At 37.7% G+C, this 72,089-nt stretch overlaps 4 protein-coding genes across 5 annotated transcripts in view; 2 read left to right on the top strand and 2 right to left on the bottom strand.

Annotated features, from left to right (window-relative positions):
• Positions 1–29,935, top strand: part of LOC149831655 (2-methyl-6-phytyl-1,4-hydroquinone methyltransferase, chloroplastic-like) — a 33,457-nt gene extending 3,522 nt beyond the window's left edge. Inside the window, exons 3-4 of the mRNA XM_090014050.1 lie at positions 29,494–29,677; positions 29,798–29,935. Coding sequence (XP_089870176.1) covers positions 29,494–29,649 — 156 coding nt within the window. The 3' untranslated portion in view covers positions 29,650–29,677; positions 29,798–29,935. The remainder of the gene's footprint in view (positions 1–29,493; positions 29,678–29,797) is intronic.
• Positions 29,936–32,828: 2,893 nt separating this feature from the next.
• On the bottom strand, positions 32,829–51,378 carry LOC149831654 (peptidyl-prolyl cis-trans isomerase CYP63-like). 2 transcript variants are annotated; one of them, XM_090014048.1, is made up of 14 exons: positions 51,180–51,378; positions 50,104–50,213; positions 49,897–49,951; positions 49,365–49,453; positions 49,209–49,233; positions 47,696–47,734; positions 47,507–47,624; positions 46,743–46,903; positions 46,304–46,670; positions 46,048–46,181; positions 34,403–34,619; positions 33,902–34,303; positions 33,746–33,826; positions 32,829–33,578 (listed from the first exon to the last, which is right to left on the bottom strand). In XM_090014048.1, the coding sequence occupies exons 2-14, from the start codon at positions 50,179–50,181 to the stop codon at positions 33,194–33,196; spliced, it is 2,151 nt and encodes a 716-aa protein (XP_089870174.1). In that variant the 5' UTR covers positions 50,182–50,213; positions 51,180–51,378; the 3' UTR covers positions 32,829–33,193. The 2 variants fall into 2 exon arrangements, with proteins under 2 accessions (XP_089870174.1, XP_089870175.1); XM_090014049.1 differs by having other exon boundaries at positions 32,829–33,572.
• Positions 51,379–56,679: 5,301 nt separating this feature from the next.
• On the top strand, positions 56,680–57,183 carry LOC149831653 (uncharacterized). The gene has a single exon (XM_090013060.1). The coding sequence runs from the start codon at positions 56,680–56,682 to the stop codon at positions 57,181–57,183; it is 504 nt and encodes a 167-aa protein (XP_089869186.1).
• Positions 57,184–70,330: 13,147 nt separating this feature from the next.
• LOC149831652 (calmodulin-like) overlaps positions 70,331–72,089 on the bottom strand; it is a 5,009-nt gene continuing 3,250 nt past the window's right edge. The window contains exons 3-4 of the mRNA XM_090012161.1: positions 70,937–71,017; positions 70,331–70,838 (exon numbers count right to left, since the gene is read on the bottom strand). Of these exons, the coding sequence (XP_089868287.1) occupies positions 70,704–70,838; positions 70,937–71,017 (216 nt within the window). The 3' untranslated portion in view covers positions 70,331–70,703. The remainder of the gene's footprint in view (positions 70,839–70,936; positions 71,018–72,089) is intronic.

The following is a 72,089-nucleotide window of genomic DNA, read 5'->3' as shown; positions in this document are numbered from 1 at the left end:
CTCCATTGCTGTCGGATAGTGTCATTCAGTTGGGACACAGTTTTCCAATTTCCTTCATTGCAGACTTCTTGGTCACTTTGAAAGTTTCATGCCATTGCCATCAGATGTCTCCTTTTCACTTTTTACTTCTGTCTGCATACTTTGTCACTAGTTGATGGCACTCAAATTACTTGATCACTGGTCAGGTCAGCTCCTTACTGCATCTTCACATCCGGGTGGTTCCTCTTCCATTTCACAGATCAAGTGTTAGAGAGACCCTTTCTTGCTCCAGGTCCGATTAGGAGAACCCGCCCTAGCTGGAGTCCTGCCCAACTGATATTGCGCAAAGAGAGTCCTCATTTTCCCAGGACTCTCCAGAGAAACCCGCCCAGCCCGGCATCCTATCCAGTCTGGGACTCTGGTGGGGCGTCCCCCCTATACTCCCATCTAGGGTGAGATTGTGTTTTTACATTTACTTTCTTGCCCCTTGTAAAGTTTATATTATAGATATACTAGCCTGACTATTTTCTTAATGAAGTATTTTGATCGATGAGGTATTTCTTCATTCACCCTATTTCATAATTCTTGTTCCTTAGACAGAAAACCCTTTCTCCCTCTACTCTTTCATGTTTTCCCTCAAGAGCAGCCCACCTAGAGGGATCAATTTTCTCCCTCTGCTCTGCTGCAGATCTGGCGCATAGCCTAGCCAGATCGAGAACAAATTTATCTATTTTCTAGCTTTTTCCTGCGCCAGAGCCTTTCCAAGGTCAGATTTGTAGAAACCATCCCTCCATGGGGCCAGCTTTCTAACAATGGTATCAGCGCATCTGTCTCAGATCTTGTGCAACGATCTTGGGAGTCATGCCGCTCAGCCGTTGCTTTGGGATGATGCAGCAAGGGCCCAAGCCCTCCACAGCTCCGTACGATAGATCCAACTGCAACCAATGGTGATCTACATCAACCGCGGCGATCTACACCCCATGATCTCTCCTCTCGTCATTCCAAGGAGTTCATATCGGTATTAGGTTCTTTGATTCTTGTACTTCCAAATTATTTTTTGAATCGTTAGAATCCGACTATCGGTGACCTTGATCCGACTTCCGGAAGTCATGCCAAATTTCTGCTTGTTCTTAGAAAGAATCTGTACAGGCTTGCATCCTAGTCTGATTTTCCAAAATTCATTCCGGCCCTCTGACAATCCAAAAAAAAATCCCTAAAAATCACCGTAGTTAGCCCTACTTGTTATAGACCGAACCCAATTTACAGATCGAAAAAATTAGATATCAATCTGTATAGATATTGTCATTTTACCAAAGCCTGTCAGATCCAGCGTTTGGATCCTGATGGCTTAACATTTTTTAACTTTAAAAAATTTCCTAGGCCTGATCCTAGATCCACAAATCTTGAATTTTTTACCCTAGGAATATACATTTGTTAGCTTTTAAACTCAATTTACAGATCCCAAAAATTCATCCGGTTCGCTAAGATGTGGTCCGATCTTTGGAACTTGTCAGAATCCAAAAAACTGACTAAACCTGTAACGTCTTGACATAACCCATAAATAAATTAATCCTGGCCTTAGAAAACCCTGAAAAAATCTAAAAAAAGTATATTTTTACATACCTGATACCCTAGACCAGTCAACCAAACCCGGAGCCCCCCCTTAAACCTTAGCCTACTTCTTTGCACTACCCGAACTTCGAACCAGCAACATTTTGTCCTGTAGGCAAACAACACTCGACTTGCAGGGTGCAGTCAAGATGGATTCATCGTAGTGCAAGATAGACGATGCCTTGCGAGATTTGGTGAAGTGCCTATGTGAATCTACTGAGCGAAGGAAAAGAATGGGTATGGACTAGATCATTTATTTTGCAAATCTTCCATCATTCTTTGTGGGACCATGCGAAGATTGTCATAAAATGAATTTAGTTCTCCATGATGCGAATTTTGCATACTTCTTCGAAGAAACATGCATAACCATGTAGGCACTTCAACTGATCGAGGAGACGCCTCTTCAATAAGGGAACTTTGTAGATCTAAAATTGTGCCAAACGCTCAAGGGAATATTGCTTGGTGTGGTCATCAACCATACCTCATTTAAAAGAAATTATGATTAACAAAGACATGCACAAGCCCACAATGAATCTGATTTTTTGCTGCAAGCGTTCCATGCCACCAATTGCCCTTGCTCTAATCACAAGGGCATAAGGAAGGTGGTGGAAACCCAAATTCGTGCGAGCCTTGGCTATGGAGACGCTAGGTGTTGCATGACTACATCTGCTATCTCGAGGTTTCAGATAGCTGCTAGACACCATAATGGAGAGAAGATGTGGCCTCCATCAACAAAAGAGCAAACCATCTTTGATCCGGGTGGCTGGAATGCAGTTCATAAAGGAGAGCTGCCTGACGAACACCCGGTTCTGCCCGATCTCGGAGATACTTCACTTCAACTTTCTATGATTTTGGGGAAGGGGAGGCGGAGAAAGGATGGTCGCTTGGTTTTGGTCCATGAGGTATTCTTCATTTACTTACACTGCCGGTCCCAAGCCCGGATAAAGGAGGAGGGTTGCAGTAGGCCTGTGACATCCAACATAAAAACCTAGTCATACCCTATGAATATGAACCAATATGAGAATTTCGTTGGGGCGTTCCCTACTGAGCGACGCGCTGTACTCTATAGGCCCGGAGGCAGTGATAAATGGGCAAGGGTTGCTAGGTCGTCGCCCGGAAGCGACGCGTCACACCGGCGCCCGGGTGTGGTGTCAAATAGGCAAGGGTTCCCTCACTTTGTTGGATGGGTGGGGGTAAAGAAGTTAGTCCAAGACCATAAACTTAGGTTAGCCTCTTGGAACATAGGGTCTTTAACTTGTAAGTTGGTAGAGTTAGTAGATGTTATATGTAGGAGAAAGATTGATATTTTATGTTTACAAGAGACCAAATGGGTAGGTGAGAAAGCAAAAGTGATAGAACCTTGGGGATATAAGATTTGGTATACAGGAATAAATAGGAATAGGAATGGAGTAGGGATTGTTATGAGTCATGAGTTTATAGATAATATAGTTGAGGTCCGTAGGAAGGGTGATAGGATTTTACTTATTAAATTAGTATTAGGTACAGATATTATTAATATTATTAGTGTTTATGTTCCTCAAGTAGGTTTAGATGATTCCATTAAGCGTTAATTTTGGGAAGATTTAGATGGAGTAGTACAAGGGATATCTTATGGAGAAAGGCTTTTTATCGGCGGTGACCTTAATGGGCATGTAGGCATTAGTAGGGATGGTTTTGAGAGTATCCATGGAGGCTATGGTATAGGAGAAAGAAACGAAAGTGGAGAAAGGATTTTAGATTTTGGTTTGTCCTATGATATGATCTTAGCAAACACTTGGTTTAGGAAGAGGGAGTCTCACTTAGTAACATTTAAAAGTGGGGTTAATACGAGTCAGATAGATTTTTTCCTACTTAGAAAGAGAGATAGGGGTTGTTGCATCGATTGTAAGGTTATACCGGGAGAAAGTGTAGCTACACAACATAGAGTCTTAATTTTAGATCTTAGAATTAGACAATGCCGCAAAAGGGATAGACATAGGATAGATCCTAGAATTAAGTGGTGGGCACTAAAAGGAGCTAAACAAGGAATGTTTATAGAGCAGGTAGTTAAGGAAGCTGATTGGTGTCTCGAGGAGGATTCAAAATCAATGTTGAATAAGATAGCGGGTGGCATGAGAAAGGTGGCTAAGGAGGTATTGGGTGAGTCTAAAGGCGGTGCACCGCTAGGTAAGGATACATTGTGGTGGAACGAGGATGTCAAATTAGTTATTAAGGTTAAAAGAGAGTGTTATAGAAATCTAAGTAAGAGTCGTGATAAGGAGAATTTGGAGAAGTATATGATAGCAAAGAAGGAAGCTAAAAAAGTAGTTCGGAACGCGAGGGATAAGGCATATAAGGAGGTTTATGACAAGTTGGATACCAAAGAAGGCGAGAAGAATATTTATAGGCTTGCAAAGATGAGAGATAGGAAATCGAGGGATCTCAGTATGGTTAGATGTATCAAAGATGAAACACAAAGGGTTTTAGTCAAAGATGAGGAGATTAAGGAGAGATGGAAAGATTATTTTGATAAGCTATTTAATGAAAGTCATGCTCAGGATCTTGGAGACTTTTCCATTCCTTTTCATGAGATGAATCGTGACTTCATGCGCAAGATTCAAAAGAAAGAAATTGCAGAGGCTTTGAAGAAAATGAAATCAAGAAGGGCAGTTGGCCCAGATGGTATACCTATCGAGGCTTGGAAATGCTTGGGAGAGAAAGGTTTAGAATGGTTGACAAATCTTTTTAACAAGATTTGGCGGACAAATAAGATGCCTAACGAGTGGAGGAAGAGTACTTTGGTGCCTCTATATAAGAATAAGGGTGATATACAAGATTGCACAAACTATCGTGGTATAAAATTCATGAGTCATACTATGAAACTTTGGGAGAGGGTGATTGAGTCTAGGTTGAGGAAGGTTGTCATGATATTGGAGAATCAATTTGGTTTTATGCCTGGAAGATCAACTATGGAAGCTATACATCTTCTTAGACAACTTATCGAGAGAAATAGAGAGAGGAATAAAGATTTGCATATGGTTTTTATTGATTTAGAGAAGGCATACGATAGAGTACCTAGGGACGTTCTCTGGTGGACAATGATGAAGAAAGATGTTTCTCTCAAGTACATTAAAATAATTAAAGATATGTATGGAGTAGTAACCAATGTCCGCACTTGTGGAGGGGTGACAACCAATTTTCCTATAACGGTTGGGTTACATCAAGGATCTGCTTTAAGCCCTTTCCTATTTGCTATAGTGATGGATGAGCTTACGAGATCAATTCAAGAAAATGTGCCGTGGTGTATGTTGTTTGCTGATGATATTGTTTTGATTGATGAGTCTAGAGCTGAGGTTAATGCTAAGTTAGAATTATGGAGACAGACATTGGAAGCAAGAGGTTTTAAGTTGAGTAAGAGTAAGACAGAATACATGGAATGTCGGTTTAGTAAGCAACGAAATAATGATGAGAGTGTAGTGAAGCTTGGTGAGCAAGAAATACCGGTGGATGATTGTTTCAAATATTTTGGGATCTATCATTCAAAAGTATGGAGAAATTGATGGAGATGTAAATCATAGGATAAAGGTTGGGTGGATGAAATGGAAAAGTGCAACTGGAGTGTTGTGCGATCGTAGAATGCCATTGCGGTTGAAGGGAAAGTTTTATAGGACGACTATTAGGCTTGCTTTACTATATGGTACGGAATGTTGGGCTGCCAAGAGACATTATGTTCAAAAAATGAGTGTAGCTGAGATGCGTATGCTGAGATGGATGTGTGGAAATACAATAAAAGATAAGATTCGGAACGAGGAGATACGTAAGAAGGTAGGCGTTGCACCCATTGAAAATAAGATGAGCGAGAATCGTTTACGGTGGTTTCGACATATTCGGCGAAGGCCTAATGATGCTCCAGTTAGAAGGATGGAGAAATGGGAAAATATATTAGTTAAAAGAGGTCGGGGTAGGCCTAGGAAGACATGGATGGAGGTGATAGGAAAGGATATGAATGCTTTGAACCTCACCAAGGACATGGCATTGGATAGAAATGATTGGAGGAGAAGGACTCATGTGGAAGACCCATAATGATTTTCTTTTTTGGTTCATATCGCCGACCCCAATTATTTTAGGATGAAGGCGTAGTTGTTGTTGTTGTTCCTCAGAGTGAAAACCCTTTCTTCCTCTACTCTTTTATATTTTCCCTCAACAACAGCCCACCCAGAGGGATCAATATTCTCCCTCTGCTCTGCTACTGACCCTATATGACGCAAAGCCTAGCTAGATCGAGAACAAATTACTCTCTTTCCCGGCTTTTCCCTATGCGAGAGCCTTCTCGAGGTTGAATTTATAGAAACTATCCCTCCGTAGGGCCAAGTTTCTAACATCAAGCATTGTCTTAGACTTTTTGTCAATCACTTTTTTGTTTCCCCAAATACTAACTATGGTTGTGATATATGTAATTTTTACTCCGTTGGTTCTTTGCTAGATTGCTGCTATGTTGAGAACTGCATTGGGACTATATCTTGCTTGCTGTTTTGGTTTATTTTTTATTCTGTTTGTCTCTAGTTTCTGTATGGTTTTTGGCCAGCCTTCAGCATCCTCACTTGAACCCGTATCATGATGAGAGTAACGTTAATTTTCTTCTACTTATAATGACGTGTATATCATGACTATGAAATTCCAATTTTTTTGTTGTTTTTGCTGTTTAATATAATTAATTTAATGCAGAGCATCCAGAGGTTCAGAGTTCAGAAGCGAAGTTAGATCCCAATCCAACTCTCCAGACCCGATCCGGGCATCGTTACCCTAGGTGATCCACCCACTTGCAAGACATCCTTTGTCTTAGCGGATCCACAATTTAGTTGATGCTTGCCTTGAACTTTCACTTGATTCCATTACGCTCTTCATGAAATCACATTTTGGACATTTGGTTGTCAATCCTTATTTTATGTAATTTTTATTTTATTTTTATTTTTTTTAGGTGTCGGATTCTACGGATCCAGATAGTTCTAGTGCCTTGTAGGATTGTTTTGCGGCACTAGAGGGTGGATGGGGTACTCAGGGTAGTTTTTTTCATGGTTGCCAGTTGAGGAAGCAGGAGCGGGAAGCGGGAGCGGGAAGCGGGAGCGGGAAGCGAGGCACTTTCAAAATTTTAGGAAGCGGGGAAGCGTGGGACCACTTAGGAGCGATTCGGGAAGCGTCTCGGAAGCGACATAGGAAGCGTCTCGGAAGCGAGGGGGAAGCGAAAAAAAAACAACAACAACAACAACAACAACAACAACTACGCCTTCATCCCAAAACAATTGGGGTCAGCGATATGAACCAAAAAAGAAATTCATTTTGGGTCTTCCACATGAATCCTTTTCCTCCAATCATTTCTATCCAACGCCATGTCCTTGGTGAGGTTCAAAGCATTCATATCCTTTCCTATCATCTCCATCCAAGTCTTCCTAGGCCTACCCCGACCTCTTTTAACTAATATATTTTCCCATTTCTCCAACCTTCTAACTGGAGCATCATTAGGCCTTCGCCGAATATGTCCAAACCACCGTAAACGATTCTCTCGCATCTTATTTTCAATGGGTGCAACACCTACCTTCTTACGTATCTCTTCGTTCCGAATCTTATCTTTTATTGTATTTCCACACATCCATCTAAGCATCCGCATCTCAGCTACACTCATTTTTTGAATATGATGTCTCTTGGCAGCGCAACATTCCGTACCATATAGTAAAGCGGGTCTAATAGTCGTCCTATAAAACTTTCCCTTCAACCGCAATGGCATTCTACGATCGCACAGCACTCCAGTAGCACTTTTCCATTTCATCCACCCAACCTTTATCCTATGATTTACATCTCCATCAATTTCTCCATACTTTTGAATGATGGATCCCAAATATTTGAAATAATCATTCACCGGTATATCTTGCTCACCAAGCTTCACTACACTCCCATCACTACTTCGTTGCTTACTAAACCGACATTCCATATATTCAGTCTTACTCTTACTCAACTTAAAACCTCTAGCTTCCAATGTCTGTCTCCATAATTCTAACTTAGCATTAACCCCAGCTCTAGACTCATCAATCAAAACAATATCATCAGCAAACAACATACACCACGGTACATTTTCTTGAATTGATCTCGTAAGCTCATCCATCACTATCGCAAATAGGAAAGGGCTTAAAGCAGATCCTTGATGTAACCCAACCGTTATCGGAAAATTGGTTGTCACCCCTCCACAAGTGCGGACATTGGTTACTACTCCTTCATACATATCTTTAATTATACTAATGTACTTGAGAGAAACACCTTTCTTCATCATTGTCCACCAGAGAACGTCCCTAGGTACTCTATCGTATGCCTTCTCTAAATCAATAAAAACCATATGCAAATCTTTGTTCCTCTCTCTATATCTTTCAATAAGTTGTCTAAGAAGATGTATAGCTTCCATAGTTGATCTTCCAGGCATAAAACCAAATTGATTCTCCGATATCATGACAACCTTCCTCAACCTAGACTCAATCACCCTCTCCCAAAGTTTCATAGTATGACTCATGAGTTTTATACCACGATAGTTTGTGCAATCTTGTATATCACCCTTATTCTTATATAAAGGCACCAAAGTACTCTTCCTCCACTCATTAGGCATCTTATTTGTTCGCCAAATCAAGTTAAAAAGATTTGTCAACCATTCTAAACCTTTCTCTCCCAAGCATTTCCAAGCCTCGATAGGTATACCATCTGGGCCAACTGCCCTTCTTGATTTCATTTTCTTCAAAGCCTCTGCAATTTCTTTCTTTTGAATCTTGCGCATGAAGTCACGATTTATCTCATGAAAAGGAATGGAGAAGTCTCCAAGATCTTGAGCATGACTATCATTAAATAGCTTATCAAAATAATCTTTCCATCTCTCCTTAATCTCCTCATCTTTGACTAAAACCCTTTGCGTTTCATCTTTGATACATCTAACCATACCCAAATCCTTCGATTTCCTATCTCTCATCTTTGCAAGCCTATAAATATCCTTCTCGCCTTCTTTGGTATCCAACTTGTCATAAACCTCCTTATATGCCTTATCCCTCGCGTTCCGAACTACTTTTTTAGCTTCCTTCTTTGCTATCATATACTTCTCCAAATTCTCCTTATCACGACTCTTACTTAGATTTCTATAACACTCTCTTTTAACCTTAATAACTAATTTGACATCCTCGTTCCACCATGATGTATCCTTACCTAGCGGTGCACCGCCTTTAGACTCACCCAATACCTCCTTAGCCACCTTTCTCATGCCACCCGCTATCTTATTCCACATTGATTTTGAATCCTCCTCGAGACACCAATCAGCTTCCTTAACTACCTGCTCTATAAACATTCCTTGTTTAGCTCCTTTTAGTGCCCACCACTTAATTCTAGGATCTATCCTATGTCTATCCCTTTTGCGGCATTGTCTAATTCTAAGATCTAAAATTAAGACTCTATGTTGTGTAGCTACACTTTCTCCTGGTATAACCTTACAATCGATGCAACAACCCCTATCTCTCTTTCTAAGTAGGAAAAAATCTATCTGACTCGTATTAACCCCACTTTTAAATGTTACTAGGTGAGACTCCCTCTTCCTAAACCAAGTGTTTGCTAAGATCATATCATAGGACAAACAAAAATCTAAAATCCTTTCTCCACTTTCATTTCTTTCTCCTATACCATAGCCTCTATGGATATTCTCAAATCCATCCCTACTAATGCCTACATGTCCATTAAGGTCACCGCCGATGAAAAGCTTTTCTCCATAAGATGTCTCTTGTACTACTCCATCTAAATCTTCCCAAAATTGATGCTTAATGGAATCATCTAAACCTACTTGAGGTGCATAAACACTAATAATATTAATAATATCCGTACCTAATACTAATTTAATAAGTAAAATTCTATCACCCTTCCTACGGACCTCAACTACATTATCTATAAACTGACGACTCATAACAATCCCTACTCCATTCCTATTCCTATTTATTCCTGTATACCAAATCTTATATCCCCAAGGTTCTATCACTTTAGCTTTCTCACCTACCCATTTGGTCTCTTGAAGACATAAAATATCAATCTTTCTCCTACACATAACATCTACTAACTCTACCAACTTACCAGTTAAAGACCCTATGTTCCAAGTGTCTAACCTAATTTTATGGTCTTGGACTAACTTCTTTACCCCCACCCGTCCAACAAAGTGAGGGAACCCTTGCCTATTTGACACCACACCCGAGCGCCGGTGTGACGCGTCGCTTCTGGGCGACGACCTAGCAACCCTTGCACATTTATCACTGCCTCCGGGCCTAGAGAGTACAGCGCGTCGCTCAGTAGGGAACGCCCCAACAAAATTCTCATATTGGTTCATTTTCATAGGATATGACAAAGTTTTTATGTTGGCTGTCACAGGCCTACCGCAACCCTCCTCCTTTATCCGGGCTTGGGACCGGCAGTGTAACACAGGCGAAAAAAACAAAACTAAAAAATACAAAAAATTGAAAAAAAACAGGGGAAGCGTGGGGGAAGCGAGGGGGAAGCGCGCTTCCCATTAAAGGGAAGCGCGTCCCCCATTAAAGGGAAACGCGTCCCCCATTAAAGGGAAGCACGCTTCCCAAAAAAGGGGGACGCGCTTCCCAAAAAAGGGGGACGCTTCCCCCCACGCTTCGGAAGCGCGACGTTCCGTGCTTCCGAAGCGCGCTTCCCCTTTTAGCTAGACGCTTCCGGTAACCTTGGTTTTTTTTTATTAAAAAAAAACAATATCGTGAAGGGTTTTTGGAGCAAAAACATCATTTGGATCTTGGATCTTATCTAAGATCCAATTTAACCCAAACTCTAATTGACACCACTTTGGGTTGGACATTTATAACCCCCTTTTGAATCAGTTTGACTGTAGAAAGTCAAAGAGGGCTGTTGGAGGGGTAATAATACCCATTTTCAAAAGAAGCCCACCCCCCCTTTTGGAATGATTGGGGCTGGGGGGTGGCATCATCATTCTACCCTCCAACAAGCCTTAAGAGACCATGGTGGTCGACCATGGGGTGGGGGGGGGTCTTCTTCTTGTTTTGTGACAAAAAAAAGAGAGATAAAAAATGGTGGAGGTTTTGTGAAGGGAGAGTTGTAAGCATTCTTCTTTTTGGTTGGTAAAGGAGAGGGGGAGTGTTGTTTTGTGGAGGACCGTGTTGGTGAAAGTCACAGAAGTTGCATCCCAGAGGAGTCTGCACCTTCACCCCACTCGTCACTTGGTGAAGGATCCGGCGGCTGCACCTTTACGTCTTTCCCTTTGTCACCAACTGAGCCTTGTTTGATTTCTCGAACTCTTGTTCTTAAGTTTCAAACTTGTTCTTACTTTCTGCTACTTTTTGCAACATGCAGTTGATTCTAAATGATTAGAGAATGAAATTTGATGTTATTTATGTTCTTAAGAGTCATTGAAGTTGTTTTAACATCCTGCAAATCGTGTTTGTGCTAATTTTAAATTCTGTCAAAAAATTGGATTCTCGGTTTTGGAGTTGTCTGAGTCAACTCCAAAGAATCGACTTTATCTGTTAAGGTACTGGTCCGATTCCAGTGTTCTTGGGCTTCCTGGAAAGCTAAGACCACGGACCTACAACATTGCTATTGAGGTCGCGGCCTGATTCGGCGATTCGGCCGACAGGGTCTTGGAAAATCCTTGTCAAGCAGTCGGTCGGACAGAATCTGTCAGACCCTGAATACTATGAACAATGTTCCGTATTTTGGGGATATCTCACGATTCCCTTCATAAAAATCTGATTCATTTGATTCTGTAGAAAGCTACGACAAAGATCTAAATTTTTCATATTTTCATTTTAATCGATTCAGCCTTCAAGTAGCCTAAAAAAATCTATCTTTCTGTACTTGTCTTAGGTCTGAATATAATTTTCACTATTATAGTCTTCTATGTATAACTTCGTAATTTTTGAATATCTGAATATGTATGGTGTGAAATCGAAATCCGAAAGTTAGTCTGGTTGTATAAGGTCTGTCCACACCATAGTGAAGTATGGGGTTTCTTCTAAAACCCTGATCTGAGTGCTCGAATCCGGGGCGATTTGTGCGGCCAACTAGAACCCAATTAGTAGGTTAGGCTAGTTAACAACTAGTTTGTCAGGGATTTTAAAATTCAGTAGCAGCGTGTAGGATTGCTCAAAAATTACAAGTCATAGCTTTCTGGAAAGGTCTGAGTCAGACCTTCAGTTTATCTGTTGGGAGTTTTTGCAAACTCCATCGTCTAAGGAGTCAAAACCCTCTTTGATCATGCTGTCCACCGAACCCGGAGAGCCTGTCACAGATTTGACTATCAGTCCCGGTTTTGAGTCCGTGGAGCGGACATTCCTTATCTGAATCTAGTGATTTTGGATTTGTTGGAAAGGTATGCAAGTCGCGCACAACTTTCCTTTGGACCACCTCTGGCGAAACAGAGCGCACAAGTCTCGAAAATCCTGTTCGGACTCATTTTAGTGAAAAACTTTTGCCCGTGTTGAGATCCGTTTGAATCTTGGATCGGTGCATACCGAGTCCACATCATTTTTGGTATCAGAGCGAGGGTTGCCGGATTTCTCAATTCGACACGATTCCCGGTGTAGGGGGAAGTCAATTTTTTTTTAGGTACCATTCACCATGGCGGGTCGAATGGGCGGTCGGGGTCAAAATGACCTTCATAAAGGTAGAGATGAACGTGGCCAACAGTACGAAGTTTGAGATCTTCAAAGGCAACTCGCCGAAGCTAGTCGCCAAATTGAAGAATTAACTCATCAACTGGCCGAAAGTGCGAGAACACAAGAACGACGAGTGGAGCGAAGTCCACGCGGTTCTCGAGGAACACGCGTGACCCAATCTTTTGATTTTGACGATGACTTTGATGAGTTAATTCACAGCCCAAAAATAAGCGATAACTTCCAACCGAGGAGATTATTGAAACTGTTTGTGTTTTCGGGTTACGGGTTTGGATATGGACCCGAATACCAGAATCTGTATAACATCTTATATTTGTATTCGGGTCTGGAACTGATGAAAGGTTATGTAATATCCAGACCCGATCCAGTCTGTAACACATATGTATATAAATGAAAAATAGGGCACGATCTCTCTGAGTGAGATCAGACCATTTGTTGCAGTCGTCCCCTTCTTTCTCACCATCTTTCTCTTCTTCTGTATCAGCGTATACTCCAAGAGGCAAATCTTACATGGTATCAGAGCGGAACTTCATCAGACATCTACCCAAGACGTGAAGTTGATCCCGGAAAGCGTGTCTGCAGAGATTGAACTTCGAACTCCAGGTTAGAGTGATTTTCTTTCTTTTCTTTGTTTCTAATCATCTCTTCCCTCTTCTAATCATTCATTTCTCCTTTAGATATCGATAGATCTAAAACTGATTTCAGATCTGCGATTCACTTCTCATTTAGATATCGACAGATTTGAAATCAATTTCAGATCTGCGTCTTTTCTTCTCGGTTTCGACTATTCCCCTTAACCCTAATCGCAATCTCTATTTCTTTGTTTCTAATCAGCTCTTCCCTTTTTCTAATCATTCATTTCTCCTTTAGATATCTACAAATCTGAAATTGATTTCAGATCTGCGATTCACTTCTCATTTAGATATCGACATATCTGCGTTTTTTCTTCTCGGTTTCGACTATTCCCCTTCTTCCAATATGAATCTGATTCGCTGTTTTCCCAGTTACGTTATCTTTAAATCAGTCCTTGTTGATATTCCTGGAATAGATCAGGTCTAATAACTAAGACCCCTTTCTTCTGCTAGTTGTCGACATTGACGTCAACAACAGTTTTAATTTAAAAAAAAAAAGGACCTCTATCATGATTAGGCTTCGCTGAATACTAGGCAGCACCAGAACAGTTGGGTGTATTCGATCATCTGCTGCTAACATGTCTCTTAAGGAGACAAATTTTGGTTGTTGCTTTGTATTGCTGCTCTTGCACTCGACGTTTTCCTTACTCATCTTTCTTCGTATTCTTTCGTCATGGATTCTCCTTCTCTACCATCAAGTTTCCTTGGTCAACTCATCTCTGAAAAACTGAACAATTCGAATTACTTGACCTGGAAGAGGCAAATTTTGCCCTTTATTAGAAGTTTGGATATCTCCGGACACCTCGACGCGACAATTCATGCACCTTCAGAGCTTGTGATGCAGGAAGAGCAAGATGATAAAGGGGAGGTTTTCAACAAATCGATTCGCAATCCTGAATTTGGGACATGGACGAGAAAAGATCAAGTGGTAGTTTCTTACATCACATCTATTCTTTCTCAAGAGGTATTGGTCGGCATTTCCGATGAATGCTCGGCTATGGAGTTATGGCAGAGGTTGGCGCAAACATATTCTCAGATTTTAGAGGCCAGAATCTTACATTTAAAGAGAGAATTCCAGCTCTTAAAGAAAGAGAACTTGTCAGTTACAGATTACATGAACAAGTCAAGATTCTCACCGATCAACTGGCCATGGTAGGTTGTGAAATTCCTGACAAAGAAAAAGTTCAACAAACACTGAATGGATTTGGCTCCAATTATCACATGTTGGTCACCTCCCTTCTATGCCTTCCTTCGTTGCCAAGTTTTGAAGATCTTTTTGCGAAATTACTACAGTATTACCATTAGGGGAGAGGAGATGGCCATCAACGCCAGTCATCATGATGTGTTGGTTACCAGGATGATGTTAGGAAGAGGACGTGAAGGTTTTCGAGATGGTCACGATCAAGGAAGGAACAGTCAAGGAGGCCGTGGGTTGTTGCTCACGCCCAATATGCCACTCAACTCATTCTCAGACAACCAGAGATTCAGGAATATACCAACATGTTTTCATTGCAAAAAAAGGGGCACATTAAAGCCAATTGCTGGCACAACCCACAAAACAAAGAAAAATCTAATGGTGCAGGATCCTTTCACAGAGGAAGAATAGGCGAAGACTCGAAAGACGATAAAAAGGATAATATGAAGAATCTTTTGATATATGTTATTTCAGCGATAAGTTTCAAGCAGAATGAACAAGGAACTTGGTACATTGATTCCGGGGTTGCGACACATGTAACAGGTGATGTCGGTAAGATTTCGAAACCCATTCCTTACCATGGGAAATTTCATATTAAAACTGGAGATGGTACTCTTTATTATATATCTCACACTGGAAATATTGATCTTCCACTTCTTAATTCTTCATTGAATTTATCTAATGTCTATCATTCTCCCAGTATTGTCAAAAACATTGTTTTTGTCTCCAAACTTGTTGATGATACTAATTCTTTTGTCAAATTTACTCCTTTACGTGTCAAGGACCTTATCACGAAGAAGACAATCGTTGAAGGAGAACGACAGGAAAATATGTATGTCCTCAAGGAATCTTTTTCTCCTGTTCGTGGTGTTTTATTGAGTTCGTCGGCCGGTTAGTCAGATCACCCAGTGTCCTTCAAAGATTGTTTTAGTTTGTCTCAGTGTAATAAGCCAGAGATTTGGCATCGTCGTTTGGGTCATTGTAATAAATCATTCATTGAGAAACTTGTGTTAAGTGGGCTTGTTCCACAGTCTAGTTTAAGTGTTGAGTCTGAGACCTCTCTTTGTTTCAAATGTCAATTATGCAAGAGTCATGTCCTTCCTTTTTGTTCAATAAATCAGAGAGCTTCTGTGCCATCTGAAATTGTCTATTCTGATGTTTGGGGACCTGCTCCACAAACTTCTTTGTCTGGTAGTCGTTATTATGTTGTCTTCATTGATAGTTATTCCAGATATACTTGGATTTATTTTATGAAACATAAATCTGAGGTGTTCAAGCTCTTTTGTTCATTTCACGCTCTAGTCTGTAATCATTTCTTGTCCAAAATTCAACATTTCCAATGTGATGGAGGGGGTGAGTATTTATCAAAGGAATTTACTGAATTTCTCTAAGATAATGGAATAGGTCGTCGTATATCTTGCCCACATACACCACAACAAAATGGTGTGGCAGAAAGAAAACATCGACACATTGTGGAAGGTGCCTTGAGCATGTTGCATGACACTCAGGTTCTCATGAGTTTATGGACAGAAGCCTTTCATTCTGCTGTGTATATCATAAATCGCTTGCCCATGAGATTACTAGAGAATCAATCTCCCTATTTTGCACTCTTCGAAGTTCAGCCTGATTATAATGAATTAAGAGTGTTTGGTTGTATATGTTATGTTCATATTGATAGCTCTCAACGTGATAAGTTCTAGGACAAGGCATGCAGGTGCAAGTTTGTTGGATATGCTGATCAATACAAAGGGTATCGATGCTATGACCCCACCACTCATCGCATTAGAGTCTCACGAAATGTTGTGTTTGATGAAAACACTATTGAGAACTCAGGAAATATAGATGGACACAAGGATGTCGAGTGGTATCAGCCATGGTTTGCCGTTGAGTTAACTAACTAGACACAAGAGGGACACATGATGTCACCCCATGCCATACCCCACCAGTTGAACAGAGTGTGACCAATGTAGAGCCTCAGTCAGAAAAGGATCTTGCTAGACAATATTTTTGTTAAGACAAAATTAGATCAACTAAGCAAAGGGACATGTGTGTTCGAGATTATTTTGGCATTTTATTTCCTCTTTGAGATGAATTGACACTTCTTGAGCCTAAATGAGTGGCTCTTGAAAATATTGAAATTAGAAGAGAGTAAATTGAGAATGAACACTTTTTTCAATTTCTTCATGGTCTAAGACTGAAATTTGAACAAGTGAGGTCTTCTCTTCTTTATAGAACCAAAACTATGCCTCTTGAAGATGCTCTTGTCGAGGTATGTCAAGAAGAAATTCTTCTTGGCATGACCAATAAGAATGAAGATGCTTTGGTCGTTACTGGGTCGGGTTCTAATGTAAAAACCTATAAGCCACCCCATTTTGTTAAACAAAATAACTATGATAACTAGGCCCAACTATAATAGTGGATATAGGAAGGGTGTTACTTGTCATCATTGTAATGAACCAAGACACATTAGACCGGTTTGATCCAAGCTTAAAGGTAAAATTGCTTTCGTTGGAGAAATCACACCTAAGAAAGAAGAAGCAAGCAAAAATTAAGGAGATAATAAAGACACACTTAACAAAATATTGAAGGCACTTCAACAACTTCTCAAATCATCCTCGACTTTCGGTCCCGCCATTGCATCTTCCTCGTCTCCTCCAGGTATGTGGATTCCTGATTTGGGTGCTTCCTTTCATATAACACCTCATAAGAATGTTCTTTTCAAAACTTACGTTAATCGATGAAACTTCTTTAAAAATAGAAAGTATTGGAACAGTTGACTAAAAAATTCTTAAAAAAATAAGGGTGGTTCCAAAATTAAATTTAAATTTTTTTGTTGGGTTTGTCACTACTAACTCAAAAAAAAACTAGAGGGAAACGTGGAGGTGACTCACTATAAGAATTGAACGCACACTGTGTCCTATTCCTTGTTCCCATTTCATTTGTTTTTCATCAATTTGAGTAATGGAGGTTGATCTACATTAGCCTAACACACCTACCTACCCACCCGTCGACGTTTCTTGCACGCATCTGTGATTATAGACAAGAAGTTGAGTTTGAAGCTACATATATTATGGTTTGTCTATAGCTTTCCGTGTTAAGCCTATTGGGCAATTAAATGTAGCAATTCTAAAACAGGTCCAGAGGATGCATCTAAGGCTCTATTGGGGACCCTTGGATTGAGGTAGAAACATCATTTTCATGTGTTGCTATCTTGGTGTTATTGTGGTGGTTATGAACTGATTGAAATTAGTGTTGGTTTTTAGTTGTATGGTTTGTTTATTTAATTGTTAATTTTTTCTTAATTTGTTTTAGCATGTTATCTAATATAATTGCTTTAAAGTGTTAGATGACATTATTCGTCTATTGCTTATTGTTGATTGATTTTATGTTGTATGCATATTATTAATTTTAGTAGTTTGTTTACATATTTTGTATATTTTTTTTACTTTTTTTATTTGGGGTATCGCCTAGTCCCCCTAGGCCTCGCCTAGGCCTTTTTAGAGGCTCACCACCTACGCTCTACCTAGCGCCTATGACAACTAAGAACTATCAAAGATATTCTTTTTTCAATCCATCATCTTTAAGAACCCAAAGAGAGAACACAGATTCCAACTATACAAAGGAAAATATCTTAATCCAATAGTTATAAAGTTTTAAAAACAAATATATTTTGGAACAAGAATGGTACTTAAGGAGAATTTTCAAACAAAGTAACAATAAACATTAGATAATCATTAGATAAGGACAACATACCTCGAGAATAAATTTTTATGAAATCAAATCATAAACTCAAAATCATCATGTGCATATAACAATTCAAAAGAACCCTCAAGAAAAGAGGAGATAATTAAATTCGTGCATACAACAATGTGAACAAGATAATCAATATAAAACAAATATATATTCAACTGGCAATTAAAGCATATTTAATGCTCATAATGGGTTAAAGGACAATAAAAAAATATATTTTATCAATAAATGCACATAAAATGCATGAATTTAATATAAAGAACCAGGTAGCCTTCAATCACGAGCCAAAGTATCCACCAATATCAAGTGAACAACACACAAGTGTTCTCTTAAAGAGCACACTCACAAAACCCACAAATGGGCACATACAAGAAAGCTCACAATATAAAAAATAAGGTTTTTATTTAAACATCACAAATATGCAAAATGCATGAAATTTTTATCAATAAATATTTTTCCATATAAGGAAACACAGGTAAAAAAAGTTTAGAAATTTCATGGAGAGATTTTTGAAAAATCTTATATAACAAAGAGAATGAAATTTGCAAATCTCAACAATAGTTTGACCACCATAAGCAATCACCTCACTAGACCTCCAAACCTTGAAAAAAAATAAAGTGTATCAATTACTAGAACAAGAGTATAATCACAATGCATTAATGAGCTACAACACACAAAAAGTGTGAATAACCAAACATCTCGTCTACATAAAATGACACTTAAATAAGTGTATCGGCTACTAAAACAAGCGCATAATCTCAATGTCACTAATGGACTACAAAACACACAAAAAGTGTGAATAACCAAACATTTCTTGTCTACATAAAATGACACTTAAATAAGTGTATCAACTACTAGAACAAGTGCATAATCACAATACCACGTATGGGCAAAACAAACACACAAAAAGTGTGAATAACCAATGAGTGCACATAACTCACTACATTGAAAAACATTTCTTGTCTACATAAATTGACACTTAAATCAGATGCATAATAGGAGAAAAAACACAAGGTAAGAATTGTAATGAAAACAAACTAATGTCATCAAGGAGGGAAGGAAAAGATTAACAAATCGAGACAAAGATATTAAATTTTACAAACTTTCAAAATACCATGGTTTTAAAAATAGACAGCCACCACAAATAAATATAATTATAAGCATATATAATAACAATGGCCAACTACACAAATGAGTAATACAACACACTCACGGGATCAGAGATCAAACAACAGTAAGTTAGATCCAAACTATAAGTTGACAATCTAAACTAACAAAATCGAGGTGCACACAACTCACCCCAACAAACATCTCTAGTTCAACAAAAACATGGATTCAGAGGCCAATCAACTATCAATTAGAACTAAGACACGTGTCAACATGATACTCATAAACTTTGATAATTGCAAATTGATAAGATGACTTGAGGTTCCCACGTAACTTACCTCAACCGCTAATTTTGACCCAACAATAAGGCCAAAAAGAAATGATGCATCATATAAAAATATGTGATGGACAAAACAAATTCCATAAGAAGACAATAAATACTCACGAAAAGAGTTTATATATACGAGCCATTTTGAAAAAAAACAAAGATTCAAATCAAATCCAACAACGGTAGATGAAAACTTAGAATGAATATAGTGCAATCATATGCACAACAACATGTCAATTGAAGCAATTACATGCAAAGTCAATATGAGCAAGATATATAGAGAGATATCTCAATCTAGATTACAAGTCTACTATGAGACAACAATGACATTTAGCATTATAGAGGGCCAAAATATATATAGGGATTGTCAAAGAACCATATAAAAAACCAAGTGCATATTCACAAAGAGATCAAAACTCGTGTATACGCAATAATCTTTAATAACTTAAAGTCATATATCTTATACAAAAGCTACGAAGAATCATATAAGATATGCATATGTACACATTTAAACATATATGCAAGTGATAGATTAAAGCACTAATGGTATATATCAAAGAGGGCACAATATAAAAATTAATATTTTATAAATAACAAGTATGCAATGAATCAAGAGCCATGAGACTAAGGAAATAACACAATCATAAGAACTACAAAATGACCAACAAGAGAAACACCCACTAACATAACTATTGTCTCACAAAAGGACCACAAAAGGCATTTATTAAAGTGAATGGATGCCATAAGAAATCATGCTCAATACCTTATTCACGAATAGACAATCTCATTCATCGTCTAAGGCAATCACAAGTGCACAAGGATCAAATATCAATATAAAAATTATTTATTCATAAGCTAGATCATATTTTTTAATACTTTATTAGCTACTTTAAGTTTCACATAGGAATACATCAAGAGTAAAGAGAGAAAAATAATTTAAACACAAGTTAAGCAAAAATTTCATAAGATCATACTTATGAAACACAACACCATTTCAAATTATTTTAAAATATGTGATAATTTTTCAAAAATAAACAAAACAAAGTTCAATAATAAATACAAACATAATTTGACATTTATAACCATGAATAAAGCATCTAAATGCCAATAATACATGCTCAAGAATACTAGATCATACACTTACATGTCAAAATAAAACAAGTTTTGAAAAACTAAGATTCAAACTAAATCTCATAAAAGCATACACATATATAATTTCACAAGATCAAACAAAAATTATAAACCTTATAAAATATTTAATACAAATAGATCTAAAGATAATTTTTGAAAAAACATTTGAAGATTTTAGTTTTTAATAACAAATAATTTTTTCAAGATAAGAAAAAAAAATGCTTTTCACAAGTAATACTTAAGGATATAAGATATGGGTCAAGATTTTTCTTAAATCCAAGCCACACAATGATCAAGAATCTTTCACGAAGCACGAACTCGAACCAAAGAATCCCAAGACCCAAAAAGAGGCAAAATACCAAGAAGAATGTCTTGGCTTTGATAACATGTAATGAAATATGCAAAAATACAAAATGAGGGCCTCTACGGGCTTATAAGATCATAAACACAACACAAGCACTAAGTGCATTCAAGACATCACAGAACTATAGAGCAAAACATAAAAAATTATTTATCCTATTAAACATGAATGCTTAAGAGAAGCATTAAGCAATGAGGGGGAACAAAGGCCCTTGTTTATACACATTACAAGTGAGAGAGAGAGTGAGGGACCATATGGGAGTTCTCAATAGTCGTTGGAGAGCCCCCAACGACTCTATGGTCAAAAGACTATATAGCCCTTGTTTAAAAGGGCAAAATGACGAGCCATGTCGATCATAGTATACTTGTCTCTTAAGAACTCCATTGCCTCATTGGCAATTTTGAATTAGGCCACACTATCAAGCAAGGTTGTAAGTATCATGTCGTTACCCGTATCGGTCGGGCGAAAATGAACCTATATCGTATCGTAAAAGTATCATAAACTTTTAATAAAAAAATTTCAAAAAATCCAAAAAAAAATTAAGAAATCAGAAAAAATTAGCAAAAATTGAGCTACATAAGACTCTTGCAATTAAGAACATGTCATAAGACGCATACTCTCATATTACAAAAACAAAAACAAAATATTATATAAAACCTCAGTAATCATAATCATAATCATAATCATAATCATAATCATAATCATAATCATAATCATAATCATAATCATAATCATAATCATAATCATAATCATAATCATAATCATAATCATAATCTTCTTCTTCTCCTCCTCCTCCTATTTCTACTAAAATTAATAACAAACCATGCAAATGATAATTGACAATGTAAATAAAAGGCAACTACATAATCTATAACACATGAAACAATGATGAATTGTACAAAATACAACCATAAAATCACATATGAAGTATTTATGTCTCTATGAGCTACATAACTCTTGCAATTAAGAACATGCCACAAGACTCATACTTTCATATTATAAAAATAAGAACAAAATATTATATAAAACCTCAATAATCATAATTATCATCATCTTTTTCTTCTTATTCTAAAATTAATAACAAACCATGCAATTAATAACTGACAATGTAAATAAGACAATTAGAGCCTTAACTAACAATATTAAATTCATATTCAAGTCATACTAAAATGTCCTAAGTCGTAACTAAACTATGAAGAGTCTAAGAGTTTCATTATAACTAAAAACATTACATTTAACCAACGTCTTACATGCCAATCTTCATCTTTAAAGTTCTAAACTATAAAGATCCTAAAACTAAACTATCTTCTAGAGCCTATTTGCCAAACATTTGGACAATAATTCCTTAGTGTTCATTCAACTGTCGTGTGATGATCTGTTTATCTTCGGCTGTCACATGGGTGCGGGGATTCGGCAATTCCAAAAAACCCGGGTGCGGGGGTGCGGCAGGGGCAAAAATGTAAAAAAAAATTATATATATATATATATATATATATATAATTTTGAAGTTTTAACAGTTTAACATTTAACAGTAAACATTGTCATAAACTCATAATATGATTCATCATGCATGCAGTATATCAACCTAAATATCAAATTATCAATCAAATAAGTAAAGCAATTACATAAATCGACCTAAATATCAATCAAATAAGTATTGCATAAAAGAACTAAATTACATACCAAAGTATATCCTGATGAAGTAATGGATGCTAATAATTTTCTTCTTCATCATCAAATGCATCATTAGAAGGAATACTGGGCTCCGCTAAATCCATGTTTGTTACGTTGAATTCATGTTCTCCCTCGAAGTCACATTCTTCTGGGTTTACATCCCAAAATTTGGATGTTCCTTGTCTGCATTATAAACCCAATTTGAAAATGATAAATACAATACAAGTATATTTAAATGAAAACTAAGAAATAATCAAATAACTAAGAGAGCAAATTAGTACCTGTATTCATCATTGCTTCGCGAAAGTAATCGAAGATTTGAATGAACATATACTAAATCCTCTGCACGCTTGCTGGTGAGTTTATTTCTCTTCATGTTGTGGATTTGAGAATATGTGCTTCAATTTCTTTCACAACAAGATGAACTAGCAGGCTGCGATAGCAATTTTAATGCAAGACGTTGCAGAAGAGGTGTTTTTGATCCAAATGTTGACCACCATGTGATAGGATCTATATTATCTTCTTCTCTCGCGAATAATACTGGTGCATATAATCTCGAAGATGAAAATTTTCCAAACTCTTGTGTGACTTGATGTAGAAGATATGCTTCTGGAAATAGTCTTGTCATACACATATTTCTATGTCTTGATAGCTCTGGGTCTAAATTTGGAGGGACACGACCAATACCACCAGCCCGCCACTTATTTGCATAATATTTTGGATTAAGAGAATGTGCCATGCAATGCAAAGGAGTGTTGCTCTTATCTCATCTTCTGACTAAAATTGAATGAATATAATTAAAAAAATCTGAATTATCCAATGCAGGATTTTTTTCTTCATGCATGAAAACTATAGCTTGTATTTTTTCAATCATATTATCCCACATTTCATAAACTTTGTGAAGCATGGGCTCATCCTTATCAACTTCTCTTAATATTTCCCAAATAGGTACCACTCTATCCCAAAACTCATCATCAAGAATGAATTTCTTAATTTCTTGAGCCTTCATATCATCATCAACACGATAGAATGTCCAATTTTCATCAGTCACCATGTTAATCAAAGCATTCTTCACTCTTTTAATCCTCTTCATCATCACAATGATGGATGCAAAACGTGTTTCAGCGACCTTCAACAATTTCAAATCAGAATGCCTATTAAATATAGCATTAGCACGATGGTGGTTAACAACAAAATTCCTAATGCTTTTGACATTTCTTTCTAAATCTTCAATCCATGAATATAAAGCATATGCTTGTGAATTTTCTTCTTCTTTGGAGTTGCATATGCTCTTTAGGGCTAGATTTAAGCTGTGTGCTACACAGGGAGTCCAAAAAATATGAGGGTACTCACTCTCCAAACTCAACGCTGCACTTTTACAAACCGGAGCGTTGTCTGTAATGATTTGTACCACTTTCTGATCACCCACTTCTTTTATCACTCCTATAAACAATCCCTTCAAATACTCTGCATTTTTATATTCCCCAGATGCATAAACTGCTTTCAAGAATATTGGGCCACTAAGCGAACAAGCAATGAAATTGATTAATGGACGCCTTTGAATATCTGTCCATCCATCAGACACAATGGAAACTCCATTTTGCTCCCATGAATATTTTTTAATTTCTAGCAACCTCTCCACGTTTGCCCTCTCTTCTGCAAAAAATGTGGTTCGTATTTTTTTTGAACTTGGAGGCACATAACCACTCAAATTACAATTTGCCAAGGATGTAACTAAATCCTTCCAATAAGGATTTCTAGCCGCATTAAATGAGAGTGAACCAGAATAAAAATACCTCCCAACTTTTCTATCCAATTCTTCTCTTCCATATGTATTGAATGTTGCTTGTATCGTTCCTCTACCTCCTAGATTGACTTTTCTTTTTTTTTTTTCAGCATCTTCTTGGTGGCTTGCAAATGGCACACTGAGTGCAGAAGAATCGGCCATTGCCTTTCTCTTCTCATATTCTTCTTGTATTGCCTTCGCATTGCCTCATCAACTTTTCTGCAAGCTGAAATGCCATGTCCTGGTATCTTCAACAAATGAGCCTTCACTCTTGTGTAAGACCCAACAAAATCTTTTTCGCAGAGCTTGCATCGAAATCTTTTGTTTCCACCACCTCCTTCTCCAATTTTTGCAAGTTTATCAACATGTATCCATAGTGGCCCCACATCATCAATCCCACTGCAACTATCAGCAAAACTAGCAGCAGATCTCACATGTTGGGATGAGGATGACGCAAGTCCTTTCCCTTTATCCGTCATTTTTATCCTGAAAACACACAAAAAAAATGCATTACAATTTTCAAATCAATTCGAAAACACAGGGAGAAGGGGGGGCTCAGCCCCTCCCCTGCCAACCCAACAAGAGAGCGAGAGCGAGGGGGGCTCGGCCCCTCCCCTGTCGACCCAAAAAAAAAACAACAGATGGGGGAGGGGCCCCCTGTCGACCCAAAGAAAAAAAACAGATGGGGCTCGGCCCCTCCCCTGTCGACCCAAAAAAGAAAAACATAAAAGGGAGGGGCTCGGCCCCTCCCCTGTCGACCCAAAAAAAAGAGGTAGATGGGGGAGGGGCTCGGCCCCTCCTGTGCCGAAAAACGAGGGAGCAGGGGAGGCTCAGCCCTCCCCTGCCGACCCAACAAGAGACTGAGAGAGGGGGGGGGGGGGGGGGGTGCTCGGCCCCTCCCCAGCCGACCCAAGAAGAGAGTGAGAGACATACCTGCGAGCCGAGAGGAGTCTGGGAGGCGGAGCTGGGGGCGGCGATGGGAGAGCTCGAGCTCAGGGGGAGAGAGAGGAGAGATTAGGGCAAAAAAAAAATTTGCCCTAATCCTCCTTTTCATCGGGGGGAAATTTTTTTTTCGCCCAAAAATGTGGACAAAAATGACCCTGGGCGCGTTGATCGCACCCAGGGTCGTGTTGACCGCACCCGGTGCCGCACCCGCACGCGATCCCGCGTCGCGTCGACGCGGGTGCGGCATCTGTTTTGCCGAGTCCCTGTGACATAGATCTTCGGTTTTTTTTTTTGGCAAGTGGGACATTATCATCATCTTCAGAATCTGGAATAATAGTCATTGGAAGTCCTTTGCATTTTTGTAAAATTCTTCTTCTTTGATTTTTTTCTAGTTCAGTAACAACATCAACACGAAAAGTGGTAGGAATAGATGGATAATCACATGGACATACATTTTGACAAAGACCTGCAATATATTGCTTAAATCTATGCAGTCCACCTCTAATAATCAGTGTTTTAAAACTCGCCGAGTCAACTCGTTGACTCGGCTGACTCGGCTCGGCTCGCCCCTCCAGCGAGTCAACCCGGCAAGGCAAACTCGGTTTGCCAAAACTCGGGCTTGACTCGGCCTGACTCGAGCGAGTTTTGGGATGTTTGAAATTTGTTTTTTGAGTTTCAAATTACAGTTTCGAAATATATAAGTACATATATTTTAACAAGGGTTACCCCCAGATTTTGTATAAAAAAGAAAATAAAAATCATTTAAAGATAAAAAAGCATTTAAATGCATAGAATAGAATCGCCATGTTGTTCGAACTACTGTTCACCTTGTGTTATCAACTTATTCTAGCAAAATATTTTAAAGAAATGATTCTCACTATATATGGCGGGTCAACTCTGCCTATGGGAAGTCACATTTAGGTTTCATCATCCATTTGTTATGTGAACAAGCATTGTACATATTCAAATATTAGTAGTCTTTTTATAGTTGTGCCATTAATATATTTTCTGCATAGTTTTATACATGAGAAAATTGCTTATTTATGTTGATATTGGGCATTCTGTAAACTTTCAATATGCACATATATCCCTGTTTTACATTTATGGATTTGTTAGAGAGGGAATTAAAACTTTTAAAACAAGCTAACATATATGATTGCCCATTTTAGGAACCTTAGGTAGTAGCAGACTGAACTCATGGTGACCAAATCCTCTAATTCAAGTCATGAATTAGTCAAAGTGCTTGTATAGATATCAAATTCAATTATTCAAGCAAACCTCTATAGCTCTTTGCAGTTGTTTTTATATTCTTACAGACGTTTGGAGACTATGTTTACTCAAAAACATGGTTTCAGACAAATTATATATTGTTTTTCTTTTAAAATCAAAAGTTAACAAAACCCGATCCGAGTCACCGAGTTGACCCGCCGAGTCACGAGTCAATAAAGAACGAGTCGAGATCCGAGTCACGGGTTTTAAAACCTTGCTAATAATAGCACCACAAAACAAACATCTCAATGATGACCCTGGTCATGGCACATCATCTATGCCTCTGCAGTATTGCCATGCATGATCATCTGCATAAGATGAACGTGAAGACAACATCGAAAGATCTAAAATAAAACATAAGCAATTACCCACCAAATAAAAATATAAGCATACAAATATTCGACAAGTTTACACACGGATAACAAAATTAAGTCCTAACAGTTTCCCAAAAAAATTTCAATAAGCAAAAGAACTGGATTTTTTTACCTTAACCCACTTCCTTGAGTGAAAAAATAGTGAAAATGCACTCTTGAGAAAATCGCAAAAGCCCTCTCCCTTACACACAGATTGAACCCCAAATCACTCTCACGGCCCCTAGGGTGTGTGAGTTCCCCTCTAATGGCCTCTACACAAATGAGGGAGTTGGCCCTCAAGAGGTATTTAAAAGCCAAAAAGTAAAAAAATAACTTTCAGCTTTTTTAAAGCACACAAAAGGTGTATCATACGATACGAGTTGATACAAGGGTGTATCGTACGATACACCCGATACGGTTTCTCCAAAAGTAATGATATGTATCATACAACACTGCCAAGGTTGTAAGTATCATATCGTTACCCGTATCGGTCGGGCCCAAATTAAGACCGTATCGTATTGTATCATAAAATATCACAATTTTTTAATAAAAAATCAAGAAAAAACAGAAAAATTTAGCAAAAATTCAAAAAAAAATCATATCATATGAAACAATGGTGAATTGCACAAAATACAACAATAAAATTACATATGAAGCATTTATGTCCCTATGAGCTGCATAAGACATCATCAAACATCAACTAATATAGAATCATAGCTAATATTGCATGCATATCTCACAAGAAAAATGTAAGATATTAAATATCTTGCAATTAAGAACATGCCGCAAGACTCAATATTTCATATTACATAAACAAAAATATTATGGCAATAATTGCACTCGATTTTCAATCGGCCCCCAAATCGCTCTCACGATTCCTAGGGTATGTGGATACCTCTCTAATAGCTTCTACACAAATAAGAGAGGCGACCATCAAGAGGTCTTTAAAACCTAAAACTGAAAAATTGTGATTTGGCCATTTTTTAAGAGTGATGACCTTCTATCATAAGACACAACTTGTATCATACGATACATACATGTATCGTAGGACACATACGATACAGCTACGATATGCACTCGTATCACAATACGAGTGTATATTGTATTGATATTCTAAATAGTAACGATACATATCGTACCATATCGTATGATACGGTACTATATGTACAACATTGCCGATAACTGTATTGGCATTCTTCCTTTGTTCTTAAGCATTGTTTGAACTTAATTCTTTATAGGTTAATTCAAATCTTCTAACATGATATGCATTATTGTCTCATGCATATCGTGAGATATTATTGTCTTGGTCAAATAGAGGATAAATTTTTTCCTTTTTCTCCTTGTTATCTCAACATCATCCACTGCTCAACCCACCCCGCATCCTTGTCATATTTCTATGCATTTAAAGTTTAAACATTTGAGCTATTTCATTTTTTTTCTTGATTTGTTTATTCAAAATTCCACATACCTTCTACTAGAGTTAAACAAAGTTTTACACATCACAAAACATCTTTAAGTCATAAGCTTATATCTTATGAAACAAAAAAAAGGAAAATAATAAAAAGGGAAAAACTGCTCCTAATGAACAGTCCGTCAGTCCCTATTACAAGTATAAAATGATGAAAATAACCCTAGAGGGTACCTATTACATTATTAAAAATAAATAAATAATATATATATATATATATATATGTACAATATGAACCATATATATATATATACAACTTTACACTACATGTCTACCCTTTATTCTTACAGTATACTGCTCTTCTCATATCATGCTCCAAGTGATTTGTTTTTATCTGCTGCTTTTTTTTTGCCCAATATCATTCTTTCTGTTTGTTCTTTAATCTTTTTAAGACGTTCACATTCTTTGTAACATCCATTATTCTGACATCAGAACCATGTGATGATTCCTGTCTTAATGGTGATCTTCATGATGATAAATATAAGAGGCCATATCTTGGTCTCTATGTCACATGGATACTACTGCTGTAGATATGAGGATATAAGACTGATGGACCTTTACTTTTCATTGTGATTTCCACATCCAAATTGTGTATCATAAATATCAGTATGTTAAATCTCATCCATTCTTTGCCTCCAAATTTTTTGTTTGCTCATGTACCTATCTGATGAACTTTTTCAATTCATAAGCAGATTGTCAACAGCTTATGTTGAACCAAACCCTATCAATATCACTCTCATATCTACTTCTCAGACATCTTAATTGAACTGCAGGCTGTGAATTGTTTCTGCCCCTACTTCATTTTAAGTCAGTGGTATTTTGCTATGCCTCCACTATCATTCTACAGTAACAGCTATCATCAGGATAGTTTAAGCTTTCGAGTTATAATTCATTTGTTATTATATTGTAGGCTTCATCATTTTTTTTTATTTCTTTTCGATAGGCAATTTGGACAACAAGCTTGTAAACATGCTTATATGATAATAATTTGTGCTCCTTTTCTTTTGGTTTTTGCGGCTTGCATACACTAGTGTTCCTTTCATAATGGGTGGCGTATGCCCATTAATTACATATAGGGTCTTTGCTGTATGATTTTTTGCTGCATTAGGCTTGTAAACATGTTCATTTTATGTGCATTAATATATGCTCAGATGGAGGCTACATAATCTGAGCCACTGTTTGATATCCTTTACATGTGTTTTCACAGCTTGGACCTAAGGCTGAAGATGTGAGGGCCCCCGTAAATCCATTGGTGTTTCTGTATCGCTTTCTTTTGGGAGCACTAGCTGGAGCATATTTTGTTCTGGTGCCGATCTACATGTGGCTCAAGGATCAGATAGTTCCCAAAGGCCAACCCATATGAAAGAGAGATGCTTTGCTTCTTGTAGTAGGTGCAATCTTGTTTCACAACTGAACTGTATTAGACTTGATTTTTCCTCTGAAGGTATCAAGTGGTTCCAAGGAACTGCTTTTCTGATTTCATAATCTTTCTGTTCTATCGAGTTCATTAGGTGAAGCTTGAAGGAATTGAGCTAAGAATTGCACTCAAGTACTTCAAATTCCAAGCACAAATATTTTAAGATGGAATGCAGAGCCACCAATCAGTGACCTGTTTGGAATATAAGCATTTGAATCCTGGTGAATTTTCTCATGACTGTCTCCCTAATGCTGTGAATAGGATAATGCACTAGAATTTGACCAATGAACAAGGCCTAATTTATTTTGCTGCGTGTCTATAAGAATAAAAGCAGGAAAGAAATGCATGCTTGACATTTGATAGTGGATAATTTTCATTCCATGAGCATTCCCCTGATGTTTATGAAAATTATTCACTAATTTTTTTGAAAGCAAATAATATGCAACTATTTCTTTTTAATGCATGCAATATGGAAAGTTAATTTCATCACAACTAAAACTTTTTTTTTAAATAACAATGGAAATCCGTAACTGTGCCTTTGCCAATCACACCTCGTGGATGTAAAACTTCCTGGAACCCACAACTAGGGCTGGTAAACAAGCTGAAGGAGTCGCATTTGAGGTGTTCAAGCCTCGCTTATCCTTGTGGCGAGCCAAGCTGAGTTCAGTTCTTAATCAGCTTGAGTTAAACGAGCAGAATGTGGGCTGGCTTGTTTACAAAAAAGTACATTGTTTTTTAGCTGGAATAAATAAGATTACAAAAAAAAAGGTACATGTAAAATAGTTCTAAAATATATTTCTTACTAAATAACGAACTTATATGAGTCAAGCGAAGCTGAGTGCCTATTGTTCATAGGCAGCTTGCTGAGCCTATTTTGAGTTTTAACAACCTGTTTATGAGCCGAACATGAGCTAAGCCATGGGCAGCTCAGCTTGTTTCCCAGCCCTACCTACAACCCCCCGCCCTTAGGCAGACTCCTAGTGGCTAATTCGATTACATTTGATGCAAACTAGGAGATCATTTTGGAGGTTTACCTTTTCAGATATCTTAATCTACCCAATTTAGCAATAAAATTAGGATTCTCTAAACACCTGAGATATTTCAATATTCTTCTGAACCAAAATTGGAATTATCTTAAAACTCCGAGGATTTCAAGAATTATAGAATTTTGTAGACAAGAATCTTTTTTGGGTGTTGAATCAATACTCGTGCAATTTTAACATATTCTTTCTTTCCAAATTTGCTTTGGAAGCACCGATGAGTCAATGATTTACATAATTCAACATTAGCTCAGCGTTAGTTTGAACTTAAATAAAAGTAGATTTGATAAGGTAATATTAGCAGGTTCCAATGGTCTGGACTACGCAAGCAATTTGCAATCCACTGATAATTTGTCTTTCCATTTCAACTTGAAATCCTATAAACTTTAGCCCAGAGCAGATCCTGCATGTGTTCGGCCCCAACCACTGGATGCCACGTAAATGTCTGCCCCGGCCCCATGCCTTGCCCCCTTAGTAACACTACATTCTTGTTACCAAATTCCAATAACATGCGTATGTCATTAAAAGGCTATTTTTTCGTTAATACAGTTACAGTACATAGTAAAACCTAATTTGATGACCAACTCAAAATCTGATCCATATCATACGATGTGAATCCAACTCACAGTCATATGGGTCATCCTTGGATTGAGCTTCTTGAGCCTTAATCTGGAGCAATACATAATTGTTTATGTTTCACGTCATGCCAGGTTAGATATGGTCCAACTAAGATCCCACTCCATCAAAAGTTACTTGGATACTTAAATTTAGATGTGCAAAAGATACACACTGATCTTAAATTTCAGAATCTTCCTTCTAAATCATCATTCAAAATTGGTCTCTTTGGGGTCACCGATCTACTATGATTAATGGAGGCCAACATTACATCGCCAAGTTGGCTACACTTCCCAAGTAGGCAAACTCAGAGCAGTAGAATGATACTTGGTTGCTCATGCAGGCCCTAGGGGTGGGCATCGGCCCGGCCAGGGCCCAATTAGAGCTCGGCCTATCGGGTTTTGACTGTGTTCTTAATGAGCTCAGGTTTGAAGAGTAGCCCATGACCCGGCCCAATGAGCCAACGTTTAGCAGGTCAGTCCATCCCGGCCCAAACTTATTTGTAGGTTATTTTCAAATATCAGCAACCCTAATTTTTAAATAACCCAATAGTCTAATGCACTCAGCCAATTATCTTTCTATTTTTCACAAAATTAATGCAACTAATTTGGTAAATGATAATAGTTACCAAGTTACTATGCAGTTATCTAATTTCTTTATTTTTCATATTACTAAAAAATTATTTTGGTAGCTTAGGTCCAAGCCAACCCGGACTCAGCCCATGTATATAACTGGTCAGTGCTTAAAACCTTGACCCAAACCTGACCCATGATGAGCCAGGTCGACTTGGTCCACTGAGCCACCCGGCCCATTGCCCACCCTTAACAGGCCCCAAGACCTGGCTAGGAACGGCTCGATTTATCCTGAAATGAAGGGACATCTCAAGTTCTAAAACCTGGGGTGTTCCCTGCGCAAGCCAAAGCATAAGAGAGCCAAATCCAAGTGGTTTCTACGTATTCCAAATTTACACATTTTACACGCAAGTAAACTACAGTATGCAACATGAGGGATTCTCAGATAGCCTGATTTGGTTCCATTAGGTCGATTCAAACCTTACTATTTTATATTGCTCCGACAAGTTCAAACTTCCCTCAAACTCGAGGTGGGTATCTCCAAACAGAATTGAAGTCATCGTCATGTAAAGTGAGTGTCTTTGCAAACCCACGGAAAGAAGATCAAAACTGATTAGCAATTGGTATTTCGTAAGCCAGAAATAACTCCATATGCTATTCGGATGTGGGATCTCTCTCTCTCTCTCTCTCTCTCTCTCTCTCTCTCTCTCTCTCTCTCTCTCAAAGTGAACCAAAACCCCAACGGCAGTAAAGCATCTCATATGTAATTTAACCAGCTGCAATAAAGTACCCTACATATTATAAAATCCCTAGATTCCTCCCTCATGCACCATACTTGCTACCCGTGGAGTCATGGTCCAAACCCATGACCCGATCATTTAACTGCTAACGACGATAATGAGCAAGTCCTGTAAGATTTTATATAACCAACGTTTCAGAAAGTCAGTACAGGCACACCATGTAACCACAATGAAGCAATAACCTATCAATTTCCAATTTTTCAGGGAGATAACTATTACCATCGCCTCCCAAAAGAGGGAACCAGGGTCTGTGTCCTAGCACACTGAGAAGGAAAACCCAAAACAGAAGGTTTTCTTAAGATAGGTCAATCTACATCAACAAGTGAAAGGAGTTCCAGAACAGAGAAGGAACAAAGGGAAAGGCAACACGAAAGCTACTACTTTTACCCAACTTACTCAAGAGGGAAAAGTAGAATGGTATCCGAAGCTGTTGCCAAATAGTAGTTCTCAAACTCACTAAAAACTACCTGGTTCCATTATCTGGACTCCCATCTCCATAAGAAACCAAACCCTTGTTTCCAGCAGGGGAACTCGATCTGGATCTGGATCCGCTGGGTGATCGGTTGTTTCTGGATGGTGGAGAACTAGACTTCCCTCTGCCATCATGACTCCGAGGCCTTGCATCTGGAGAAGATCCCGACTCAGATACACCCCGGCTTCTTGAAACTGATCTTCCTCTGTCTGAAGCATGGCTGCTACCTCTAGGACCAAGACGTGATTGCAGCTTCTCACTCGTGGCAGGCAGTTCATCTAGCGGAATTGGACTACGAATATAGTCTTTAGCACGGCCACGGTAGGCCACTGGACTATGTGAGATGCTCCGGCTCCGGCTTCTCCGGATCCTGTATCTACAAGATAAAATACACATGAAAGAGTTGGACATCTGCAAAATTTGGCACACAATCAAATAGAGATAATGGTGACAACATCTTGCAAGAAGTGCCCATATTTGAAATACAGTGCATTCCCTGGATGACCTAGCACTCCGCAGGTAAACTTCTGGAAAGAGAGAGACCTGGGAGGTGTTCTGCCTCTTGGTGGGCTTCGATACCGTCTTGGAGGTGAGCGCTCAGAATAACTTCTGTAGCTAGAATACCTGGAAGGGCAAGCAATGTGTAAGTGTCTTCATGACGACATGCTATCAATCATCGCAGTGGCTGATATTGCATACCTGTCCCGGCCCCTCTCCTGAGCTCTGTAACGGTAAGAGCGTACAGGAGAATGATCAGGAGACGGCGTCCGATATCTACGAGCATAAGAGTAACGCTGGCTAAAACCACGGCCTCTCCTGACGCGTTTGGGAGACCCATCTGGGGAAGGGCTTCTCGACAAGCTACGGCCACGGTTTGAAACAGGTGTAGGAGCTTTTCTCACGGGGCTCCTGTTCCTCACAGGACTCCTTGAATAGCTCCTGCGGTTACCCCGGCTAGTAGGTCTCACTGGCCTCCCGCTCATGATTCGTGACTCTGGGCTCTTCCTTGGGCTTTTTCTGGGACTCAAGCTCGGACTGGGGCTCTTTCTTGCACTCCTTGGGCTGATGCTTTGACTCCTTTTTGGACTTGGTGTCAGACTCCTGTATTGATAGAACTTAGTGGTCATGCACAGACGTTTTCATAGATCTGCACAGGGAGAGTTCGTCTGAAATTTCACTATCCAATGAAGGATGAAAAACCTTGATTTGCTTGAATTGTCATCTGAATGAGAGTTCCTGCCAACAATTTTGTCAGATTTATCTTTTACAGCATTCCCATTAACTGGTAGTTCACCGTTCTCTTGGGAAAATTCCCTCTCATCTTGTGAAGCATTCTCTGGAGTAACATTTGCTTCCTCTTTCTTTTGACGGTCAACACCTTTTTGTCTATCTGGCTCAGGTGACGGAGATTGTTTTACTGAAAAAAGAAAGGAAAAAACATGTCATGCAAATCATAGTTATTCATGATCAAATAATCTTACAATAGCCTAATCATCAAGAGTTTTCAGCACATCATTAGCCACCCACATGAATTCTAGATAATTTAATAAACAATATGCGTCAGCCATAAATGCTCGCTATGCAAGTGTAAGCTTATATAATACTATGCACAACTAGTCCATACTACTAAACTATCTTTTTAGGAATCAAATCGTCCTAATTAGGATACATTTTGCCGGGATAGCATTTACTACCCTCTGTCATGAAATATGAATAACACAATCAAGTGCCTCTCAACACACACATAAGGAGACCACTTATGGGTCAAGATACAATCACAACCACAATGCCACTTGTGGGCAAGAGAGAAAGCACACAAAATATAGACTTTATTGAGAAACAGAGCTTGAGAACAAGCATTACAAACAAGAGCGGATTCATACCCTATTTATACACAAACTTAGGGACATCAAGAGCCATTGGGAGTACTCCCAACAGCTAAAAATATAGCCGTCAATAGCTTTATTTCAAGGGCATTATAAAATCTATAATGCCCTTGATAAAATAAATCAAATACAAAAAAATAAAAAACCCTAAAGTGTCCCTAATGAACACAACTAATTACGTAAACTGAAAAAACTAAAATACCCCTAATGGGTTTACCTATTATATCAATAAATATATATACATATTAATATATCCATATATATATATATATATATACACACACTCTAACACTCTCTCAAACTTAAAAGTTTGTCGAGTAAAAAGTGAAACCGCGAAGGGAGAAGAGCTTTTGTAGAGAAGTCGGCCAATTGAAATTCCGATGCTACATATGGCAAGATGATGGTTTTCTTCACGTACTCTTCACGAACATAATAACAATTCATCTCAATATGTTTAGTGTTGTTCACGAAAGCACCCCCCCCCCGGTCTTCCAATAATCTTTTCAACTACACAATTTTAGATGTTGTGGTGGCCATGGTCCGATACTCAACTTCGATTGACGATAATGACACCTTTTATTGCTTTTTGCATTTTTAAGACACCAACAAGTCACCTATAAAGACACAAAAACCTATAGTTGAGAGTCTAGCATTAGGATCTCCTCTCCAATCAGAGTCAATATGCATAATTAATTCGAGTGGGGAGGATGAAAACAAAATAATCACTTTAGAAATAGAATTTTGTAAATATCTAATGATACACATAACGGCACTCATGTGCCCAGTGTATTAATTCAAGTGGTTTAGAAGCAAAAAAAGTTCTTTCTTGATAAGGAATGACTTTCATTTTCCCAAGAATACAATCACTACATTGAATTGTTTCATTACAAAATTTTCTCAAATGAAATGCATTAAATAACTTAGAAATGCTAGTATGTCCTAGTCTTTGATGCCACAAAAAAAATCCAATTTTTGTACATTAAAACAAAGTCTTTGAGAATGATTAACTGGTCCACGCAATAGAGGTTTCCCTCTCTATGACCTCCCCCAATCTGCTTTCCGAACTAGAAATCTTGTATTAAACATCGGTAAGGAGATACTACAACCATGGTCAATAATTTGAGAAACCGAAAGAAGATTTAAATTAAATTTTTAAACAATTCTGACTTTTGAAATTAAAAAACTTAAAGAATTTATAAATTTTTCAATTCCTATAATTTCAAGAGAGGATTCATTCGCAATAAAAACATTAGATCTATTTGAATAACATTACAATCAAAGATTATAGTATTATTAAGGATCATATGAAATGAAGCATCAGAATCTAAGAGCCAAGAAATATTACCAGGAGGTGAGGAAGATGAGACCGCAAACGGAGGATGATCCTTTGAAGAGTGGTTTTAGAGCTTCAGTTGAGACAAAGACGTGTTTTTGAAAATGGAAGTGTTGGTATCTTTGTCTTCTTGAGGAGCTTCTAAGGTAACTACTTTTTTTCATCCTTTTTTAATTCAGGGCAACATAGTTTGATGTGCCCCAGTTCTCCACATTTATAATATAATTTTTCCTTTTCTACTCATTTCTCCCGTCATATCTCCCATCAGTGTTCCTAGGCCTCCAATTATTCTTGTTGAAATGAGGAGGCTTATAGCAATAAGTATTAACACTAAGTCTAGATATTGCCAATACATCGACTTTGGTCTTCTTAGATTCAATCACGGATTTTAGCCTTGTTTCTTCTATGCATAGTTGGGCTAAAATCTCATGCAAAAGAGGAAGCTCCTCTTGCATTTTATTTCGGTGGATGATTGAAACCCGAACATGTTCAAATTCAAGCTTAAGCCCTCTCATAAATTGAAAAAAATGCTCATTAAATATTTGATTTTTCCTACAACGAGCATAAGGGTATCCCAAATAGGTTTCATTTTAGCCATTTAGTTTCAAAGTCTTTTGAGAGTACCATAGTACTCTAACACTTTTTTTCTCATTGCTTGCAATTATAAATCTTATCTTGTAATTCCCATTTATGGGGCGGCATCATTTTGGGTGTAGGTTTGTTTGATAAAAACCTTCATCGGCCCTCTCAAATTCTAATATATTTTTGCAAAGTTCCATACAAATACTTCCCATAAATAAGGATAAAAACCCTCGCATGTCCAAGGTCACATTCTTTAATGACCTTTTTGTAGTCTAAAAAGGCCATTTCTCTCTCTTTGTCTTTAAGAGATTCCTCTTTGGTAACTCCATCTTACCCACAAATATATTTAGTGATAATAGGTTGAGGTTTCAGTGTGGAACCATCAACATAATCCCACAATTTTTTGCCAACCAATATTTTTTTCATAGAGGTGGCATGCATATTATAGTTTTTCCCATCAAATTTGACGGGAAAAACCATAACCACTTCCTCTTCAGCCATTGTAACAAGAAAAAAAAGAATAAGAAAGGAGAAGAGATGGAGAGAGAAGAAAGAGGAGAAGATGACAAGAACTTCGCTGAAGAGGGTTGGTGGCATGCTTCTCGAAGCAATGAACCAACAAACCAATGCTCCACCGATCTCATACAATCCGAGAGCACCAAGGCTCTGATACCATGTAATGAAATATGAAGAACACAACCAAGTGCCTCTTATGAGAAAGTACAACACACAAATGGAGACCACTTATGGGTCAAGATACTATCACAAACACAATGGGCAAGAGAGAAAGCACAAACTTTATTGAGAGAGAGAGTTTGAAAACAAGCATTACAAACAAGAGGGGATTCAAAAGGGGCATCAAGAGCCACCGGGAGTACTCCCAACGGCTAGTGACATTATAAAGTCTATAATGCCCTTGATAAAAGAAAAAATACATAAAAATAGAAAACCCTAAAGTGGCCCTAATGCACACAACTAATTACAAACAAGAGGGGATTCAAAAGGGGCATCAAGAGCCACCGGGAGTGCTCCCAACGGCTAGTGACATTATAAAGTCTATAATGCCCTTGATAAAAGAAAAAATACATAAAAATAGAAAACCCTAAAGTGGCCCTAATGCACACAACTAATTCCGTAAAATGAAAAGACTAAAATACCGCACCGCACGCTCGACACACACACACACACACACACACACACAGAGAGAGAGACTTTAACACCCTAGTTGGAACTATAAGTATATATATAGGAAACCCCTAGTTGGAACTCATATGGGGAGGGGTTGTGTTGAGATGTGCTTAGCATGGTCAAAATAGTAGGAATCGACCATTGGATGATAGTTCTTCAAAGTAAAATTATATTTTTTGAGGTTTGAAATTTTGGTACATTGTAAGCCATTGATTTTTCAACCCTCATAAAATTTGACATATATGTAAAAGGACATGATCCAAAGATTTGTTTCTACCAAACTAAACATGTAGATCACATCTGAAGGGTCATATGCACAAACTGAAAAAAAAAAAAGTTATAATTTTCCGCTAAGGGATTCTTGTCACGAAATGGTATGGATTCTAATGCACTCTATAATGAACTCCAAGAATCAAAACATTATACATTTGGAAAAAGACATGAAAATGTGAATGAATAACTTTATTAATAATGAACAAAAAAAATACAAAAAATTTTACATTCAAACCTCACTACAATACACTCAAAACACACACAAGCCAAATACTAGCCATCACCCTCACTTTACAAAGCACACACCCACACCCATTTATAGAGACAGAGAGGATGAAGAAGTGGAAGAGAGGAAAGAAGTCCTCTCAAGAATCAAGAGAGGGACCTCTCAACGGCTAGAATTAAGTGGAAGAGAGGAAAGAAGTCCTCTCAAGATTCAAGGGACCTCCCAACGGCTAGAATTTTCTAGCAAGTCAACTTGTTTGACTTAGTCCTTTATCTATCTATCTATATATATATAATGTATATAAAGCTAAGTCACAAGGACTTTGCAGACTGGGTGCCGCACCTGCGTCAACGTGACGCGGGTGCGCGTGCGGATTCCGATGCGGTCAACGCACCCAGGGTCATTTGTGTCCATTTTTTGGACAAAAAAATGCCCGATGAAAAGGGCTGAGGGGAGAAGGATTAGGGTGATTTTTCTTCTTCCTCCCCCATTCGGATGCCGACCGGCCTGGTGTCGTCGCCGTGACCCCCACCGTCCGAGTGTCGAGTGGAGGCCACCACCACCGTGACCCGCTGTGATGCCTTCTCCCCTTCCCCGTCAGCAGCTGGCTGGAGCAGTGCCATCGTAGACCCCTACATATCCTACGCTTCTCCTCCTTCCTCTCATGCATCCTTGTTTGCCCTCTTCCCCTCACCTTCTTGTCTTTCCCTTCTGTCCGAACGTCGGCCAGCTGCCAACCACCGCGTGCCACCGTCGTGACCACCACAGCCTTCTCCCCTTCCTATTTTCCCCATTCTTCCCGTTCCCATCTCTTTTCCCCTTCCTCCATTCAGGCGGTGATCGGAAGTGTTGCCGTGTCTCGTCGTCGTTGCCTGGATCTCCTATCGCCACCTTCATTCCTCTCTTGTTCGAGCACCTATCGCTGGAGGATAACGACAGACTGTTGTCACCTGCTGACCTAGTTGAGCCCAATCCTTCACCGGATTCTCCCTTCTCTGTCTCTCTCGTAGGGCACCATCAGAGGTGCCTCCCCTGGTTCGTGAACCGCCCCGTTCAGAATACCGAAATCGGCTGACCCTGTTAGCGTGCTTATGGTCCTCTTTTTTAATAGAAGTGCATGTAAACGGATGATAATAATGTTTATGTTTGCTTTACATTGTTGTGGCTAGCAACCGCCAGGACATGCTTTCAGACAAAAATGAAAAAAACTTCTGTTAGTCATATATGCTAATAAAGTCCTTGCAGCGGCATGGATGTATTTTTTGGTAAAATCTGAGAGATGATTGCATCTTATCATTAATGTAGAATAGAATTATAGATTGTTAATTTGATTTATTGCATGCATGATGAATGATATTATGATAATTGTTTTTTATTTCATTAGTGTTCCTGTTGTTAACAATTAAAACTTAAAAATTATAATATATATATTTTTTTGTCGCACCCCCGCACCCAAGTTTTTTGAAAGTGTCGCACCCCCGCCCCCACACCCACACCCACACCCACACCCACACCCACACCCACACCCACACCCACACCCACACCCACACGACATAAATATAAAGATATATACATAAATATGTATATGTACAAATAACAATATACATATATATATATATACACAAAAGGATACATTAATCTTAACACGCCTCTCAAACTTTCAGTGACTCACTATAAGTTTGCAAATACAAACAAATAACCCATTACATAAAATATCATTATGTTCTTCCATAATACAAATTTTTGAAGGGGTTTCTAGATCTTTGATATGCTCGTAAGGTCTCTAGAAGCACCAATACTTTGAGAACCTATAAATAGAGCAAAATAGCAATACACCTAGAAATAACTATACTTATATATATATATATATATATATATATATATATATATATATATTACGGAGAGTATAGTCAAGCACAACAATAATACAATATATATATATATATAATATTTATCATTTTCAAAATCATTTAAAGTAAGAAGAATTTTAAATCACATGCATTAAAGTCACTTTAAAATCATTACATACATATATCTATCACAAATGACACATTAATGCATAAAAAAGCATGGATTTTTAAATAACATCAATTCCATAAAGACATAAAACTCACAAAAAGAGTTTTAAAGTTTAAACACAAAAATCCTACGAAGGAGAGTAAACTACTCAAAGATAGTTTTTCTTTTAAGAGCAAATCATTTTTACACAACGAAAAATATAAGAAATGATTCAATTTATTAAATAAGGATCTAAGAAGAAATAACAATGGATCAATTAACTATTACATTTTAGCAACAATATGAACCATAAAACTAATGCATATAAGAATGAATCATGCAATAATTTAAAATCAATGAAAAAGTCACTTTTTGGCCAATAATAGAAAAACTTTCCATAGATAACATCTTCCACGAAATATGATGAGATCTAAACTCTCACAAGTTTTAAGAAATGATATTTCTCAAATATCAAAAAATAGGCAAAACACGCAAGGTAGCCAATCATGAAACAAGTTTGAAGAATCCTTAAATATTCAATTAAAGCATATTCAATGCAAAATTCATGAAAATGTTTCAATAACCATTTCTCATACAAGAGCAAATGAGTTTAGAAAAATTACAAAGAAATTTAAAAATCTCATATAAGATAATGAATGATATTTGTAAATCCTAACACCAGTTTGATCACCACAAGCAATCACCTCAATAGTCCTCTAATTCTCAAAATCAAGTGCATCAGTGACTAAAACAAGAACATAAACATAATGATACTAAAGGGCTAAAGTTATACAAAAGTGTGAATAAACATCTCTTGTCTACATATAATGACATTAAAAACAAGTGTATCAGCCTCTAAAATAAGCGCATAATCACAATGTCACTAATGGGCTAAAATCACACAAAGGTGTAAATAAACAAGCATATAATGACACTAAAAATAAGTGTATCAACCACTTGAACAAGTACATAATCACACTGTCACTAATAGGCTAAAAACACACACGAAGATGTGAATACGCATCTCTTGTCTACATATAATGACATTTAAAACAAGTGTATCAGTGACTAAATCAAGAGTATAACCAATGGGTGCACCTCACCACATTGAAAAACATCTCTTGTCTACATATAATGACACTCAGATAAGAGGCATAAAAAGGAGAAAACACCCGAGGTAAGAGAGCTTGTAATGGAAACAAACTAATGTCACCAATAAGAATATTAATTTTAACACTCTTTCGAAACACTATGTTTTCAAAAATAGATAATCACCACAAATAAACATAATTATAAGCAGCCATAATAAAGACAATGACTATTACACTCACAGAATCAGATATCAAACAATTGTCAGTTAGAGTCAAACTACAAGTTCACAATCTAAATTAACATAAAACAAGGTGCACACAACTCACCCCAACAAACATCTCTTATTCAATGATAAGAAGGCCAAGAGAAATTATGCATCATATAAAATTCTATGATGGGAACAAGGTTGTTAAATGCGATGAGGCGAAGCGAGGCGTTGAGCCTACGCTTCGCCTCTGAGGCGTACGCCTCAGGTACTGAGGCGTACGCCTCTCACAACTGGTATGGAAGTGAAGCGGTGGGAGGGGAGGCAGTAAGAGAAGGACCACACGCCCAGCTGGTACGGAAGCGAGGGATATGCCGATCGTCCGGTGGTCGGTGGTCACAACTGGTCGGAGGTTGATGAGGGGCGCATCACAGCAACGCCTCAGTACCTTGAGCGTGCGCCTCGCCTCTGAGGCGTACGCTTCAGGTACTGAGGCGTACGCCTCTCACAACACTGGATGGGAAAAAACAATGTCATAAGAAGTAAATAAATACTCACATAAATTAGTTTCCAAATAAGTGAGTTCATATCAAATAATTGATTTAAAAAGACAATTTCAAATTAACTCACATAAAGGTAGATGAAAAATTAGAATGAATATAGTGCAATCATATGCACAACAATATGTCAATTGATGCAATTATATGCAATAAATGATGTCTTGTGACCATTTTTTATAAATTTGAACAAGCAAATGATAAATAAGGATCAAGATAAAATTAATCAAATATAGAGGAGATTAAATTTTTGAAGTACCTTTCAAGAGATAATGTGATCACACATCTATCAATCAAGGACCATGTGCACCAAAGCATAAAGATCCAATGCAAATCAATAAAGAGACAAGAATAATAACCTTTTAAGAAGCTAAATCTAAATCATAAGTCTACTACGAGACACTTGGAGGCAAACATGTAGAGATTCATAAAGATCTACATATAGAAGTTTAGTAACATACATAATTATCTCTAATCATGAACCCAAATATGTTATACAAGAAATTTTATCACAATATAACAAATGTGAAATTTCTAAGCATGGTATAAAATATCAATGCTTAAGAAAGAAACCACTAGGAGTTGCAAGAGTGTATAAGTACCCAAATAAATCAGTCATCAATGGGCAAAATAATCTTTCAAAAATAAGTTTTAACAATGATCAAAGAGGAATCATAAACACAAGAATCTACTAAGAGAAAGATACAACACATAATAGAGAAACACAATTAATATTATTAACATATTCATTTGAGTACATGATGACAAGTCATGCTTATGTCATTCAATAATAATCATAAGGACTACTTTAGGGTATATACAAAAAATTCCTTAATCGAACACAAGTCACTAATTTGAAGATAATCTTACTTAAGAAGTTATAGGACAATATAACTCAAACATTCATGAAATAACACATTCATATGACGATAAAAAGATGTTTATGAGATCATAAAAAAACATCTATGTTAAAATAGTTCACACAATATATCATTAAAAAATCATGCTTGGTCACATAATTAAAAATAACCTAAAGAAACATCACAATATATTAACAATCCCAAAGATATTCCATGTATACACATACGATAAGGGACATTAAAACATGAAGTTTAATATTAAGCAAAACATGAACACATAGGATTTTAAGAAATCACATATCTTTGCAAAATATAAATTTTCACTACACATATCCATAATCTAAGACATGTTTCATATATTGAAACACATCAGTTTCTACATATTTCAAAAAAGCATTTATTTTTAACATAACCCCTTTAAAAACACATGAAAATAGAAAAGCCAAAGATACATACTAGAATGCAAAATTCTTGAATCCATACCATTCATTAATATGAATCTCTTCAAAGACCCTGATGCCTTGCTTTGATACCATGTCACGAAATGGCACGGATTTCATTGCACTCCACAATGAACTCCAAGAATCAAAACATTATACATTTGGACACAGACTTAAGAACCAAAAAGACACACATGAAAATGTGAATAAACTTTATTAATAATGAACATTAAAAATAAAAAAAATAATTACATGCAAACTTCACTACAATACACTCAAAACACACACAAGCCTAATATTACCCATTCACTCTCTCACTTTACAAATCACACACACACACACATTTATAGAGAAGAAGGAGAGGAAGAAGAACTGGAAGAGAGGAAAGAAGTCCTCTCAAGAATCAAGGGAGGGACTTCCCAATGGCTAGAATTCTAGACGTTGGGAGCTTAGTCAAACAAGGTTGTCTAGGTCCCAACGGCTAGAATTCTAGCTGTTGGGACTAACTTATTTGACTTAGTCCCTATATATATATAATATATATATATATATAATATATATAAAAATATATACATATAGTATGCATATAAAGATATATACAAAAATATTTATATGTACAAATAATAATATACATATATGTATGTACGTACATACGTATATATACACACACAAAAGGATACATTAATCTTAACAGTTCCTTATCCACAAGGGTAGCAAACATTACCCCCTTGTTGGCCATTTTCTAAAAAGGATATTTTAAACCAGTTAACTTAAATACCCAAACCACACCCTAGCATCACAAACTAGTAACAAAGAAATGAGAGTTGCTCCACCAAATATTTACAACTTCCTCGCATTTGACACAATGCTTTTGCATTGACAATCCTGATTACTTTTATCAATGTCACAGTTTCACAACTAAGTTTCCATGGGTTAATTGCTGAATTTGGATAGTCTACAAACTATGTCACAGGGATTCGGCTAGCAGGGTGTCGCACCTACGTTGATGCAACTCGACGCGGGTGCGGCACTGGATGCGATCAACCCGACCCTGGGTGCATTGACTGCACCCAGGGTCATTTCGGTCCATTTTTTGGATTTTTTTAAAAAAAAATTGCCCTATGAAATGGGCTGCGGAATTTTAAAAAATTTCTTGAGGGGGGGAGGGGTGGGGGCGGGGGGCGATACCCCCACCAGGGGCGCCCCCCCTGGACACCCGCCCGCTGACCGTGCAGCGGGACCCACGCCAAGGGAAACCCCCGTACCCCCCTTTATATATATATATATATATATATATATACACACACACACACACACACAACAACAACAACAACTACACCTTCATCCCAAAACAATTGGGGTCGGCGATATGAACCAAAAAGAAAATCATTCTGGATATATATATATATATATATTACATTTTTGCCCCCGCCACACCCCCCGCACCCGGGTTTTTTGGAAGTGCCGAATCCCCGCACCCGCACCCATGTGACATAGTCTACAAATCATCATTATTAGTGGAGTGTGATGCTTGATACGATGAATTAACTTTCAATAGTTCATAGTTGTTCACATCAGTTATATTGTATCACTAAATATTGTCTAACTGTAAGTGACATTGTTAATATATTGATGTTATAGATACTTTTTTCATTGCATACATTTGCTATTCATATAAAATATTTATACAATTTTATATATATTGTAAAAGTTAGCAAAACCCAGTCGAGTTACTGAGTTGACCTGAATGAGTCAAATCACAAGTCACTGGATTTTTTGAACTATGCCTGAAACACATGCCAACAGTTAATATCCTTGACAGTAATTTAAGAAATAAGCTTGAGAAAATATGCACATATTCATCAGAGCAGAAGCATATCAATATGATTTTTGGGATTCTTTTTTTTAAATTGTAAGATTCTCAGAATCCCATTTCAAAATATACAGATAAAATTCTGAGAATTGTAGGATTCTTCAGAATATCTTTTGGGCACATCACACAAGATTATGAGGAAAATCCCAGGATTCTCCAATCATTGAATCTCCAGGCAATAGTTACGCAATTGCAATTAAAACAGGCCCTTGGGTGTTCTTGTGTCCACCACATAAGCAGCCCATCATTGTTGGACCAAGCAAGTTGTGCTGATTATGCAAAGAAATACAGGAAAAAAAATCCAACAATAAGATAGAGGAATATCAACAGACCACGAACACGAGGTGAATCCACTGCCGGTGCCGAAATCCTGGCCTTTTGAGCAGGATCCCGAGCATCTGCTTCATTATCTGTGTTGTTTCTGTTAGCTTTCTTACCCTCTGAATCACTTTCACTTACTGAACTCCTGAAATCAGCATTATAAATACAAAATCCCCATCAAAATGAAGCATAACAAGCAAACAAACAATGAAGGTCAGGAAATTTTAGCTGAAAATTAGTAGGATATACTATAATTATAAAACAGACCGTTTGGACTTGCGCTTTGACCTTCTGTCACGCCGTCTTCGGCGCCTCTCACGACGTTTGTCCCTCTTCCTTTTCCCATGCCTATGTCTGTCTCTTCTTGAAGATTTCTTTCTCCTCCTACACCTGTCATCACTGGAAGAACTAATATCTGATGAAGATGTGTTCGAATCAGATTCAGTATCTGAAGAATATGAGTCAGAATCACTATCATCAGAAGTATATGAATCAGAAGAATAGTGTCTCCTCCTCCGCTTCTTTCGTCTGTCTCTGTATAATCTTCTATGCTTCCCCCTCCCTCTTTCTTCATAGCTATCATCTTCAGAAGAGGAATCCTTTGTAGCCATTGATTTTTTGGATTTTCTCTTATCTGCAGAGAATGAATACGCATCACAACCATGATAATTGCAACATAGGCAAAGCAAAGATATCAAAGTAATACCTTTCTCTGTCACAACAGCACCTTGGGTTTTATTTTCTAAGTATTCACCACAATTAACAATTTTTACAGGCATGGTTGGTCTCCCTTGATCTGTAGCGGCCTGTTCAATTTTCTTCAGAGCATCCATGCCTTGCAAAAGCTTTCCAAACACGACATGTTTACTGCAAGAAATCATCCAAAGATTATATCACCAGCTGATATCAATAAATAAAGCTAAATCTAGAAACCTGTCACAAGGACACTTAGCTTAGCATGTGTGTCCAGTGTCAACACGAACATGACACAGGACACAGCATGAGTCTTCATGAACACAAAGATCTGTAGGACAGAGTCAACACTGTGCCCCTACCTTTATTTTTTTATGATCTTGATTGTTTATCTTATATTTGCTTGTGTATTTTCTTTTAAAATTTGTTATGGATTACATCATTTTTCAATTTCCCACTCGTGTTTATCAGTATGATTAGAATTGTTATTAAGAATCTGAACTTCAGATGATATTCATGTCTAATTGCTTTCCATAATTATGTGTTTGTGTGGGTGTGTGCATAAGTGTATAATATATGACTGTGTTCCATGTGTCCTAGTTTTACAAACTCCCATGCTCGTACCAAGCATGTCCATGTCCTGTCCCGTGCCCGTGTCAATGTCTATGTGCAATAGCTAGAAACAAAATAAAAATATTAAATAAAAGACAAAACACAAGAAGCAAATAGCAAAACAATAAAAATTCATGGACTGACAGCACGAGAAGATAAATGTACCCATCAAGGTGGTGTGCAGCCTTGAAGGTGATGAAAAATTGAGAACCGTTTGTGTCTCTGCCAGCATTTGCCATAGACAAGAGACCAGGTCCATCATGGTGCACCTTAAAGTTCTCATCTGCAGAAAAAATCAGGATTATCACATGTCTGGATGAGGTGCCCAAATTTACAAGCAAGATTCACAAATACCTGCAAATTTTCCACCATAAATACTCTCTCCACCAGTTCCTGCAGAATGTTTATAAAGGCTAGAGCTTAATGCATTCCTTCCAGTGAAACATTTATGAGAACTGAAATCCAAACTGAATTAAATTCATTTAAGCCCAAAGAACAGCTAAAAACAATCAGAGGGGGACAAGTAGTGATATTTCAAAATGTTGACAATATGAAAATATCATCATACTATCATTGTAAAATTATCAATATATTTCAAAATCTTCTATTTTCTTATTTGAATTTTAGATATGATTTTTCTTATCTTTCATTTTCTTATTTTTAAAACTTTTCTACATGTTCTTACATTTTTCTAAAGAAGTTACTAAAACCTATATTTTTGGTTTGTATGAATCTTTTGTAACTTCCATTTTTTTCATGCTGTGATTTTCCTGACACTTTTTCTAGATTTATCAAAAAATCTACAATATCCCAAGATTTTGATTGAAAAGATAGAGCCGACATTGCCATATGCTATGTCGCATGGGTGAGGGTGCGGCACTTTCAAAAAACTTGGGTGCGGGGGTGCAGCAAAAATATATATATATATATAAAGTCCAAAAGTTGGACATAAATGACCCGGGGTGCGTTGACGGCACCGGGTGATGCACCCACACGCACACCCGCGACGCATCGACGTGAGTGCAGCACCTAGTTGGCCGAGTCCCTGTGACATAGGCCATATGTGACTAAGAGCAAAACTATGAGTCTTTCCTTAGAAAAAAGAGTAGGAGAACTAATTATTGATTAAAATTTCTCATACCTAGAAAGCAATGAGACTTCCATCCTCTACATACACTCAGAACACACTTGGGCAGAACTAAACTTTACATGTGCAATTCCCACAAATAAAAAGATAAAATAAGCTACTAACAAATGGCAAAACAAACCACATAGATATAGCTTCAAATAAGTTCTGTTCTAAATGAAATCTTTACCTTGATAGGTACTCAAAGCCTACTTGTGATCAGTGCAAGCATGTTACTCTTATTGGTTGACTTGGGAAGTGTTCATTTGCATAACTGCAGTCCACAAAAATGTAGGTACAATCTTCATTTTTTCTTTAGACAGCTATATAATGAACCCTGGAATGGTAGAACAGTTCTTACATCTCTTTTTTCCCCCTCAGCATACACTGACTAGTGCTATTTGTCTTCATTTGATGTATTTTGTCAGCTAATTTATGTTTTATAACTTCAATTTTACAGAAGTATATTAGAAATTGTTAGCTAAGATTGCTTCACAGTCCTGCATGCTTAATCTTTACTCTTCTAAATTCAGCTATGATTTGATTTCTAACATGCATCGGATTTTATTTACTAAGAAAATGATGAACTGATTGTAGCATGAATATTGTAATAACCATATCATAGTGTAATGGAAAATACAAATAAATCATAGTATCACAAGTCCATGCAGTACAATATAATGAACTAGAATGAAAGTATATTGCTTCATCAAACCAATCAGCATAAATAAAAAGACATACCATCATGCTTCGAGAAATCACCGCACTGCAATGAGTCAGGAAAAAAAATCAAAACCTTGTTTGTTTAATCTAACACTCAAAATAAAGAAATATAAGAACTTGCAAAATCTTATTTTATCCTACACAAACCCAGGGAAGGATAAGTTCAAGACTCACTTGAGCCATAAATCCTTTAATTATGCGGTGGAAAATCAATCCTTTATAATGTAAGGCTTTTCCAGTGGAAGCTCCAATACCCTTTTCACCTGTGAAAGCATAAAAATATTAACCTCCTCTTCTAAAAGTGGGGAAGAATGAAAAAACCTTGGCACAAAACACAATAAGGTGAAAAACAGAAATCCTGTAAATGTATTCTACTCTAACAGGCAAGCTGTAACAGCATCATAACATGAATTGTCATTTTCAGAAGAGTAAAATATCAATCAAGAGAGAATTACTATATCATTTTAACTAGATAGTCTGCATAACATAATGCCATCTCTTTGTTTTCATTGCACAAAGAGGAAGGCTGCTATTAATAGTTTAAGTATAAAATTTACCTATCCACAAATTTTGGATTTAACAACTCTTATGATTACTGAAATAAAAACTTTAAATCACAGAGACGTGCCAGCTCGTTATTTATAGCTAGATATAGAATGAGAAAGGTGTTGGGTAGCTACAAAAGAAAGGGAATGTTAACATGTACCAGTACAAAGTGCTCGGAAGTTCTCTGCAGTCTTCGGAACAACATCTGAAAAGAGCTGCAAATTTCATAATAAAATAAATGTTACACTTTTACTCACAGAAATGCCAGAGCTTAGAAAATTAAAATGCACAAAAAAAAGGAAAAGCTTTCCCACAAAAGGACCAAGGGGAGACCAAACACAGGCATTACTTTCATTCGCCAACATACCTCAAATACCATTTTCTCTGCAGGATCTCCACCAATAGATACATCGAGAAACACAAAAGGATTCTTCTTTTTAGCCATCTCTCACAGCGTTGTGGTTGTTGCAACTTGAACTAATCAAAGAAAAACACAGTATCTCAGTATATTAGGCTAATCAAAGAAAAACACAGTATCTCAGTATATTAGGCTTGATATAATACTCGAACTGAAACTTCTAATTCCAAAGTCGAAAACAACAGGTTTTAAGAAGTTATGAATTATCCAAGACAATAATAGCATGATCGAAATCGTGATATAGAAAGAAGAGGACAAGATTATTAAACTGCGAGTGACGATAGCTAGAGTTGATTCACAAGAATACCACATAACAAGTATAAACATATAGCTTGTCCCAGAACATATTTCCCAGATCCCACAAACTGAACAATGGAAAACCAACTGGTTACCGATCATAACCATTCTGTGCTAGAAAACATCTTCAAACCACTCAAAAATATACCAAGAACAACAAAAAATCAAAAAAATACTGAATCAAACAATTTGTTTCTCCTACAGAATTTCCACGTTTGCAACCCACACCATGTTTTTGGACAAACTCAAGATCTCTCCCACTGATCAGAATTGACTGAGCGCATTTAACCAAAGCATCAAACTGTAACCCCTAAAGCATCAAATCAAACAATTCACGAGTAGATTAAGATAAGATCCCACACAACCCACTAACGCAACGAAAGATACACTCCCACATGCGTGCACGCACAAACACACAACAGGAAAAAGAAAATCTACATGCGCTCATCCGCAAACAACACCAAAACCAAGCGGAGATCTCTAAACCCTAAACGGCAAGAAACCCAAAACCTAGCTCACAAACACATGCGCGCAAACACAGAAACAGAAAGAGCAACGAGTTCGCTGGAATTGCAGAAACAGAACCGCGAAATCCACATCCAAAAGAAGAAACTTGTCGATAAAATCCGAAGCCACCAGCATAATCGGAGGAAAAAGATGCAAATTCCCCGCAGAAAAGAAGCAAACGAAGAAAATAAAAAAATTAGGATTTTGAAGGATACACTTACTAAGGTTAGAAACTTAGAAGGTGCGGACGTAGATAGAAGATCGAGACATTTAGGATTTGGGAGAGAATAAGAGGAAGTCTCTCTCTCTCTCTCTCTCTCTCTCTCTCTCTCTCTCTCTAGGGAGCGAAGCAGAGTGGCGAAAAACCTAAACCTAACGTAAACCCTCTCATCTTGAAATCTGAAATCCAAATACCGAAACAAACGAAAGAGAGAGAACACGTACTTATTTATAAGTCTCCCACGAAACGTGCAGGTTAGTGTGGTGCGTGAGCATGTATCTTAAGAGGCGGTGAGGATGCCCTATTTTTGGCCAGGGCTGAAAAAAAAAAAAAACTCAAAAAAAGTCATTAAAATTTGACCGAAGGGGGTTTGGATAGTGGGGGCAGTGGATCGGGGGACAACGGCCCCCGCCCTGCCTCGCCCCGTTTGAATCGGGGATGAAAGGCATAAAATAGGGATAGAGGCGGGGATGGACTTATGCTTTTCCCGTCCCTGTCCCAATCCCCCACCTTGCCCCACCCTGCCCTGTCCCCAATCCTTTAAGGGAAGACTATAGACCAAAGGAAAACAGACCCGGCCTGCCCCCCCCTCCCGTTTGAAGCGGGGATGGAGGCGAGGGTGGAGGTTAAAATCTATCCCCGTGCGAGAATGGAGGCGAAGATGGAGGTTCAGATTTTGAAACGGGGCAAGGGTGAAGACCTTATCCTCAGCCCCTATCCACTGCCATCCTTAGTGGGATGGGGTCTTGGTCGTTAGGCAGGCTGTCTAGGTTCAAACTTTATGGCTGTCAAGCTTAAGTATGGCGACTCTTTGGGGGCAAGGGATAAACCCACAAGGACAATGATCATAAGTACGACGGGTAGAGCCACTGCAGCGAGGTCTCTGATCTTGTTTCTCCGTGTAAATATCAAGAAAAGAACAGTAACCGTTAACATACACCAGATTCTAGTGACTTGAAAGCTGACCGTGTAGAGACATTGCTTGTTTCAACTTATCGATAATGTACGCATATCCTATATACCATCATACTGAATATAACGAAAATTACTACTTATATTCCATATCACCACCATACATTTCGCTTTCGCTTTATCTTAAGATTAGGCATCAAGCCTTATCCCAATTTAGATGGCATTGGCATATAAACTGCATTCTGGATCTGAAATCAAAGCCCTAATCCATCTCAGAACTTCAGGATTTAAAGTAAATCAACATCCAAAACTTTGGTTTCTTGGAAATTCCAGGATTGTCCAGATTCCAAGTTTTACACTCCAACCCCAAGCATGTTGAACTTCAGAATTCTATACACTATCAGAAAAAAAAAAACTCATACATCTATGACACTCCCAAATTCCTGGAATCAATGGCTTAGGAAGTCCAAGTTCATTTCAGTTACAGTTGAAGTATTGAGTATGCATTACAATGTAGAGGGTAGCGATGTCAATGGATTAGATTTTATCCAATATCTGACTGAATTCAATTTCGTTTAATTGCATATTTTTTATTTACACCAAGAAACAGCTCACAAGAACAGACACCTAGTCACACTGCTCTGGCTTTGCCTGTAGTACTTACGATTGTTGTCCTGGCAGTGTAAAACTCCATGGACTTACCCTTGCCCCACCATGCTTTGGCTTGCGCAATGAATGACACCCATGGGATTTGAACCTAGACCGCCTGCCTAGCAGCCTAGGCCCCATCCCACTAAGCCCACAGGGGTCAGTGCACTCGGCCAGGTGGGTCTGCCTAAGACATTCAAGCCTAAGGATGTTGTAAATTCGATACCTGGGTCTGCATCTATTATTGCAGACTCAATCAACAGGCTATCTGGTGGGCAAGAGGAGCGGCAACGGGGTTTTACATTGTTGAGTGTGGCGACCATAGCTTAGCTGGGCTTTCCAGCGTAGTAGGTCTCCCAACCTGACACCAGTTTCCCCATGAAAAAAAAGAGGCTCAATTGAAGTTTTTTTTTTTTGAAAGGCAAGGCTCAATTGAAGTTTTCTTGAGCAAGAATCTTCTATAATCCTGTAGTATAAAACGGTAATTACAAAATCACAAAATTGTCATCAATTTAATTTATTTGTATTTATCCTTTTTTATCTTTTCATTTGGACTCCACTGTTAAGGTAGGGGTGCGTGTGTGAAACACACACATAATGAACATAATAATTTATTAGTCTCTAGAAAAAAGTTCCATCTGATGTAAACAGAAACAAGCACTTTCAGTTTTAATTTGTAAATAGAGAAAATGAAAGACTACACAAAGATACTATATGTTTGGTTGGATCTCATGTGCATGTGATTACAAATCACATGAGATGGAATCAAATGTGATCTGAAATATGATTTCAAATCACATATTCCACCATGTGATTTGGAATCACATGAGAGTCACCTCAAATGTGATTTCAAGTCACATTCTGTTTCTTATTTGCATGAGATTCCAAATCACATGTTTGATTATATGTGCAAATGAGATTCTCTCTCATTTGCATTAGATTCCAAATCACATGTTTGGTTAGCTGTGCAAATGAGATTCATTCTCTCTTTTGCATGAGATTCCAAATCATATATGAATGCAACCAAACATAAATCTCTAGCACTATACTTCTTAGAAATTAATCTTTAGAAATTTTCCACACCCAACGAAGCCATAGGTAACAGGAGTTTACAACTGTAAACAACTTAAATGAAAAAATGAATCTGAATTATTTAGAAACTAAGGGAAAGCCTCAACTTTAGGCATCTTAAACTGCAGTCATTATCTTAACAAACTACTCATAATTTACAAGGCCATCTCCATCAGTGTTAGCCTCACTAATCATCTGCTTGGTTTCCTCATCTGTTAAATCATCTCCAAGATTGATCATCTCATTCCTCAACTTCCAAAATTGACAAAACGGTCAGCATTCTGCTGGTTTGTATAGCTCATATACAAGAACTAATCAAGTAAAAGTTCAATATAAAATTCACAAAAGAAAAAGGAAAACAACCAAATCACCTTATCTGCAGATATAAAACCGTTTTTATCCTTATCAGATACTTTGAAGGCTTCTTTAAGTTCATCTTTTGCATCAGTCTTGATGCAGTGAGGTACCGGCCTTCACGTGTTCTTGACGATGGCTGTTGAAGGCACGACCCTCACGGTCGTGCGTTGGGCAGAATGGAATAAGAATGCCCACCAAGATGATGAGGCCTTATTTTTATTTCAATATCAACGTCAATGAACAATGGAATGAATATAAATGAAAAAAAAAAAGAACAAACAGTGAACAATAAAGAAGATGGAAAACGACTGGAAAAAGAAAACAATGCTGAAAAGAAAGGATGTTGTTATTCTTCCAAAAAACAATCCCCCTTCATGCAACCCTAGACAGGACTTTTAAAGACGAACCATTGGGATTGTAAGTAACCGTGGCCATGTTTCACGGAGTTGTTTCAATCGTTAAAGAGAGAGGAGGGCCACTCTTTCTCTAATGTTTGAGACTGTGGCCTTATCCAGAATGATCCTCTCATTCTGGATAAGCTCCAAGTGAAACAGAAAGCAGTTGTTGGGGTAAACGACTACCCAGAGGGAGGTAAATCCTTGAGAAGGGATTACTCATTGTTATATGCGATGTGTGAGGAGAAACCCCCTTTGAAGCAGGCCGTTTATGATATCCAGCCTCAAATCCTTTGTTCTCTTCTTCTCTTCGATCCTACAGTGGTATCAAAGCCAGCTTCGATGGTGCGCCAGGTTCAGTGGTGTGCACACGATCGACTCCAGACGTCATAAAAAAAATAGATCGAAAGACAAAAAGGTCAAAACTATTATTAGTTTTGTTTTTTTTTTATATCTGGCAAATCTCTCAAGGAGAGATATGCGTTTGCGTTGTTTTTTATAATGAAAAAAAAAAACACAGATCCCATATGGGATCTGCATTAGTTGTTTTAGCCAACCAGAAGCTTCATCGAGAAGCTTCTGTCATTTTTTTTTTAAAGAAAAAATTTTAAGATCGACTCTAGATCACTCAGCAAACATCTAAAAAAAAGGGGTTAGTTTTTTGTTTTGGTTCGATATCAAGCAAATCTCTCAGGAGAGATCTGCATTTTTTTTCTGCAAAACAAACATACAGATCCCATCAGGGATCTACATCAGGTTTCAGGGGAAGAGAGACTCAATTTTTTTTTTTAAAAAAAAACGGTCGTCGGCATCGGGCGACCTCAGACAGCAAAACACAAAATAAAAAAGGAGAACAAAAAAAAAATCACAGGGTCACTAGTCACCGGCGATCTCTGGTTTCATTTAAAAGGTCGCTGATATCCGACATTCTTACCGGTTTTTTTTTTCGGAGATCCGACAGGAAAGGGGATTACCTTTTTTTTTTCGTTGCCACACCGTCGATAACTCTCTGGTGATCTCTGGGTTGCTTCGTCGCCCGAGTTCCATCATTTTTTTTGTTTCCGATGAACTAGCCGACGACGATCATCGACTGTCACAACATAAAAAAAAACACCGATCTACCTTTTGTTCGCCGCTGCTGCTTTTTTCGGCGTATGATCGGAGGTTTTCCCTTTGTCCACCGTAGCTGCCTATTTCCGGCGAAAGACCAATAACGTTCCTTTTTTTCTTCACTGCTGCAACAACAACAACGTTGTTTTGGAGATCTGCCTGTGGGTTTTCTCACCTCTGAGAAACAGAAAAAAAAAACCAAAAAATAGGGATTACAATATTTTTTTTGTTTTTGTTTCTTCCTCGTCGTTGCAACGCCTGCTCTGGCGACCTCTGGGCAGATCTGACTCCATCGCCGGTTTCTTTTTCCTTTTTTCGGCGAATCGATCCGGCAATGTTCTCCCCTGCAGAAAAACCAAAAAAAAAAACAGAAGCTTCATCGCGAAGCTTCTATCGATTTTCAAAAAAAGGGATCGGCTATATACTGATTTCCAGGGCATATTACGTTTCTGTCCCCGATCTTTTTCAGAAAGGTCGGTCATATCCCTTTCTTAGGTAATTTACATAAATACCCTTGCTTTTAGATTAATTAACGAGTATATCCTTATGTTGTAAAATTACATTAGACTTATAATCTTTATAATTTATTACTTCTGTATCCCTTAATTACAACAGAAGTCCTTGGGTTTGTTAGAAATCATAGAAAAAGACTCAGTTTCGAAACACTTTCTAAACAGGGTTAATTTTCTATTTTTTAGAAAACCCCTGTTTCTTTTTAAGTTCCTATTTTTGAAGATTATTCTTGACACCCTTTCTTCTGATTTTTCTAAAATTGCAGAAAAGTGGTTATAGAGTGCAAATTAGCTCAATTTTCATTACAATCAAGAACATGATCATCATACATTTTATTTTGTTGCATGACATCGAGCTATTGATCATGAATTTTTCTCGGATTATGCACATGTTCTTTTATGTATTCATGACTGATATTGTCTTATTATTCTGCTTGTTGATTGTTGGACTTAACCTTATCATGTTATGTCATATTAAAAAAAAAACAACAGAAAAATGACAAGTAGAGTTTGTGCTACTGAATTAGCTAAAACTGATGAACTCAATGGTACAAATTTTCATATTTGGAAGAAGAGGATTCCTCTTGTTCTGACACTGGAGGGCATCGAAAATGCCCTTACTACTGAAATGATTGACCCTGGTCCTATTGCTTCTGACGAGATTAAAACCTCATACACCAAATACAAAAGGGACAACATGTTGGACAGAACCATCATGTTAACATATATGGATGATCTCATTAGGGTTTTTGAGGATTACCCTATAGCCAAATCTATGTTTGATGCTATCTCCAAGAAATATGACACAACCTCAGAAACACACATTCAACTTCTCTTGGAACAATACAATTCATGTTGTATGCAAGAGAATGACAGTGTTGTTGACCATGTCAACAAAATGCTAGTTATGGCCAAAGACTTGGCAATAGTTGGAAATGTGATTCCTGACCGGATGCAGATATTCATAATTCTCATAGTTTACCATCCTCTTGGAGAATGATACAAACTGCTCTTAGGTTGAATTCAAAATATCTAACCTTGGAAGAACTTCCTGCTCAACTAAAAATTGAGCAACAACACATGCTACAAGACCGAAAGAGTGAATTATACTTTGCTAAAGATGAACCTTCTCGAAGTTATAACCCTTCGAGATGCCCACAACTCAAGAAGAAATACTTTAAAGGCAATGAAAAATCTGATAAGAGAAATGGTCCAACATTCCGCAAGCCGCAGTCAGCCGCCTCACAGGTGAAGTGCTTCAAGTGTGGACAACCTGGACACTTCAAGAGAGATTGCAAGAGCCGGACAAATAATCACAATGGCAGAAACAATGAAAGCAATCAGCAAAAAGCGAGGCCAGATATTATCTGTGTGATATCGAAATGCTCTTATGTGGACCAAGCTCTTTCAGGTTGGTGGGTGGACTCTGGGGCAATACGACATATTACTATGACAAAAGAGAGAATGGTGGACATGATCGATTGCAAACCTGGTGAACATCGAGTGTACATGGGCAACAACACCTACTCTGATGTTATGGGTGTTGGGACATATCAGATTGAAACCACCAAAAATAATATTTTATTGTCCAATGTCATGTTTGTACCATCAATGAGACGTAATCTAGTGTCTGTCCCGACCTTGGTTGCCAAGGGCTTTGAAGTTCATTTTTTACCCGGGAAAGTCACTATAGGAAAACATGGTCGAGTCCTGTTTGATGGGGTCTTTGATCAGAACCAAGGATTGTTTAAAATTTGTGACTCAGACATGAATAAAATTGCTTTGACTTCTGCTTATATTGATATTGTCCTTAATGTGGATGTAAATGTATGGCATCAACGACTTGGACATATTAACTTAAAAAAGATGAAAAAACTTGCTGAACTACAATTAATACCAGACTTTGATGAATCATCTTTCCATAGATGTGAACCTTGTATTTATGGAAAAATAACAAGAAAACATTTTTCCCAAAATGTCACTAGAGCATCTCAATTATTAGAAATCATACACACAGACATATGTGGTCCCTTCAGGACTCCAACGCATAAAGTAATGTGATATCTTATCTCCTTTATTGACAATTTCTCTCGGTACAATTATGTTTATTTTATAACCTATAAATATGAAACATTAAATAAATTTAAAGAATATCGTCAAGAAGTTGAAAATCAACTTGGTAGGAGGGTTAGAGTTTTACGGTCTGATCGGGGGGGGGGGGGGAGAATATACCTCAATTGAATTTGCTGAATATTGCAAAGCCAATGGGATCAGACCGCAAACTACTACTCCGTGCACACCTCAACAAAATGGTATGGTTGAAAGGTTTAATATAACTCTTCTTAATATGGTTAAATGTATGTTATCTAATGCTTCTTTACCTAAAGTATTTTGGGGAGAAGCCTTACATACATAAACATATGTATTAAATAGAGTTCCATGTAAAGCTATTGTCACAACCCCTTATGAATCATGGACAAGAAGAAAACCTACTCTCTACCACCTTCGTAGATGGGGTTTTGTAGCTCATATAAAAATTATAGAACGATCAAAGGATAAACTGGATACCAAATCTATAAGATGTATTTTTATCGGATATCCTAAAGGATCTAAAGGTTATAGATTCTATCACCCAGATAAGGGTTTAATCGAAAGTAGATATATTATCTTCTTGGAAGATTAAAACATGGAAGAAGTTATTCTAGAAATAAACAAAGATGATCCTCTTGATCTACATTATGATTCAGATGACTTACAAGAACCTATAAGTAATGGCGAACCTGCTGAAATCAATCCTTCTTCTTCTTCTTCGCAACAGTCTCAGGTTGGACACAAAAGGTCTAGAGCTCATCTGTCTTACTTGGATGACTATTATGTCTATCTATCAGAGAAACTGTGTTATGCTTTAGACATGGATGGCATGGAAGATAACCTGTCATATGGTGAGGCAATAAACTCACGTGAGTCAATAGACTGGGTAAAAGCCATGGATGAGGAAATTGAGTCCATTGAGAAAAACCAAGTCTGGGAATTAGTTGATTTACCTAAGGAAAGAAAAGCCATTGGTTGTAAATGGGTATTAAAGAAGAAATTTAAATCTGATGGCAGCATTGACAAATTTAAAGCAAGATTAGTTGCTAAGGGTTTCTCTCAGAAAGAAGGATTGGATTATGTTGATGCATACTCGCCGGTTGCAAAGTTCACCTCTATAAGGATAATTCTTGCAATAGTAGCTCACTACGACCTAGATCTACATCAAATGGATGTTAAAATCGTGTTTCTTAATGGTGAGTTTAAGGAAACCAATTTTATGGAGCAACCTGAAGGCTATACAATAAAAGAAAAAGAAAATAAAGTATATAGGTTGAAAAAATTCCTATACAGACTCAAGCAATCACCATGTCAGTGGTACTTAAAGTTTCATAAGGCTATTACATTATTAGGATTTGTGGCAAATAAGTTTGACCACTGTGTTTTTGTTTGGAAAAGTGGGAGTAAATTTGCTATTCTCTCATTATATGTGGATGACATTCTTCTGACTGGAAACGACAATGATATGATTGTTTAAACTAAGTCATGGTTAAATTCACAATTCGAAATGAAAGACATAGGTGAAGCATCCTATGCTCTTGGAATTAAAATCACTCGAGAGAGAAGCTCCAAACTTTTAAGCTTGAGTCAAGAAAGATATTTAAATCATATACTCAAGAAATTCAAAATGAGTGATTGTAAGCCAGTTAGAACACCTGTGGTAAAAGCTGTTAAGTTGAGTAAAAATGATAGTCCAGGTGATGGACATGAAAGGCTAAATGTCCCTTATGCTCAAGCTGTCGGAAGCTTGATGTATGTTATGCTTTGCGCTAGGCCGGATATCAGCTTTGTTGTTGGCCTCGTTAGTCGCTACCAGAGTAATCCCGGTTGGCCACACTGGCAAGCAGTAAAGAGAATATTTCGATATTTGAAAGGGACTATAAACCTAAAATTATGTTTTCAAGGTGATACTTTAGAATTAATTGGATATTCTGATGCTGACTTTGCAGGCAGCAAGGATGATAGTAATTCCACCTCTGGATATGTTTTCCTTCTGGGAGGAGGTACAGGTTTCCTAGTCTTGTAAAAAATAAGGCTGTGTAGCATAGCATACTCAGGAAGCGGAATATATTGCATGTAATGCAGTTGTCACATTTGTCGTTTGGATAAGCCACTTCATTAGTGATTTGAAGTAGGAAATAACCAACGGGTCAGTTCAGATTTATTGTGATAATAAAGCTGCCATCTCTCTTATGAAGAGTGAAGCTGATAATTCAAAAAGTAAACATATAATGGTAAAATATCATTATATTCATGATATGATTGAAAGAAATGAAATCAAAGTTAGTTACTTGCCTACATCTGATATGATTGTTGATCCTTTAACCAAGGGTATATCAGAGGAAATGTTTTCAAAACATGTATCCAGTATGGGATTAAGATATGTCTAATATAGACATATGACTGGATGAGAAACTCAAATATATAACTCATTCCAGGATATTGATGCAAGGAAAATACTCCAATAGTGGGAGGCCAAAACCTGCATCTAGTTTTGTTTCACATGGCCAAGTGGGAGATATAAGTAACTGTGGCCATGTTTCACGGAGTTGTTTCAACCGTTAAAGAGAGAGGATGGCCCACTCTTTCTCTAACGTTTGAGACTGTGGCCTTATCAAGAATGATCCTCTCATTCTAGATAAGCTCCAAGTGAAACAGAAAACAATTGCTAGGGTAAACAGCTACCCAGAGAGAGGTAAATCTCCCAGCAACCCTTCTCTATTTGTTTGAGAAGGGATTACTCATTGTTGTATGCGATGTGTGAGGAGAAACCCCCTTTGAAGCAAGCCGTTTACGATATCCAACCTCAAATTCTCTGTTCTCTTCGATCCTACAGGGATCGGGTCTTGGGTCCGGATTTGGAAGCGGGTTTCAGGTCCGAATCCGAGACAACTTCATTTTGGAACCGGATCGGTGGCGATCCGGGCCTTCCCTTTTCTGGAGTAGGTGCACAGTACATCCCTGCATTGGGTCACCTTACCTATGATTGGAACTTGTTGCTGGATCCGATCGTCCATCCCGTGTGGTGGGTCGGGTTCCCTTGCCGTGCCAGGGTCACCCGGTACAGCCTGCTCTGCATCAAGTCTTCAGCATTAGTTAAAAACAATATCAGTTTCACTTTTTTTCTGAGCATTTACATGCACGTGTGTGTTGGCACTTGCATATAAACTTTGACAAACAGTGTGCATTATGATTTGTGTATTCATTTATTCACATTTTACACCCTTTGGCTTTTGAAATGTCGCCCACTCATTAAGGGCATTTGCTAAACGAAGTCACCAATCAAAATCGGATACAAGAGAAGGTAGCCTTAACACCCTTTGGTGTTTGCTGTGGCGTTCATATTCATTAGGTGTATTCACTAGGCAAACTCGCCAATCAAAATAGGATACAATAGTAAGTATCTGTTAAACCCTTTGATGTTTAATATGTGATGCATATTCATTAGGGATATCCGCTAAGTTAAGTCGCCAACTAAAGTAAGATACAACAGTAGGTAGCCAATCTGCCTCAGCCCACGATTCGCATACTGCATCTCAACAACATTCATGCAATGCATCCAGATATTCCTCTCTGCAAGTTCCATTGCCGAATGAACAACATCTCGATCCATGTCTTCATCGTTGTCATAGGGTCTCCATGTTACCTATAATATACACACTAAAACTTATGATGCATTCACACTAATGGAATGAAATAAGATAGATTACAATGTACTCAGCTAAGATGATCCTCAAGACAGTTTATCCAATTTTCTCTGTGCTACAGTCCATGATTGGCGCATTTGTGCTCGTGATTTCTTGTTTGGTTGTGTTTTCTCTCTCTTCCTCCTTTTCATTGGCATCCTCCTCCGACACTCCACGTTCTCATGTGTGGAAATTGCTGCTGTACATCACATCTGCGAGGCCTTAAAATATGAATGGGTTTCCACATCGGCACATCCAAACCTGCAAGATTGAAATTAATTAGTAATCACACTTGAAATCATTGAGCATAGAAAAAACAAAATATAGAAACACTAGCATCCCACCTAAATTTTTTTCTCCTTTAGCCACACTAAGCGTATAGGTGTGTAAGCACGGCTGTCCCCCAAGCATACTCTTCCACCTTCTCTATCTTCCAAAAATTGTAAATAAGCTGTATCAATGGAGTCCCAAGATGTATCACTAAAAAAGCAGCATCCAAATAAATACATCAGAAATGCTTGAAATTCCCTATCGCTCTCCTGGTTCTTGGGCACGTACATGTATGGGCAACTTTTTCTTTTTACGCTTCAATAGCATGTTTCATCCAAGCTCATGATGGACCCTCAACCACTTCAAGGGTATTTTATTACCATAATAAAAGTCACTCATTTTCATCCTCAATAACTGGGTACCCAATTCTTTCATATGCTTTATTACTTCGTTTTCATATGCTTTTTTACTGGATCTAATACTGGGAGGCTAATATAGCATTGCGCTTAGGTGGGATATTTAGTATTTAGAATGGTGAGAATGTGTCATAGATGAACTTGTTAACATATTACTTTCGAGAATCATGCAAAATTTTATAATGAATAAAAAGTTTCAAATTTTTCTTAAAATTTTGAGTTTGAGAAAGTTGTAAAAATGTTGAATTTTTTAGGGACGTTATAATATCTAATCTGTTTGCAGCCCTACTTGTAGCAATACACTTTTATTCTTATCCAAAAAGATTTTTTTTTACCATGCACGTGTATAAGGAAAACAAATGAAACTTAATTAAGTTTGACATATCTATGCAATCAGTTAAATTAGCAAAATTTTAGGTTTCCTATGTCTAGTAATCCTAAATCACTTTCAGACTTTGATCTATGCATTCCACCAAGAGGGATGGTTTGGCTATTATCTTACCACACATTTAGTTCGATGCAAGATCAGTTTGGTTCATGAATCATTTACTTTTTTAAAATTTTGTTTTTTTTAATTTATAACCCGAAGAAACTGCACCTGGCATGAAGAACTGATCACGTTGGCTCAGCCTGCCATACCTACGATTGTAGTGCCAGCGGCATAAAACTCTGAGGCAAGGACCCCAGCCTCTAGGGCATATGCTAGGTGTTGGCTTGTGCAGAGGAGCGACGCCCATGGGAATCAAACAATGACAAACTATCTAGCATCTAAGGCCCCACCCCATTGTGCCAACTCCCCTTGGGGCAAAATATTTTTATTGTGCTATTTTCTTTTCCTTAGATTATGGACATGCACCTATTTTTTGAAATGTGATACATATTATTATTCTCATAATTTTAAAGGTAATACCAATCTTTAATAAAAATAAAGAAGATTTTGTTGGCAAAAAACATAAAGGGAGAGCACTACTTACCGAAAGTGGTCATTATCGATCTAAAGAAAGTTTTGGTGGATTTAGGTTGTCGGTATTCTCCTCAGCCAATCAACATTCTTGATGAGCTCAGGCCTTTAAGTCGAGAGGAGAGTAAGACCCTTGAACCCCAGAGAGAGAGAGAGAGAGAGAGAGAGAAATCAATATCACATGCTCTCATCAAACGTCAGTGGTCTCTAAACAATGGGAAATTGGGGAGGTTGTCATAACTACCATGCAATTCAAAATGGTAACTGATCCCACCATGATGGAAACTCTATATTTTTATGGATAGACCCATGCTAAACCAGGTCACATCAGGTTGCACTCGATCTATAGTTCAACATTCTCTCACTTAACCCATTGACACGAAAAGCATTTTATCGAGGTTTTACTGTTATCTCGATTCAATTTCCATTGCTATACTGAATCACAAGAATGAATCATACAAGTCATGGAGATGAATGTCTTTTTATAAGATGTTACGTTTCTATGTACTATAATATCATTTATTTTAAGTGTTTACCATATTGATAATATCTTTATGAATAGGTTGGTCTTTAACCGATTCTTTTGATCATTTTTAATATTGTTATTCTACTATTCTCTTTTTTTAAAATAAGAAACACTTTACACATAATCAACAATGCACAAAACCATAGAGAATCAATTTAGTTACAGAAATGTGATCACATAAAACTATAACGTATTGTCATACATCAAAATGAATCACATAAATGCATCCTCATTACATGTTCGAAATACAATCCTTGTGCTAGCATTTTAGTAAGAAAGTCTGCAGTATACTGATGTTTTCAATACATACTAAATGATTCTCTATTCTTTCCTTAACAACAAAGAGCTTTTAATTAACTTTGTGTTTGAATGAAGTGGAGCTCTTGTTGTTATTAGAGAAAGACACAACAACTTCATTATCATAAAATATCTTCAGTGGACTTTTAATAAATTTCATAATACCAAAACTCAAAATGAAGTTTCAGATCCATATTGCTTGAGACAAAGTCTTGTATAGAGAAATAAGTTTTGCTTCCATGGCTTTTAAAAAAAATCACTATTTTGCAGTGATGACGCCTAGAATATTTTTAGACATTCGTAATTGCAAAAGCAACAGGCCAAGACAATTTGAGCGCTCTGTATTATTATAAATAACCTTTTAAGCGCTCCCACTTCTCATAGACAACCTTCTGATTGACTGTGCTATTCTCTATAAGAATGGGTTAATCTCTCTATACAAGATTCATATCGAAAATGTAAACATGAGACCTTTTATTATTCACCTTTTCTAAGGCAAACACAATAGAGTCATTATTGTTCTACTTTGGTGAAAACAATAATACTCAGAGTTGTTTCACCTTCTCAATTATAAAGTAATTGAATCTTAATTGGTGAAACTAGTAGATCATGTAATCAAATGCAATTCGGCACTATACCTTTGGGTACGAACATGCTTTATGGGTTGATGTACATATCTAACATTACACCTTGTATGAATTTAAGATACAATAATTTGCCTTTGAGTAGAATCATTGTTTATAAAGTCATACGCAGTCGCAATATTGAATTTCATCTCAATACGGTCCAAAGAACCCTGAATCAACACATCTCATATCACTTTGGTGATTACATGAGTCAGTTAATCAAGAACTTTTATCGTAATTATATTGAACATGCAAAGCATGCCCATACAATCATTACAATGCATGCATATTCATGATAAACTATGTATAATAACATAAAAAAATACAAATCCATGTTACATCTCATATGCACAAATAAAATGTTGGTAAAACATATCACATATATCATGAATTAAGTCAATTTCATGCTTAAATATCATGGATAACTTAAAACATAAAATGTATGCAATGTCATGCAAAAGTCATGCATCCATGATAAAGTTACATATAAAGCATGAGAAAAAATGACAAGACATGTTACAAGTAATACTTGAGGTCCTAGTGTTAGAATAGATCATAAAAAACCCCAAACCAATCTAAAATTACATAATCAGTCTAAAACAAAAGCCTCTAAACCCATAAAACAAAATGAGAAAACCCTTGTTATTTCTCAAATACAAGAAAACATGGACTCTTCTTGCAGGAGCAGATGAAAAACCTTTCAGAACCATTCAGAAAAAGCTCTGAACCGTTCCCAAAAACTACCAAATCGGTCATCGAACCGATTTTGCTCCTTAGAAATGTCAAATAATGCATGGAGCGTGTGGACATGATCCTATTTCAGACCTGATTTGTCCCAAAATAGCACATGGGTTGGATCCCTCAATCCACTTTTAATGGATCTTGAGTTGGATCTCATAGATCCAAACCCGATTTGGATCCAGACCCAATCTAAATGGATACCGGGTCAGATTCCACGATCAAGACTTCATCCAACTAGATTTTAGGTTGGATCCAAATTAAGACCCGAGATCAGATCCTGACCCGATCCATTCGGAACCTAGTGCAGGTCTGAAACCTGGACCGGATACCACCGAATTGAGCCCAGACCCAGTCTAAGACTTGAACCAGGTCCCTTTGGATAGGGAGCAAACCCAATCCAATCGAAACCATATTAATTGATACTGGATTTTTGCCTGGGTCCCACTCTAGTATTGTAATGACCCGATCTGAGGCCTCTCGAGCTCGGGTTCGTGGACGTTAGTTCCCAGAGGAAAAATAATCAATAATCTAAAAACAACTCAAAACCGTGCCAAATTTTTTTTATTCAATATTTGAAGGTCCATACATCCAGTTACAATATCATAATCATCCAAAGACAAAAGCAGAATAGAAAGTAAAAATAAACCATACTTTTGATGTGGCAAAGTCGCAGTCTGATACTAGGCCCTGTGAGTGATGGCAGCATTCTCTGAACTTACAGTTGCAACCAAAAGAAGGGGATGAGTCTACAACCCAGTAAGATTTCATTTATAAAGTGACATGACTGTTGCAACTGTAGTGAGCTTTAAGTTTCTAGTCTTAGTTTAGTTTGTTACTTTACACACATATTATTTATGAGTTCTACCCCTCCCCCCTCCCATTTTTACCGCATTTCTAAACACCTCTATTCTATTCAACTATTCCGGATATAGCTTTCTCGAGTGTAGCAACCCATATAGACAACTCAGAGTCTACGATGTTGGCCAGACATATGAACCACTCACAACAACGTAGTCCAAACCGGCCCAGACTACGAACACAGGTGTTGCAACAGCTCACCGGTTACAAGCTGGGAGCAAAGGAGCTCAAACAGTAGCTAGCCGAAGAGCTAGGGTGGCTATACCTGCCCCAAAGGTGTCTCAAGGATCTATACCTTCCCCCAAGGTTTTGTGGTTCATGCTACATCCTATATGTGTCTAGTGGACAATGTTTTAACCCCTAAGGGTCACCTAGAAACGTCTAAGATATTCTCAAGTTACTCACGAGGTAAACACCTAAACATTGCCCTAGACCATGCCTTCTAGTAGAGTTCTTATCATACACTGTGTAGTCATCCTATAGACAACTTTTACTCAACATTCACATCTTGAAATCAATGCGTTATACAATCCTCAATGTATATCCACTAACTATTGAACTGTTAAGGATGACAACCCACCACAGATTAATTCACAACACTTACAACGCCCCTCCCAAGGCATAAGTGTGACATTTCGAGAGTAATACCTACCCTGAACTCTTGAACTCTACCCGCAGTTTCCACATAACACATTCATCTCATACATGCAATCATGTCATGCCACATTTATTTCATAACTCAGAAAATATGCATGATGATGTTTAAGCATCACACTTGAACTTTATAGATTCTTAGGCATGCAAAGCGGTGTCTATTCACAATAAACAAAACTAGCATACTTGGAGCACATGAAATCATATATAAAGATGTCAAAACTAACTAGCATGTGTTTTAATCAACTAAGGAAGAATTTGCAAATGTTCACTTACTTAAAACTAAATTTCAAATTCTTAGTTTTACGAAACCTTTGATCTAAAATCAATAAATACCTCATATTACCAAAATACCCTTAGACTTAACTGTCCAACTATGACTCCATTCTTTCAGAGTTTGTCATCACATCCCCTACTAATAGATTCAACTGAAGCAATAAAATCCATGGATTCAAGAATCACATGAATCTGACTTCAAGATACTTAGTTATGCCTTGTATATTTTGTAGGCATATTAAGGGCAAAATGGTCTTTTTGCTCTTTCGACCAATCATAATGACCTCTATGTCATCTTGGTGCTATGTCACTTTAAGATTCACATTGAACTTCCGATTTGGATGTTGAATCTGATATGCTTGATCCAAACATGTTTGTGATGATTTGGCATAAGCATAACATCCGTGCTGGGCATTCTTAGATTTTGGACTAACTCCACTTATTTTTGGATCCATTTGGGTATCCGCATTTCAACTTGCATTTTGCATCCAACTTGGTTCTAATGCGTATTGGAAAAATTAAAGTCTTTACTATCTCGATTTTTCCACTGCACTCGCCCATTCATGTGCACACACACACACACACACACACACACACACACACATATATATATATATATCAAAATCTAATTTCGATTTTGACCCACATCGCGGCCCGACATGGTCTAGAAGCTGGTCTACCCTTAATACCATTCGGGCTTGATCTGTCTAAACCAAGTTATCAAGAACACCGACCACGACTTAGTCTTTCCAGACCAAACCGGTCTGTCCAACCTTGCTGACCTGGCTCGGTCGTCCAGACTGAGTCCATCAGTCTTAGTTTGATTTTTTGTGTTTGGTTCAATTTGGGTACGCCCAGACTGAGTCCCTCCGATTTTCCTTGACTGACTCAGCCTGGGTCACGTCCAGATTGATGACTGCCTCAGTCTGCAGAAAATGCAGACTGAGCCTATCATCACGGCGTGAAATAGTTTCGGCAACTCCTATCGTTGCCAGACTGTTGCAACTTCCTGCAAGTAGGGCGGCACCGCTGGCACTTGCCAGTGGCTACCGACCCAACGATGATAGCAGGGGAAAACCTCTTTTTTTTTTCCTGTGTCTGCAATGACAAGGGCAGTGGTCGGACCTCCTACCTCCTCGCAGCATGCGGTCCATCCCTCTCCATTTTTCGTCACCGATGGGTGGCAATAGCAGAGGGAAAACCCCCTCTGCTACCCCTCCCCCCCCCCCCCCCCCACCACCACCATTGGCGACCGGCCTCGACGACCAGCACTGACGGCAGGCCTCCAATAGCCAATTTGTCGTGAGTCGTAGGCATCCGCAGGTGGCCATGGCGGTGGTACTAGAAAATGGAAGGAAACAGAGGGACGATAAAAATGGGAGGAGAAAGGGTTCTCGAAAATCGATGACCCTACCAGAAGGGAGAGCGTCAATGCACCCACACCAAAGATACACGGTGTGGGCCCATAACCCAATGTTGGCAAAAAAAGAAGAATATCATTTACCGGAAGCGGCCATTATCGATCCGAAGGAAGCTTCAATAGATGTGGGTTGTCGGCGTTCTCCTCAGCCAATTGAGGCTCTCAATGAGCCCAGGTATTGAAGGTGAAAGGAGAGCAGGACCCTTGAACCCCAAAGACAGAGAAATCAATATTGCACACTCTCGTCAAATGTCAGTGGTCTCTAAATAGTAGAAAATGTGGGAGGTTACTGTAACAATCATGTAATTCAAAAGGATAACTGAATGGTAACTGATCCCACCACAATGGAAACCCTACATTTCCCTGGATAGACCCATATCAAACCGGGTTACATCAGGTTGGACCCGCTTCATAGTCCAGCAGATTTTACCTACTAAATCAAGTAGATGAGTTTCTTTTACTTTAAGCACTAATTTGAAAATCTCATGTATTTGTGTATTATAATAGGTAATTACAAAATTACAAAACTATAATCAATTTAATCTATTAGTAGCATCTAATCTTTTCTATCTTTTTATTTTGACTCCTCGTAAGACATGTGAGTGCTTCACTTTTTATTTTCTTTTAATTTCCTTTGGCCATGCCTACGGGTGTCAAGAGGTCGGTTTTGGTTAAGATCCAAGTGAAACCAGACCCAGACCTGATTTGAGATGATGGTATCAGGTCTAGACCTAGGTCCAATCGGACCCACTATAAGAGAAACCATACCTGGATTCTATAAAGATTACATGAACTAAACACCAAAACCATATCCAATAAAATAGTATTTTTTTTTCTTTTTTTACATTGAAGAATTATGGATCTTACTCAGAACTCGGGTCGGGTCATGGTCTGGTATGAAATTTCACAAACCATACCCGACTCCATATATTAATCGGATCCTTCGAATCTGACCTGGATTCTAGTAGAACCTTATTTATCAGCAAACCCTAACCCTAGGGTTTGGTACGGGTCAGGCCCGGGTCAAACCCGACATTGACACCCCTAGCCATGACCCTTAGAGAGCCTGCTGTTTCGCCCTCAAGGCAAGAAATGCAAACCCCGACCACTTGACATCCTTCAACTTGAATGCCTTGAGCTGACCCACCTAATCAGCTGTGTGGAGCACTTGTCAGTGTGTTTGTGTGTTATGACGAACACGATTATTCAATTAATCGGTGAAAAGAAAAAAAAAACAAAAGTTACATCTGATGCAAAACAGAAATAAACACTTCTGTTAAACTTTTTTTTTTCACATTTAATTTCCAAGACAGAAAACCAAAACCTACACAAAGATCGTGATCTCTAACTCTATTTCATAGCAACTAGTTTACAAATTTTCCACTACCAAGGAAGCCAGAATTAACAGGGGGGTTTACAAGTGTAGACAACTTCTTAACATAAATGAACAAATGAATCTGAATTCTCTAGAAACTAAAGGCTCTGTCCGGGCGCTGGAGTTGGAGAAGAGATCAGAGGGATGATGTGACTGGAGTTATCAACTACATCCTTGTGAGGATTTAATTCTCCACTCTCAACACCACACTCAACTCCCAAAACAGGGTTCCCAAACACCTGTGGGGATAGGTGGTATACCATTTCCCCTCTCATCTCCGGCTCCCAAGCAGAGCATAAGTGAAAGCTTCAACTTTAAGCATCTTAAATTGCTGTCATTATCTTAACAAACTCCTCATAATTTACAAGGCCGTCTCCATCAGTATCAGCCTCACTGATCATCTGCTTTGCTTCTTCATCTGTTAATTTCTCTCCAAGATTGATCATCACATTCCTCAACTGCCAAAATTAACAAAATGGTCACCATTTCTATCGATTCGCGATGTTCTAATCAAAATTCAATAGAAAAATTGAAGGAAGGAAAATAACTAAATCACCTCATCTGCAGATATATAGCCATTTTGATCCTTATCAAAGACTTTGAAAGCTTCTCTAAGTTCTTCTTCTGCATCAGTCTCCTGCATTAGTGAAAGCAGAATATTAGTTCCATTTTTCACTGAGCATTTATATATGAGCATGCGTGTGTTCATGCGCGCATATATGTTTACATAGTTTTCCAAAAGCGTATAGCACTACTAGTTCAAGCATAGCTGTTATTTTGGCTATTTTAATAACAATGATGTTAAAAAAAAAATTGGATACAAAAACTAGGGGATAACCCAAATTCGAACCCAAGACCTTTCGGTAATGACAGTGCAAATCCAACCATCCAGCTATCTCATTAGGTCTCATAAGAATGATGCTTAGATATAGGAGGGACTTTCCAACATTTGGTCCTTTATAATCCTAATTGCTTTAAGGCCTATATATATATATATATATATATATATATATATATATACATATATGGGTAGGTGATAAATGAAATAAGTTAAATGAAACGTGAGAAATGAGTTTTTCAGGGTTTTTTTCTATTTTTAAATTCTGACTGTCCAGATGTGATCATAGGGATCAGCTATTGAAGTGTTCGATTCCGACATATGGGTGGCTTTTATAACGTTCAAAAAAATCAACAGTCCAAAAATCTTTGTAAAATTTTGAGGCTCCAAATATCATATTTTTCATAAAAAACACATGATCAAGGTGTGGATTCTTAGTAAATCGATCATGCCTAACACATTTATGAGGTCGGAACTATGAAAAAAACACAGGAAGAACAGAAAAACCCATTTAGCACGTTTCATTTATCACCTACCCATTACTCTCTCTCTCTCTCTCTCTCTCTCTCTCTCTCTCTCTCTCTATATATATATATATATATATATATATATATATATATATATATATATATATAATTTTTTTTGAATGCTTGAATATTTACGAAGATTATGAACCATTGATTTTAAAGCCTTAAAAAATCTCGTTTATGCATCAAAACCGGATGATTCAAGAGCGAGTTCTTATAAAACCAAGCCTGTAGGTTAAATTCAAGAGAAAAGAACCAAAAAACCATGAAAAATGTGGTTCACACATTAGTTCTCATATTCTAGTGAGTCTCTCTATATACATATATAAACTCATGTAGATTGA

This window comes from Nuphar pumila, chromosome 7 (genome assembly GCF_984573655.1).
Source record: "Nuphar pumila chromosome 7, dmNupPumi1.hap1.1, whole genome shotgun sequence".
Classification (NCBI taxonomy): domain Eukaryota; kingdom Viridiplantae; phylum Streptophyta; class Magnoliopsida; order Nymphaeales; family Nymphaeaceae; genus Nuphar; species Nuphar pumila.
Note: the sequence above shows the minus strand (reverse complement) of the source record. Positions and strands in the feature narration are given on the sequence as shown.

Coding starts and splice junctions, on each gene's coding strand:
- LOC149831654 (XM_090014048.1), bottom strand. CDS start 50,181: ATGGCTAAAAAGAAGAATCCTTTTGTGTTTCTCGATGTATCTATTGGT. Junction 34,304..34,402: donor GACAATTCAAGCAAATCAAG/GTTTTTCATCCT, acceptor CTATCAATACAG/GAGTCTGACACCAAGTCCAA. Junction 33,579..33,745: donor AGAGGCAGAACACCTCCCAG/GTCTCTCTCTTT, acceptor TTTATCTTGTAG/ATACAGGATCCGGAGAAGCC.
- LOC149831653 (XM_090013060.1), top strand. CDS start 56,680: ATGACAAGTAGAGTTTGTGCTACTGAATTAGCTAAAACTGATGAACTC.